This window comes from Nesoenas mayeri (assembly GCF_963082525.1).
Source record: "Nesoenas mayeri genome assembly, chromosome: Z".
NCBI lineage: Eukaryota > Metazoa > Chordata > Aves > Columbiformes > Columbidae > Nesoenas > Nesoenas mayeri.
The window spans coordinates 31173198-31245286 of NC_137542.1; the positions used below are offsets into that span (position 1 = coordinate 31173198).

At 40.2% G+C, this 72089-nt stretch overlaps 2 protein-coding genes across 2 annotated transcripts; one reads left to right on the forward strand and one right to left on the reverse strand.

Annotated features, from left to right (window-relative positions):
* Nucleotides 1–2822: 2822 nt before the first annotated feature.
* On the reverse strand, nucleotides 2823–17373 carry LYRM7 (LYR motif containing 7). Its single transcript, XM_080362365.1, has 5 exons — nucleotides 16678–17373; nucleotides 13575–13647; nucleotides 12847–12917; nucleotides 9474–9555; nucleotides 2823–3350 (listed from the first exon to the last, which is right to left on the reverse strand). The coding sequence occupies exons 1-5, from the start codon at nucleotides 16693–16695 to the stop codon at nucleotides 3265–3267; spliced, it is 330 nt and encodes a 109-aa protein (XP_080218491.1). The 5' UTR covers nucleotides 16696–17373; the 3' UTR covers nucleotides 2823–3264.
* Nucleotides 17374–22645: 5272 nt separating this feature from the next.
* HINT1 (histidine triad nucleotide binding protein 1) lies at nucleotides 22646–26289 on the forward strand. Its single transcript, XM_080362587.1, has 3 exons — nucleotides 22646–22799; nucleotides 25088–25192; nucleotides 25955–26289. Exons 1-3 carry the CDS (start codon nucleotides 22689–22691, stop codon nucleotides 26117–26119), a joined length of 381 nt encoding a protein of 126 aa, XP_080218713.1. The 5' UTR covers nucleotides 22646–22688; the 3' UTR covers nucleotides 26120–26289.
* The last annotated feature ends 45800 nt before the right edge of the window (nucleotides 26290–72089 follow it).

Consider the following 72089-nt stretch of genomic DNA (forward strand, 5'->3'; position numbering starts at 1 on the left):
TATTTAAACTACAGTTTAAAGAACTATTACCTTTAAGGCTAATCTTTTAAGACTGATGATGCATTCTTTGGAAGAAAGGCATGTATGTCTGCTCTAAAGTCCTGCAGTTCTAGTAAACTTGAAAAAGTTTAATGTGACTGAATCATTTTATTGTGAGCCTATTAAACTACATTTTCTGTGGTAAGGAATCAACCTTTTTCCCTCCCAAGTAATTATGTGAAGGCCCCTGTAATGTTTTAAACAGTTTCAGCTAACACTTCAATCTTTGTTGGAACGATAAAGGACTCAGCATTCCGATTCAATGTGAATCACGCAAAGCCATTTATTACAGAAACAAGCCTCCTTATATATGCAACTATATTCTAATCACGCGTCCACGCTCCAAGCATGGATTTGCTAAATGAGTATCATGGGCTGTCCACGCGCTGGAGTCTCACTGATGATACGTCTGGTGATTCACGCCACGCCAGGACCCCGGTGATTGTGGAACACCCCTCTTTCTCACAGCAGATTCTGTTCTCAGCTTCTCAAAGCGGCCTTGAGATTCCTTTGAGCCTGTCTAATTCAACAACAAATCTTTATCTATCAAAACCCCTCCACAAATCTTTGCAGAGGGAACACAACAATACTTCCTGTCCTTTCACCATTATTACTGATATTAATTCAAGAAAATAAAGATATATATGAACGCAAAGCCAGCAGTATCAAGAATAGATTCATAACCAAAGCTAAACAAAATGGAAACAGAAGCTGGGGAGATGACTGGGTACCGGAATGTGAACCAATAAATAAGCACGGAATAAGGGGAAGAGGAACAGTTACTGCCACCAAAAGCAAAGAGAAGTCTTTAATCACCAGCTGCTCATTAAGCAGGCTTGTGCATCTTTTAAGGTTGGAAATGAAGATTTGCAGAAAGCAAACACCTGCCCAGACAGTGACCAACTCTGTGATACTTTTAGGCTCTATTCCTTATTGTGACTTGTATTTATCCCGGTCTGGATACACCCAGATTCCTATTTAAGTTCGTATTGAAACAAGAGCAATAAATAGGGCCATCAGTCTCTTACATTAGTAATCTTTCGCGTATCGACTTGATTTTCCTCATCTCAGCAGAGCAAAACTCAGTCTGTCTTTGCTGCCCAGGAATGCACAAGGACCATAAAGATACTGCACAAGAGTGTAAGGGGACTTGTTCTGAAGGCCAGTAAATTCTACCAACTTTTTTATTTTCAGCAGTTGTGTACGTTATTCAGGTGACTCATTCTGTATTTTTATTATGAATATTCAAGTCGTAGGTAAGAAGAAGCACACAAATGCCTGTCGAATCCCACGCCTGATCCTGTAAATTGACATTTCCACACTATCTTTCTATTCATGTGTTAATTTTTATTAAAAGTAAAAAGCTGAAACACAAGACAGCAGAACAAACCCAGAGCAATAGTCACATGAAAATAGTTTCTTCACTTGCAGTTTCCTCAAGCATCATACAAAGACCGCCATCTACTGTTGACATCACTAAGTCTTTTGGTACATATTTTGCATGGTAACAGTCAATACTATTCTGCATCGCTAACAAAAGAGTGAAGACCTACCAGGCCTCAGTTCCATGACATCAATCTGAAGGATAAAACCACTAGTACACTAACCCCAGAGCCTAAAGCAATGGGTCTGAGAGATGGATTTCCCCCAAATCCAGCACGCCATGGGATATAAACCTTAATGGTTATATAATTTGCCATTCTTGACAGACACCCATTTAATTATTCTTGCTTAAAAATTAGTCACTTCGCTTGAGGTAATGTTCTGTTTCATTTTCTTCTTACAGCCACAACTACCTTCTATTTTTAATCCCTTGCATACCCGTCTCTTACACGCTTTATGAAAAAAAAAACGCGGGCAGGCTGCAGAGGGATGCGAAACCAAACATAGAATATACCTTGTCCTTAGGGAAGTGAACAATACAAGGCGCCTAGAAAAGCACATCCCCTACAGACCAAGATGTTTACACAAACAGCAGAAACTGCACTTATTTCATTCCATCTCTCATCATTTGCCTGTTACCTTCTAGCTACAATGCAGGGAGCTATCAGTGCAATTGAAAGGGGATTCCTGACAACTTAGTTGCTGTTGGCTGCCCTGCCCATGGTAGCCAGAGGAGCTAGCTTTAAAGAAAAGAGTTCTTGTTGCACTGACATGCTGTGTGAGGAAGAGACTGGATGCAGGCACTAGTTTTCTGTTCTACTCAATCGGTAAAGCCATTTCAGAAACCATATGGATATGCAATATTGACATATTGGAGGCCTATTAGAAATAAACAGGATAACTGGGACCTGAAACACTGCTGAGAGGTAGTACTAGGCTACCTCACTCGTGTATGAGGTATTCAGATCCTAGTATAGTGCCTGTTACCAGTGTCACACAGAGAAAATTCTATGAACAGATCATTGTGATGAATTCTGCAAGAAGCAATTAAGTCTCCTTTAAAAAACCAGAAGTGATAAGGGCTTAGTAAATAAATTCACCATGAATTCACTCTAGGCAAATCAGATCACTTGCATCTAAGCAACAAGCCTCTTTCACTTGGAAAATGCTTCAGTCAGTCACTCTGTAATCACAAGATAAAACAAAAACCTTAAATTAATAAACCATGTGATCTAAACCGACATCGTTAGGTTAGGTTGTGGCTGGGGTATCTTGTTCTGCCATCATCTAAGAACTCAAATCCTGCCACTCCTGCTTGTTCAAAGGTGTGGGGGAGAATAAAAACACTACACACACTCTCCCATCTGTAAAATCTCAATAATTTATTCAGATAAGCCTTAAGACCTGTCTGAAACATCACAGTATACTAGTGCACAATTAATGACAGCTTCAGAAACCATGCTTTTGATGGTGTCACATTACTTCAAAGCAGCGTCTGATTGAAAATAAACTGATAAATAAATATTATCAGGATTAAGAACTCCATTTAACTTGTATTTGGTTTTGAAAAACTCTGGGTTGCTAGGAAACAATATCTAACAACTGTCATAATTAAAAACACTCCTGGCTGAAATAACACAGTTCACCAGTGTATTTTTAAAAGAACTGTGAGTCTTGAGTTTCTGTGCAAGTATTAGTATCTTCCATAGAAGTGCATGATGATATCACAGCACACAATAACATTGGTGTCTTGGTTTCAGTCCCTCTTTTCCTGGTAACAACACTTAACTGTTTTTAAAATTTAGCTTTAACATAGGTATCCAGAGATCTCCTCACAGGATTTTAACGTTCTGGGGATTCACGCTTTTTTGATGGTTTATCAAAGTAAGGAGTATTGTCTTGTAGAAGATCTTTCCTGGGTATGAGCACTGCAATAGAAAAAAAAAAAGCCTATATTATCTTATGGAAAATATGATTTAAAATTCTAAAGTTGTTTTTAAATTTAAACACAAAAAAAATGAGTTACAACAAAAAATCAGATTACTGAGAATCTGAACTTCTGGTAAGTGTACACACATCATGGTACCTACCCAAGACAAAATCATATTAAGATTTTTACCTGCTGTTGGTCAGGATAATGCCTTTCCCCTTTTCCTTTTAAAAGCACTGAAAATATTTTAATGGCATTAAGAATGCACAAAAAAAATAGTAAAGTGTTGCAGTAAAATTTAGCAAGTGAGAGAACGGCAATTTCATTATGCCTGAGCCACATTATCCTTACTTCAAGAGTTCAAAAAACTAATACTAAATTTGACTTAGCCCTCTCTCCCAATAATCTGTATTCTGATCTGTAATACTAATTTTGTCTTACCTATTTTAAAGGCCAACCGGAAAATAAAGCATCAAATGAATATTATGGCCACCATATCACCACAGAAGTGCAGTGTGCTATGGCTTTCTAATCATTCACCATTTTAACCTCTTCCTGACTCTAAGTTCTTGCCATCTAGCTCTTCAGAAACCATCTTGTCCTTTCTTCATGAAGGGAAGGAGAAGCTCTGTCCTGTCAGATTTGTTCCAGCAGCAAAAACTAAAGCACAAACAACTAAAATCATAATGCTGTACTTTGACTATGTCAGACAACTGTGAAAGGTACAGTAAGCCTGTAAAACTGTGTGTGTTTGTGTGCATGTGTGCATAATGAGTAAGACTGGACTTGGCAGTGTTAAGTTAACGGTTAGGCTTGATGACCTAAAAGTTCTTTTCCAACCAAAATGATCCTGTCATTCTGTGATTATTCTGTCCAACGTGCATTGATATCCCACATTTTATAAGAAAGAAAACTGATTCCCTTGAAGGCGTGTTCTTTTTGCATCTCCGTACTGATACTGACACACTTAATAGGTTTCTAAGAGAATAGGTACATGAAACAACAATACCAAAGAAAAACAGAATTGGATACGAAATACAGAAAAGCAAACGTCCAAACAAATGAAGATTGAAAGAAGAATTTTAAACCTTCCTTTTGAAAGCTAAGTTTTGAACATACATTGCCAACACATTGAATCAAAATCATCAAACATACTGCACGTGTGGTATATTACTAAAATGTAAGCTCTACTTGAATCAGCTTAATCTGAAATTAAAGCAAAATGTAGAGAAGAGACATTTGTATACTACTGAGTAACAGACTGAAACATGAAAAAAACAAATCAGAAAAACTGTCTAATATGACTAACAAGCTCCTAATTGAAATTGTATTCTCTTCTGTAAGAAAACCTCAGCCTAATTTCTTTTTTCTTTAATTTTTAAAGATTTACCAGTGAATCCTAACATGACTATACCCCACTGCATCTCAAATTATTTTTAAAGGATAACATGGCCCTGTGCACTGCTTCTATGACAAGAAAGAATGGTTTCACTTGATTAAGAAAAATGTTCCCCTTACCAACATTTATTCTCACTATCTAAGACAAGTCTTTGGCTTTTTATTTTCAGTTATTAAATAGTTATTTTAGAGATACAGGACTGAAATTAAAAGGAAGAAAAAACACCAGGTGTAGTTAAATTGTATATTTTTAGCTATAACACAAAAAGTTAAGAATCAAAATATTCTGACAGGAACTTACTTAAAGAAACTAGTGGCAGCACTAGATCTCTCAAACATTTTACCTATAGCTTTGTGGTGTTCTGGTGTTCCCTCTCCCCTCCCTTTCTTTCACACAACATAGTAACCAATCACTTCAATTTTTTTTGGAGGGTAGAGGCAGCACAATGGCTTGGGAATAAGCAAGGAAATAATATATTTGGGCTGCATTTAAATTAGTAAGTATTTTACTACATTGTCTTTTTTTTTATTTTCCCCAAATAGGCCAATATACTTTCTATTACAGCAAAATAAATCTTCACCTACAAGGTTTCCAAAACAAACATGTAGCACCTAAGATGAAGCACTATGAAACAAAAACTTTTCAACTGAGGTTGCTTATTTTTATTTGCCAACAAACAGCAACTATAGCAGCCACGTTAGGGCTACACTTCTACTTTGTTGTTGTTGTTGGTAATAAATCTGTCCCAAGCCTCTCATTTAATACAAGATGATACCATAAAAGCAATGTAATTCTATTGGCACTATACAAGTCAGTGTAGAGCATAAAGATTAAGGATCAAAAAGGTTGATTTTGATCGGCTAAAACTTCTTTAATCAAAGCTGTACTGGAATTGAATACCCCTTCAATGTTCTAAGCAGATTCATATACCTTCTATACCTACACAGGCACTCCCTACAACAAACTTCCTGCGAAAAACTGGCTCCTAGGTGTCAAAAAGCAGATCCACTTGATATTTTCATTATATACGGGCACAAGATGTTTGGAGGGGGGACAGTCGGGACAGCTGACACTGAGTGACCAAAGGGATATTACATACCACATGGCATTGTGCTCAGCAGTAAAAGCTGGAAGAAGAAGGAAGAACGGGGAGGCATTTGCAGTGATGGTGTTTGTCTTCCCAAGTAACCATTTGGTGTGATGGAGCCCAGCTTTCCTGGGTATGGCTGAACACCTGCCTGCCCATGGGAAGTAGTGAATGAATTTCTTCTTACTTTGCTTCTCTGTGTTTGTGGCTTTTGCTTTAACTATTAAACTGGTTTTATCTCAACCCATGAGTTTGCTTACTTTTTTAATCCCCCATCCTACTGTAAGGAGTGAGCAAGTGGCTGTGTGGGGCATAGCTGCTGGCTGGGGTTAAACCACATCACCACCTAGCCATAGATTCAACTGGAAGCTGAAGCCCCATTTCCAACTTTTTTCATCATTTTAATCTCAGACAATGTTTCTTTACAAACAAGAAAGGATGGGAACAGTAGGGTGAGAGATTCAACAAAGTGAAGCAGTAGTGGAAACCACACCCGTTTATAGGTAAAATTTTACACAATACACTGATGATGCTATTCACCATAAACTGCTATCAAAATATGGTGACGATTACCTCAACTCCCTAAAAATTTTGAACTTTTAGTTTCAGATATTTTCTAATGGCTTACTCTGTGCTACCTGTGACATTAATAATATATAAAGAGCTATACCAGGACTGCCTAATTCAGAGTGCTATATAAATAATCAAAGCTGGATTCTTAGGAAAGATGCAAACACACTAGAAGCCTGCTCAAAGAATGGCACAAAGAAATAATGTTCTGTAACTAACCAATTTACAAAAAATATTCATTGCCAGGACCTTTAAGAATTTTTCATTGTGTAAACTAAAAAAGTACTTTTTTGGTATTAGCTTTGACTGTAAATTCCAGCTTTACTGAATACTCTTCACATTTTAAGTTTACCAGGACAAGTAAGAATATCTATCCATTCTATGCATTTTTTTGTCTTGTTCAATATTATTCTGTGAACTTCTATCACGATGCTCTGGATTTCTTTTCTAAGCATTCCTGATCTTAAATTGGTGATTCACTACATTATCAAGACAAAATATTTCTCACTTCAATATATATTCCAAACACACACAAAACACATAGCTCTCAAACTGAAATGGCTGTTTCAAGATTATTGTATTGTTCTTACTGCAGTAAGATCTATTACAGAGAAGCAAAGCTTATATCTATCAAAAACAGATACAGAAAACAAACAAACAAAAAAACAAACCAAACAAACCTCCAAAACAAATCAACAAAAAAGAAGAATTGGCAAGAGACTGGATAATGACATCTTTTGCATTCATAAGCAGGTCAAATACACTGTGTGTACAGACATACTCCACATTTTTTGCTGCAGGACAAAATTTTTCTGGTTAGTATTCAGACTCTGGAAGACTTCTTCCTTCCGCACAAACCTCATTGCCATCATGTCTCTAAGTCTGCAGAATTAGGTGGTGGCAATTGTATCACTTTTTGTTTATGGAGATTTTAAAGGAGGCAATATTAAAGCTCTGCTACAGTCAAAACGGACAAACACCACTACTCTCCCCTTGTCCACTAAGTCAAGCCATTTCACTGCAAAAGGATATCAGTCAGAGAAGATGTCCCCTTTGTAAATCATTGCTGACAACTCCCAGTCCCCATGCCGTTGTTAGAACATTTGGAAACAGCTTCCAGGAGTGGCTCAGCGACCTTCCCAGATATCAAGGTGAGGCTGACCAGTTTCCCAGATCTTCTCTCTTGTCCTTATTATAAAAAGAGGAGTGATGTTTGCTTTCTTGCAGTCGTCAGGCAACTACTCTAATCACCATGACCTTTCAAAGATGATCAAAAGTGGCCTTACAATGACAACGGCCAGCTCCTTCATCACCCATGGGTGCAACACATCAGGTCCTGTGGATTTGTCTAAGGCCCATCTGTTCAAATGTTCCCCAGCCCTTTCCTGCTCTACCAAAAGTAAGTCATCCTCACTCCAGACATTCCCAATGATTCAAGGCCCATGACTCATGAAGGCAAACCTTGGCAGTAAAGACTGAGGTGAAGAAGGTACCAAGCACCCTGGTCTTTTCCATGGCCTTTATTACCAGTTCCCCTGCCCTGTTCAGCTGTGGGCCCATATTTTCCCTCCTCTTCTTTCTGCTACTGATATATCCGTAGAAGCTGTTCTTGTGGTCCTTTACATTCCTTGCCAAGATAAAATCCAGGTGGGCTCTGACTGTCCTAACCCCAGCCCTACACACTCACACAGTACTAGAATATAAATCAGTATCTGAACATGAATTCATGGAATTCACGTGGCTTTTGTAAGGGATGTTCTGCATTATAGTCCCTGCTGGAGTTCTCTGAAGACCTCTTGGGGGGCTGCCCCAACATGCTTGGATTCCCAGAAGTCCCTCAGTGAATGCTTTTAAGAAAACAACAGCCTTATTATGACAGAAGGTCTAGCATGGATAAGTCACTGGTTAAACTGTGGAAAGTGAACAATTAATGGACAGGTATCCCAATGGAGAGATGTTTGAAGTTAAGTTCTGCAAGTATTTTTGTTAGTATCTGTGCTGTTTAACAAATTTGGAAAACAGTCTTTAATGATCCATCCTGAATAAGAAATACATGTAAGTTGACAAGAACAAGTTCACGAGAGAGAAACCCACTGAGGATAGCTGAAACAGAAGCAATCCCTGGCTCAGGAAGTGCTGCCAGGTGTAAACAGCTGGAAAATGCAAAAAATCACTTCCTCTGTTCCTATGTTTCTACTGTCATCTGCCTAGGATCACTGTGGAAGACTGGACACTGGTCTAGACTTACCTTAGGCCTCAATCCAAACGGCTGTTCTAAAGTTTAATGCTTTACCAAATCTAAACCTGCAAACAGTTAAAAAAACTTAAAGACACCATTAAGAGAAACAAAACAATGTACACAGCTGAAAGTTTTTCCTATCCTCTATCACACAGTTGTATCCTGAACCTACTAATTCTCTCGTGTTTCGCTGTAAGATAAAAGAACTTCTAAACCAGGAACTAAAATTTCACAATTAGATACGCTTTTCATCAAAGCCATAGTTCTGTTACGAATCTTCCAAGGCATTATCTGAAACTTAAATTGTCAGAGTAAGGTTTTGGAAAAGAACACAATCCCCAAATAAAAAGCTATGCCATGGAGAGCACAAATAAATACTGAATTTGCTAATTCTCCACAGGCAGCTTCTTCCTACTTGGTAGAGCATGCACCTACAGGTATTGCAGCTGGGACATTTAGGCATACATAGCCAGGGATGAACCAGTATATGTGCGCTGAATTGCTACATAATTGCTATCGCTCCTAATACTTAAGCTACCAAGTTACAACTTTTTTCTCTCTATGAGGGCATTTAATGCACGCACTGCAAGTTTTCTAGCAGCCTTTGTATTTCAAAATATTTGTGTAGAAACTTTGTACCTTTGCAACCTCCACCTGTCCCAGGCAAAGCCATTAGCCAACAGGCTTAAATTAAGGGTTTGAGCAGAGAAATTACAGATAGACAGACTTCCGTCCTCTCTGTCCCTTCACACAGTTTTCAAGTTTCATATTTATTTAGTGAACTACAACAGTTTAAAATATATTTTTAGCATGCAGCTTTACTCACATATTTTGTCGGAATCTGTGTGAACTGCCTGAATAACAGAAGTTCTGAGAATCACTTCAACATCTGAAGCTACTTTCAGAAGCTAGTAAAAAGAAAAACACACAACAACAAAAGACAACAGAACAGAATAATTTAAATAATATGAAATTATTCCTGAAGACATTTTCCATACTAGACAGCTATTCAAATAATAAAACCAGTCAGTTCTATTACTCAGTTAGTTATGCACTATCTATACATAGCTTTTACTTTGAGGATCCTGGAATAACTTATAGATGGATATATAAGCTACCTTGACATACAGCGCTCAGTAACACACAGCAGTATAAAAATCTATATACCCAATGAAAACTGCACATCAATAAGGTGGAATCCAACTATCAAAACAAGTAACTAGTTTCCAATGACCACAGACATTGGTGAATGCCTCAATACATTCGACTGCACCTAGCAAAAGGCAAATCTTGTTCTTCCAACATTCCTGCTCATTAAATTTGGAGGCAAAAATATGGGCAAAACATGAAAAGAATTAAGAATACTGAAGTTTCACAGAAAAGCAGTACAGGAACAAGGCCCTACCTAAACATTTGAAAAGGCACTAATATTTGGCAAAAGGCCTAGGATTCTTTCCCTCATCCAATGGAGAAGCAGAAGCACTCTTGCTAGTTTTGCTGGGTGATTAAGAGAATCCAAATAGTTATTTATTTCTGTGTCAGAAATAAATGAAAATGCACAAGTGAGACACTTTGGGAGACATGCTTACACTAGGAAGTAGGGTGTACCAACAGAAGTGGATCTTTGCAAGAGTTACAACTCAAGACTTGACATCTACACTGAATTTCTCCTCTCCCTTTCCAAGGGTTTGGACCAGTTACCCTACTGAATGTCTATTAGCAGCTAGGCTGCATGCTCCTGGCACACACCCTGTTCTTCAGATTCATCTTAAAGGAATTCTGCTATTTGCTCTGAGACTACTTGACAAATAAGTCAAATCACAGGGAGTGGCGATAACTAAGATAACTTCAGAAGTGCACTCCTGATCAGAACTGAAATGCTGCAACAGATTCAGCTGACACATCTCACATTCTGATACTGCAGACAGTCACTCCTTCCTGCTGAGGTTACTACATAACTAAATATTTGATGTCATATTAGAGCACATTTCTGACAAAATAAAATGCACATTTGGTTGGTCAATATTCATTTTTTTAGCTGCTGTACAAAGCAGAACACTAACACCCCTGTGTTTATGCAAGTGTACAAATTCCCACAGTCCTGTTTATAATTTGATCCAGTTCATCTGCCTCTGAGTCTATTCAGTATATATATATATATGCTTACATAATAAATATGACAGGTTCTATGATGTTCAAGGATTCTGTACTTGTGATGAAAGTCTAGAATTTCTTCCACTGACACATTTAATACAGATATCATAGAATATCCTGAGTTGGAAGGGACTCACAAGTATCATCGAGTCCAGCTCCTGTCCCTGCACAGGACAACCCCACAGTTCACACCATGTGTCTGAGGGCATTGTCCAGTCTCTTCTTGAACACTGTCAGGCTTGGGGCCGTGACACCTCCCCGGGGAGCCTGTTCCAGTGCTCCAGCATCCTCTGGGTGAAGAACCTTTTCCTAATGTCCAACTTAAACCTTCCCTGGTACATCTTCCTGTCATTCCCTCGGGTTCTGTCATTGGTCACCAGAGAGAAGAGATCAACATCTGCTCCTCCTCCTTCCCTTGTGAGGAAGCTGTAGCCACCATGAGGTCTCCCCTTAGTCTCCTCTTCTCCAGGCTGACCAAACCAAGTGACTTTAGTTGCTCCTCACACAGCTTCCCCTCTAAACCCTTCAGCAACACCATAGCCCTCTTCTGGACACTCTCCAGTAGCTTTGTATCTTTTTTATCCTATGGCACTCAGAACTGCACACAGTGCTCCGGGTGAGGCCGCACCAGTGCAGAGCAGAGCGGAACAATCACCTCCCTCATCCCACTGGCAATGCTGTGCTTGATGCACCCCAGGACATGGGTGGCCCTCTTGGCTGCCAGGGCACTGTTGGCTCATGTTCAACTTGCCATCGACCAGAATCCCCAGATCCCACTCTGCAGAGCTGCTTTCCAGCATCTTGTCCCCCAGTCTGTATGTACAGACAGGGTTGCCATTTCCCAGGTGCAAAATCCAGGACTTGCCCTTGTTGAACTTCATGCAGCTGGTGATTGTCCTTTTCTCTATCTAGATCCCTCTGCAATCTCTATTAACCCACGCTAAAAACTTACATACGTGTATTTTGCAGGTTGTCACCCCTAACAAATACAGCTTTAAAAATTACAGCAAGTATTTGTTCTGTATATCTACAACAAAAAGAACATACAATTTAATTGCTCAGACACTGGAAACACAAAGACACAAGTATTACTATAGGGGTCTAACAGCAAGCAGAAATGCTAGAAAGTCCTACATAAATGCTAAGAGCTATTCATGTTATTGTCCAGTGGCTGGTATGATGCAAAGTTTTAGATTTACTTCTGCAAAGGACAGATGGAGGCACTTTCTTCCAGTTAGTGCCCAATGACAACGCAAATAGAATCAGTTAAAAGGCTGAATGACAAGGCCTGAACTATTCACTCTGTATGGATGTTAAGAACTAAAAATATCTAAAATACAGATGTTTCATTTCAGGCCTCAGTAAGCTTTAGAAAAATGACTCAGTAAAAACTGTTAAGATAACAACTGAGCAAAGGTAACTCACACAGTGAGTTAACAGAACATTTTACTCCTTTTAATGCACCATGAGAAAAGAAAAACCAAAAATCCCAGTAGTATAATTGATACCTCAGTATATACAATAGTCATGATCATTTGGCTTTTTTTTGCCTCCAATGAAAGATGTTGCCTCATTTGTGATCAGGAACCAAAGCAATTCTCATGTCTGCCAGTAAATCAGCAGACTATTTAATTTTTCTGTACTTTTTGTGCTTCTCTATCCAACAAAGACCACGCAAATTTAAGTGAACACAGCTTAGATAGACATTATGAGCCAAGTATAAAAAATATTTACATGAAAATAGCAACGTAGAGCATTTTTTCCCATAATATTATTAGAAGCTTCAAAATAAGCATATTGAACTACCAGAAGACACTTTCTCATTATGTATTTTTGAATGTGCAAAATTCTATAATATACTATTAATACTAATGGACATATCAATGTATCTATAAACTAAGATCCATATAAAAGCCTTTTCAAACTCATCTGGCTCTCATAATGTCTCAGTAAGTGCTCACATTGGTTTAGAGATCCTTTAAGTAAATATCTCATATATAAGTACTTCTATGCAAAGTGGAAAAACCAATGAAAACAGGAAGTACCTCATTTATCTTCTCTTCAGATGTCTCATATTGGTTATTCCTGAATTCTTCATTTATCTTTTGTCTTGCAGCTATATAAGGTAAACAAAAAAAACTAAAGTGCAAACAACAACAACAAAATCTATCTTGTCTTTGTCACTGCCTCAAAGGTCAGTATTCTATGTCCTTTATAGAACCTTTCTGGTACACTTTGCCTCAAGTAAGTTAATATAAGATTTCTATGGAATTCAGGTGAAGTTGTAATTTAAGTTGACTGTTATAGGAACATAACTGCCTATCTAGCATTCTGACCTTAAAAATAACTAACATACAGAAGTCACTACTGCAAGTTGGTTTACAAAAAAAAAATCAATATTTATCCCCTGAGGAGCAATCGTACATAAAATCAACCCAAATGCTTAGTACATTTAAAAATGGTTTGCTGGGCTGAAGAGAGGAAGTAAAAAAAAAAAGGGAGGGGGAGTGAGGGGGAACCAGGAAGATCACCAAGGTTCCAAAAAGATATGTTTTCCATAAGAAATATAGCTTGAGTGCTTGAGTCTCACAACCAGGTTTTTGTTTCAAATTAATGGATGTCTGGTTATGGACACACAAGTTTTCCCAATGATTATGCATAAAATGTGGAAGGCAATAATTTAAAGAATGACTGCGTTAAGAATCCTCTGTATTTAGAGAAGGTTCCACAGAAACATAGTAAGCATCCACCACACAAAAAAAATCTCTCTTACCTTCAAGAGCTCTGGTATCATTTTTAAAAACTTCTTGCCGGGTTCTGTGTAGTAATTTAAAAAGCTTCAAAACCTGCCAATACAACATAATAGAATTAGCTTGTTTGCTAGCAGAATTCTTAGTCAAAATGAACATGTAGTTTAAGAGTGCTCTAGTTGATTTTTCAGGTTCTTTCCATTTAGAACAGAACTTGATATGGAATCAGTATCTAAGATATTTTACCTCAGTTTCCGATCAAATAATTTGTAGCCAAAGCAGATGTGAAGAAATAAAAACCCTAGGTAGTTCTATATGCTTCAAATTAATCCAAGATGCTAGAGAGTACTAGCACCACACCCCTAAATAATCATTTGGCATGACAGGAATATAATCCTGAAAATACATTGATGCAAACATATTTATTTTGCCAATAACAAAAACACATAACAGAATTGGAATAACTCTAAAAGTCAAGTCACCTGAAGGAACTATCAAGGGTAGATCACTGGATATTTTCAGATTACAAAAAAAAAAGGTAGAAATATAAATGGCTGCAGTATTCTCACATTTACAAACCAACGTAAGAAAAGTGAATTTCAAAAAGATCTCCAACTGTGTATTAACTAATTCAACAATTATTTTTCATGTCTCCATATAATACCTGGATATAATCTTCTAGAGGTGATGTGGCAAAACCAACTTAAACCAAAGTCCTTCCCACACTAAAAATTAGGATTTAGAATGTAGAGATAATGCACCTCAGCATGTACGTAAAGTAAAACCCCCAAGAATCACAACTCACAGTCATGCTGTTTGGCTATTTATACACGCAGACCATAATGAAATTAAAGAAATCCCAAAGTCCTTATCAGAATTTGTTGATGTTTGTCAGAGATCGAAAAGAATCTGTGACAAGCACAGAAAAAATGAAACCAAATTTGACACTGAGACAAGATACATTTTGAAATTATTTCTAGTACTTTCTAGTGTGTTTTTACATCTCTAGAAGGCACAATTCCAGGTAGCTTATGACAATCTTAAATTGTTTTGTCATAATTCACATTCCAAAAATGTCTTAGAAGGATGCAGAGGAAACACAGGGCTGTAACTGAGGAATAATCATCTTCTTCATCAGCATGTGCTGTATTTGTGAGTGGGAGATGCAAAACACTATCCCCTAAAGGTGAAAACCCAATAAAAACACCTCAGCAGTGCCTTGAAAAAAATGTTGCCTCTGTTTTAAATCTGCTAACGACAGAGAGCAGAACTGCAAGCTTCTCTGAAAGCTACTACTTCTAACAGATGTCAACACACTTTTACATTTTCAAGCTAGATTCTCACCTTCCGCTCAGCTGGTCACTTGGCTACACACTGAGATAATTCATCCAGAAGTGTACATGCACAAAAAGACAGTTTTGAGGAAGAAGACATAAAACAGTAAGAAGAGGCAACCTTCCAGTCTACTGCTGCTTCTTTAACATAATACTACCACAACTTTAGTGCTATTAAGGGACAACTTACAAGTATGAACAAATTCAAATCTCACTTCATGTGGATTAGACCGTGTCATTGTTTCCACTGGAATTTATGATTTAGCCTCCTGTTGAGTATATGATACTGCACTACAAATGTTTATGGAAAGAGGACAAATCAGTGCATTCTCAATTGCTTGAGAGTCTCAGGAACATTTAAGTAAAAAACTTTTGTCACTTTTACAAGAGTTAGTATGTCACCTGACAATCAGTTAAATCAACCTGAGCAGAGACATATAGAAGAGAACATGGACTCTGGTAATTCCTTTTCAGCTTCTGTGTCTTTAATAATTAGCAATTGAACAGAATAATGTTGCCTCTAATTGCAGCGTTCCCCAGATGGCTGAATCTGTGGAAAGTAAACCAACAGAACTAAAGCCCAGAAAATACATTTCTTGTTCTGTAGACCTATTTTAAGAGATTTGACTAAATTGTTTAGACAGGACATCCTGAAGTATTTCTACCCCACAGTATTTTCTCCATCTTTGCAAACAGTAAAATTAATATTAAAAATGGTTTTGGGTGAAAGACATATGTTGTGAAACCTGCAGGAGTGTTTCACGGTTATTCTGAACTTTTTAATCAACAATTTTCTGGCGTCTTCCTCTGCTATTTGCAAATTTCTGCAGACCCCTCCTGGAAAGTTCTTCACCACATTGGAGTAGATGACTTTGAAACAAGATATATTAATGCAGGCTCCCTTGAGCTCTACAGTCACCTGAAGAAACATAGAATTCCCCTAATACATCAGTGTATCCCTACATTCCCCTAATACATTAGTGTATCCCTAATACTAAGCTTTAGAACACTTCTAAAACAGGGGCTCAACTCCCCCCACCAAGTACTCTATATTGCAAAGGTAAAAGGTTTAAATAAGTCCCCCATCTTTGCTTTTCTCCATCTTCTCATCACAATTCATTCTCTTTATGTGTATTAACTTCCACTTGTAGTCTCTCAACGTGTTTCTTTTTCCACGACAGACTTTGCATGCAAAACTCCATGTTCAATCACCCAGTGTCATGTCCTTTTTGGCCTGAAAGCCTCTGCCTGTTAATGCTCAGAATAAATGCCAGGAACTGCTAAGAAAAACGTTCCTGCCCTCCAATGGCACACAAGGAAAAACTCCCCATGGTATATAATGTGTCTAGTTATTATTTACACGCTAGTGTTGTAAATTTGAGAGGGAACACAGCTCGGCGCTGCATGCACTACCACCAGCTCCAAGCACGGCGGCCACCAGGCAGCGCAGGAGGGACTAAAACCCGGGACACGGCGGCAACCACCCGCCTGCGGCACGCTGCGGGAAGAGGGACCCTCCGCTCCACGCAGGGCGCAGGCCGGACGGGGTGGGCAGGGTCGGACCCGCGGCCGCTGTGAGCAGGGGGCCGGCAACCACCGCCGCCGCCGCCGCCTCAAACGGGGCCGGGCCCGCGCGGGCGCTCCCCGGCTCCAATTCACTCGAGACGAGCCCCGAACACCGCGGAGGCCCCGCTCTCCCCCGGCAGCCTCGGAAGACACCGCCAAGATGTCGCCGCAACAGGACACACCGAGTCCCCCGCCTCTCCCCGCCGCGCATGCGCGCCGAGCTCACCTGCCTGCGGCTCGCCATGGCGACCGCCGTTCTCTTCCGGCCCGGGGGAGCGGGGAAGTGACGAATTAACACGTTCCAGGCCCTCCTCCTCCCCCGCCGCCACGCTACCGGTGCGGCCGCCAACGGAGCCCCGCCGGGCGCCACTCGCCGCCGCCCGTGTTCCGGGCACTCTCTGCCCCGCCGCGGGCGCTCCGGGGCCAATCGATCCCCTGCTGCCTTCGCTGGTGGCTCTGCCAGGCATAAAATAAATAACGGGTTTGCACCTGCTTCCCTCTGAAGAAAGATGTCATAGTTTCAAACGCGTGACTGGAAAGCCATCAGTTTGTGGCCAACACATTATTTTGCACCGCTGGCCATTACTTCCCAGAAGCACTTGATTGAATTTTAATTCTTTCTTTCTTTCTTTCTTTCTTTCTTTCTTTCTTTCTTTCTTTCTTTCTTTCTTTCTTTCTTTCTTTCTTTCTTTTTCTTTCTTTCTTTCTTTCTTTCTTTCTTTCTTTCTTTCTCTTTCTTTCTTTCTTTCTTTCTTTCTTTCTTTCTTTCTTTCTTTCCTTCTTTCCTTCTTTCCTTCTTTCCTTCCTTCCTTCCTTCTTTCTTTCTTTCTTTTTTTGTTAAAAAAAAAAAAAAGCTGATATGGAGGTAACCAACGATTATTTACCAGAACTGACTGGACCGTTTGATATCCTGCTTGACCATATTGTCTCTCGGAGAGAATACTCTGAGGGGGCTGTATGGGGATATAGCGGAAGATTTGGTGAGGAGATTAGTTAAATGTAAATACGCTCATTTTTAATTTTTTCCAACTTGTAAGTCTCTCTCCCTCTTCCTCCTTTTACCTTTCCCAGTGGGGAGGGGGGGTGGGTTAACAGAGAAGGTCTGCCATGATTTATTGTCACCCTGCAGTAAAAGGTGACAGCTGCAAGTGCACATTGCTGGCTCCTGTCCAATCTTTCACTCACCAGTACCCCCAAGTCCTTCTCTGCAAGGCTGCTCTCAATGCCTCCATCCCCCAGCCTGTATTGATACTGGAAGTTGCCCAAGCCCAGCTGCAGGACCTTGCACTTGGCCTTGCTGAACTTCATGAGGTTCACATGGGCCCGCTTCTCAAGCTTTTCCAGGTTCCTCTGGGTGGCATCCTGTCCCTCAGGAGTGTCAACTGCACCACTCAGCTTTGTGCCATCCGCAAACTTGCTGAGGTTGCACTTGTTCCCAATGTTTGTGTCATTCATTAAGATATTAAATAATACTGGTCCCAGTATGGACCCGAGTCACATCACTTGTTACGGTGTCCATCCAGACATTGTGCCATTGACCACCACACTCTGGGTGCAACCATCCAGCTGGTTCCTCATCCACCAAACAGTCCACCCACCAAATCCACACCTCTCCAATTTAGAGAGAGGATGTTGTATGGCACCACATCAAATGTTTTATAGAAATCCAGACAGACAACATCAGTAGCCCTTCTGTATGGGGATATAGCGGAAGATTTGGCAAGGAGATTAGTTAAATGTAAATACGCTCAAGTGACTTGCACCTGTCTGTAGAAAAAGCACATAGATCACACTAATTGTTTTACTGACCTTGTGTGCTTGATGAGTAGAACCTCCGTGTTACATAACATAGGCCTGTGAGAAACTCTAGGCACCTTATCACTATGTTTGAGATTCCTGCTTTGTTGTGAGAAAGAGCGGGAGGTTGTGCCTGCCTGAAGCCTTGAAATACAGACAAGCTCAGCAGGCCCAGTGCCTGTGTCCCCGCTGGTGTCACCTCTGCCTGGGAGCTTCGGTGTGGCTTCGGAGATCCTCCAGTAGAGAGGTAACTAAAATAAAATTTGCTCTTTGCAAATGCATTCGTGGCCTCTGGCTCTTCTTGCGACGTGCCTGCGTATGTGTACACAGGAGCTGAAGAACAACTACAACATTGAAACAATTACCCTGGTTTTTCTGCCCACTAATGTCGGACATGAATCCAGCCTAATACTGGAAAAAACCCAGGCATGGTTCTTTAGGTGACCTAAAGAAGAATCACAGAATCAGAGAATGATTGGGGTTGGAAGGGACATCTGGAGATCATCTAGTCCAATCCATCTGCTAAAGCAGGTTCACCCAGAGCAGATCGCACAGGAATGTGTCCAAGCAGGTCCTGAATTTCTCCGGAGAAGAAGACTCCACAACCTCTCTGGGCAGCCTGTTCCAGTGCCCTGGCACACTCAAAGAAGTTTTTCCTCATGTTCAGGTGGAACCTCCTATGCTTCAGTCTGTACCCATTGCCTTTCATCCTACTATTGGGCACCACTGACAGGAGGCTGGTCCCATCCTCTTGACACCCACCCTCGGGATATTTATAGACATTAAAGAGATCCTCTCTCAGCCTTCTCTTCTCCAGGCTACACAGACTCAGCTCTCTCAGTCTCTCCTTATAAGAAAGATGCTCCAGGCCCCTAATCTTCTTCGTAGCCCACCACTGGACTCCTTCCAGTAATTCCTTGTCCTTCTTAAACTGGGGAGCCCAGAACTGGATGCAGTACTCCAGATGAGGCCACACCAGGGTAGAGCAGAGGGGAAGGATAATGTCCCTCGACCTGCTGGTCACACTTTTTGTAATGCACCCCAGGATACCATTGGCCTTCTTGGCCACAAGGGCACATTGTTCACTAGTGATCAACCTGTTGTCACACAGAACTCCAAGTCCTTTTATGCAGCACTGCTGTCCAGCAGGTCCACCCCTAACCTGTACTGGTGCCTGGGGTTGTTCCTCCCCAGGTGCAGGACCCTACAGTGCCACTGTTGAACTTCAACAGGTTCTTCTCTGCCCAGTAGTTACAGATTTTGACACCAGATGACAGGTGTCAGGGCCCTGAGTACACTAAGAACCCTCAGGGGCCAGAACAGCCTGCTGCCCAGGACCCCATGTTGGCCCCCAGGGCCTGTAACAGCACAGGTGAGTCCGTCTCCAGCTCTGCCATGGCCTCAAGGGTGGCCTGGCCTGTGGGGGTTCAGCGATCAGCACTGTGTGTTCACAAGATTCTGTTGTACGTGAGGACATGGAGGCTCCATCCTCTAAATTTTTCTACTTTATTACAGATTACCACAAAAATCACTGCTAGCAAGGGTACCTATGATTAACAAAGCAAATGCAGATCTATCTCAAGCTATTTCAAATTACTGTCAACAATCAGTAATAGCAGCAATCAGTTGTATAGCAACATTATAGCAACAACCAAATAGGAATTTACTATTGCAGGTTACTACAAACTTCCCGTGAGTTGAGCAATTTATTAACAATATAATAACAGATATATTATGACAGATGACTTGTGTGGATACATAATACCAGTATGAAGTGAATTTCAGAAAGAGTGGAGGACACACCATCCCAGAGTGGGGAGGGCAGACCAAACTGACCCCTGAGTCTCAGCAGGGAGTCTGGAGTCAAGCAGGTGTCCACGGTGGGAGTCCAAGACCGCACAGAAAGTTTCTGCAGGGAGTTCAGCCTGTGCAAGAAAGGTGAAGTATGTGCAGCACAGGATGTTCTCAGAGGGAGAATCTGCATTTTGGAAAAAAAGCAAGTCATTTTTATATCATAGAGACATAAGAAGATGTAGGACACCACCACTGTGAGCAGCCAACAAGTGCTGTTAATTTCTGTTTTCCACCTGGAACAGTCAATAGATGATGATGTTTCCTGGTCTTTCAGATCAGTTTTATTTTGCCAGATTGTTTTCCCTTTTCCCAGACTATTTTTTCACCTTTTTCAGATGAAAAGTTGCTGTTACAGCTCCTTGTTTCTATGCTTATTGACGGTATTTGAGGATGTCTCTGTTTACTAGGTATGCAGCTGCTTGCCTTGCCCACAGCCTAACTGACCAGCCCAGTCTCGGCCCAGCCATCCCAGGGCTGTGTCTGGTACTTTCAGACTCAATTGGTGTCCTCCAGAAAACAGAACAAGCTTGTGCTTCAGTAGCACTTTACCCAGCATTAGCTACAGGAAGCAGAAAGATTTTAAACGTCCTCAACTCTACTGCTTTGCTAGACCTCTAGCTTCAATATACAGTCTATTTCATTGTTTAATTGAAATTACATTCAAAGCTAATTGAAGTGAAGGAACACTAAACTATTACTAAATATTTTCAATATTTCAAATTTCCTAAATATCATCATTTTGGACTATGTACCTCATAAAGAAACTTGATATATTAGCAGGAGAAATGATCCCTACTCGTATATCCATTTGCAGGAATATTTATTGCAGCTGTGAATGAATAAATTAAGTCCTCTGAAAGGCCTTTGTGTATCCAAAACAATATAAAATTTGACATTTACATAGTGAGACAAAAATATATGTTGACGTCAACTGTATGGAAAAAATGCTTTTGCTTTTTCAGAGAAACTTCTTAAACTGTCTCTTTATGTCTTCTCTTAACATAGAAATATGCTTTCTAGACCGACTCCACGGCAGCCCGTGGAACTACTTAACGTACACTAACATGTACAGATGGAACTTGAATAAAGATTTATATGTTAAGCTGTTCCAGAGTCTATCTAGCTAGTAATATTCTTTCACAAAATGTTTAATTCCCAAGAATATAGGGCAATAACATTACTCACATATTTGCTTAATAACCATGTTTAGACAACAATAGAAAGCAAATAAATTTGCTCCTGAAGCCCCAATTCTATTGTTTTAGCCATCATACTCCAATACTATCCGTAGAACATATACATGTCAAAATATATACAGTACCATCAAGTGAGGAACAGAATATCCTTCCAGTGTTCCATGAGCTTCATCAGGGCTTTGTTTAGGGTATCTCGAGATACATAATTTCAGAGTTATTACTAGATGTGTATAAAAAATTATGCTCTTTTTATAACAAGTTTGGGTAAGCAAATATGGAACCATTTTAGGTTTAAACCACTTAGCAGTATTTACTCCCTGCATCCCTCCAGAATTTTCTTTCCTGCAAGATTTTTGTTGCAAGGCAAATTAATACGTCTGTATTAAAATCTGCATAGACAAAGCTTGAGGGAAATCAGATTGAACCTATTTTAACCATGAAGGTTAGAAAAGGAAGCTTTCTTTGTCACCCTTCTGTTTTTTTTCTTTTTTCCCCTGCTTTTTAATTTCTCCTATTTTGTGACTGGTGTCATATATATTTAAAAAAGCATATTTATGGCTAGATGTGCAGCTGTTTAATATTGTGCTGCCCTCTGTGAGTTACAGCCAGGTCTTAATTGATTTTGTATTTAAAAAATGGCTTATGTGTAGAATGGCTGACATATTAAACTGTGATTTCACCTGTGCAGGAGCCATCCTGGCGCTAGCAGCACCCAACATCTCACACTAAACCCTATTTTACCACTGTACCCCCCAAAGTTTTGGGGCAGTGCCAATGTTTATAAATAAAGCATCCTACTTGGCTCAGCCCAAGCCTCATCTTGATGGGCCGAAAGGCCTTGAGACACCAGTGTAGTTTGCCTTGTGCTGTGTGCCAGGGACCAGAGAGTTTTCACCTGGACACACTGCCAAGGCAAGCGGGGCCTCCAGGAGAAGATTCACAGCAGGTTGCGTTTCTCCTGCAAACTTGTATGGAAAAGCTACAGGCAGCTCCAAGAGAAGCAGCCACTTGGCTGCAGGGCACAGCCCCAAGAAGTCACGCAGATATCTGAGCTGGATGTGATGCGGCAATCAACAATACTTCACTGCAACTGCCTCTCCTGGGACTCAACTTGCACTCCGCAGGACTCGAGTGCACCACACCGTTGATAGCCCGCCACAGAACCACCAACACCCGCCTTCAACTCAGATCCCTCCGCGCCTCTACTCCGCATCAGCGACGATAAACCAGCTAAGTGGGCGGGGACGAGCGAAAAAGACAGGCGAAACGACCAATCGCGAGTTGTGCGCGGCTTGCCTCAGTCTATCGACCCAATGAGCGCTGCAGGGGGCGTAGCCGCGAGGGGAAGCGCGGCGCGACGGGCGGCGCGCGGTGGGATCGGGCCGCCGCCATGGCTGACGAGATCAGCAAGGCGCAGGCCGCGCGCCCCGGCGGCGACACCATCTTCGGGAAGATCATCCGCAAGGAGATCCCCGCCAACATCATCTATGAGGACGAGCAGGTGCGGGCGGTGCGCAGCCGCCCGCCTTGGGGGTGCCGTTGAGGTGCTCGGGAGCGCGGCGGGGCGGGCGGGACAGACGCGGCCTCTCGGCAGCCTCCCGCCTTGGGCTCCTCCGGTGCGCGGCCCGGCGGGCAACGAGGCGGTTGCGGGGCTGCCGGCTCTGTCTCGGCCCCAGCCCCAGCCCCGCTCTGTCGCCGGCCTGTGTGTGGAGGAGGCCCCTGGCGTTCGCCGGAGCGCGGCCTTACGGCACTGCAGGACCTGCGGGTTTTGCTGACGGGGTTTCTTACACTCGGCGTAGGAGAGTCGTGGTGAAATTTTAGATTAACCCCCCACGGGAAGTGCCCTTGTGGACTTCGGGCTTATGTGCCTGGTGTGGAGCATAAAAAGCTGTTTCTTCGCGTCAGGAATACACATCTTGATACGCCTCCCAATAGCGTTAGGGAAGTCATACAGCTGTGCCTGCCAGCCTTTGGTTGTGAGCCTCTGAGAGGGATTATTAAAGAGCTGTAGAGATTACAGCTTTGTTTTTGCTCTTCACTGAGGTCTATAACTAGTCATCCTGCAGGGTGCAGAAATAGGTTTCTGTGGTGAGGTGTGGACTGGTGGCATTCAGGGATGCTGGCAGCATGCTAGGAGCTCAGTGAAATGGTTAGCTTATGAAAAAATGCAGCTGTTACCTCCAAGACATAAACTAAACTAGTATCCAGTGTAAGCCCTTTTTTTTTAAAAAAAAAAAAAAAATTGAAGTACTGAATAGTAGCAGGGACATTTGCTTTTGAGACAAGGGATTATCTACAGACTCACAAGAGGTGCTGTTTGTCTGATTTGTGTGCTTGAAAATTAGACATAGCTTTTAACAGTGTTTTCTCAATAGATACAGAAATGCCGCAACTGCCAACTAGTCTGAAGACCAGTAGAAATTTTCATGCTTTCCGAAAATCATGCTTATGTTACTGCTCTGTGTTTATTGACAGTGTGCATTCTTTACCCAGATGAAAGCTACATCAGGTTTTTCCTCAGTGGTGGTGGCTACAGCAGTGTAACCTGAGCACTGAGCTTGACTGGCAATCAAGCCATTGACCTTGATTGGTGGCTCGAGAGCATATCATCCGCTCTGACTGCTGTTAGTGCACAATATTCTCTGGAAGAGTAGTTACCTGCAGCATCTCGCATCTCAGTTGATTTTCACCTTAAACTACACAGAAATGTAGAACTGCTTTCAGAGTTTAGGTGGCCATAGTGGATGATCTTTAATTCATTTTGCTGACTCTCTGGAGTTGTTTGTAGACGTTGCTGGAAGTGTTACAAGAAGAAATGTAAGGAAGGATTTTAATCATTAATTCACATTCAGAGAAAATGAGATATTAAAAAGTACAAAGTCTGTGTAGTTAAGCCTTATCACTGTTTTTTCAGTGGAATCTAAACTTGCAGGAATGAAAGTTCGTTTACCATGTATGTACTCATGGACTTCTTGTGACTGTGTTTCTATTCAATGCCACTTCTGTTTTCTGTCCCATAGAAAATTATTTGCTACCGGTCATCTGGTCATTAAATTCTTTGACCTAATTTGGCCATTTGCATTGTGCTGCTGTCTGGACCGCATACGATAGAAAAACCGCATACAGTAGAAAAACCGCTTACAAAATTATCAACTCAAAGATTTATCTGATTAGGTGCAAATTAGTTCTATTAATCCATGCATTGCTTACCACCCTTCTTTGGTTGTAGGTAAAAAACATTTCATCAGAGATTTAAAACTGGGCTTTATCTTTTAACATATAGCTTAAAATAGGACAGATTGGAGGTATACAAGATAAGGCATTGTTAATATAAGTAAAGTTTAGGCTTTTTGTCACCTTTACTCTCAGCAAAGGGCACAGTTCCTCTTGAGAGAATTAAAAAGCAACGCAGTTGCATAGAAATTTCACTTTATTAGTTCACAAATAACTGAAAGCATCTAGGAAATGTATATTTTGAAGAATGTAAGATATGTGATTATAATTATGCACTCTTTGTGGCATAACTCAACCAGTAACTACCAGATGTTTTGTTGTTAAATGTGGTAGGTTAAGTCAGAGATGTCCCTTGGTTGGCAGTGGCAGAGTGCATGCTCAGCATGGGCATCTGCAGATGGTTGTGGTTGCAGTAGCAGCTCCTGATTCTGTGGCCATTTGCTTGAGGTATCTGATAATCTGCTTAAGTATGTATTTAGTGGGGAATATTGATTTACTTAACCTCTTGCCTTTCTCTGAAGCAAATAATGTTTGAACTCTTTGCTCTTTCTCTAGTGCCTTGCGTTCCATGATATTTCACCCCAAGCTCCGACACATTTCCTAGTGATTCCTAAGAAGCCAATTGTCAGGTTATCTGAAGCAGAAGATTCTGATGAATCTGTAAGTACTCTAGAAACTTTCTGTACACCAAACTGTACCTCTAATTACTTCATAATTTGTTAGACTCTTCCTCTTTTCCCCTTGACATTTCAAAGAGGCAAATAGTTTTCCGATATTATGATCCTTTTTTCCTAGCTTAGAACAGGAATAGAGTTAAAGTCTTCCAGTAAAAGCAGTGATAGAAAGCAAAATGTATTTCTGGGATGTATTTGCAGTGCAAAATGCATTGTTTTATTGGAGTGCAGTCTTGATGTCTTTTTCCATGGTTTTCAGGCAGTAGTACTTACTCGTATATGGGCTTGGGGTTTTTGACAGGTCAGAGATGAAGAAAGGGAAAAGTGGCTGAGAGGTGGTGAAGTTTTCATTTGTAACTATAAACATCAAGTTAAAAATTTTTGTAAACCTTTATATGATAAAAGAAAATTTCTACCAGAATTATATGTGTTGCCTGAAGAAGGAATGGGGGATTTAACTGTGAGATTAATTTAGATTCTGTGACACTTTTGTAGTCTGTTACTGTCTAGCTTGAAAAATATCTATGGCTCTTTATATTGCCCTATATTATGCATAGTCAGTCTTATAGCTTTTCTTGGGGAGTGTCAGTTGTAGGCAGAAAACAATTTGAAAAGCAGTGGTTGAATTTCTAAAGATTAGCTTACTGGCTTATCTGAATGGTTCTCTACTCTTCTTCCTTCTCTTCCTGCCCTCTCCCCTTTTTGTGTTTGTCCTGTTTGTTGTTTTTTTTTTTTTTTCTTCCTCCAGCTTCTTGGGCATTTAATGATTGTTGGCAAGAAGTGTGCTGCTAACCTGGGCCTGACCAATGGATACCGGATGGTTGTGAATGAAGGGCCTGAGGGTGGGCAATCTGTCTATCACGTACATCTGCATGTTCTGGGTGGTCGTCAGTTGGGCTGGCCACCTGGCTAACATTTTTACACCACAGGAATTAACTGCATGCGTACAAATTACCACCAAATAGATTTAATATGTCGCCCATCAACTAGCCACTGTTAATGTATTTTTTTTGAATGTGTGTCTATGGAGGGTAATAAATGCTCTGAACAACATTCGCACAATAAAGATTTAGCATGTGGGAATCATCGCTGTGTGGTGTGCCTTACTGACTTGCTGACGGAAACAGTTCTCCTAGTTAAAATGGGGTTCTCCAGCGTTTATATATATAGTGTATTTCAGTCTGCTGTTAACAATCTTATGAGGCATTTGAAATCTGAAGATGCAACTACTTAGCAATCTTTCATGTCTTTTGGGAAGAAAACTTCTCAGCTCTTTGAATAGGGTATGTAAATATTCATAAAACCACTGTAGGCTACTGCTAAAACTTATTGAAAAAGTGTTGTACGTGAAATTCCGAACATGCTGTACGAGGTCTGCATCAGTATGTTGCAATGTGTTGGAAACTCTTAATGGCTGCTTTATAAGGCCTCTTCATTCTGCTAAGAGGAGGTAACACAATAGTCTTAATGGCAGCTGTGATAGTTACATATCACACTGGTTATTTGTTTCTACATTGTGATTTTGATGGAATTGAGGACTTGAAATTAAAATATCTGACTGCGTATGTAGGGCCTTGTAAGATGCTAGAGGAATTTCATCTTGGCACATAAGCAGCATAATGTATGTATACATGTAAGATTCCAAATATTATTGGGTTGACTTTGTCCTGCAGTGAATAGTAACTTATGTTGCTGCATACAGTTGTTCATGCAACACTGTAACTGAATCTCCAAGACAATGAATTTTCCGGAAGTTAAGGTTACAGATGTGTCTGCCAGTGTAAAAATAAAACAGCTCTTCTTTCTGTTAAATTGATGAGTCCCAGCTAACTGGTTTTTGTGATGGAAGATACTTGAAAGCTTTTAGGCAGATGCCATAAGAAACACCAGGGTATATGTGAGCACCACTTCTCCAGAGTACAATTTTAACACCAAAGGTGTTAGAGAAAGAAATGTGGGAGTGTAAGAGGTGGACAGGTAAAGCCTTTATTTATTTTTTTCTGAGAAGAAAAGGCATCTAGAGATTCAGAAGACAGAGATTACCTCTTTTCAACTTGTCGTAAAAGTGAAAAAGAACTGGCAATCATGCTCACATAGGGTAAAAAACATGTATTATCCTGTTGGATGTCCTGTGTGTTTGAAACCCAGCAACACTTATAAAGATGTTACTGAGTAGGTTTGAGCTTGCTTAACTTGGTCTTAATTAACTTGGTTAAAAGACAGCCTTACAGGAGAAAATACCCTGAAGATGTGAAGGGTAAAGGGACAATAAGTGAGGCTGGATCTCTAGTTCTTTGCCCCTTTGTCAGGAAGGATTTGTACTGTTGGTTTGGCTGCAGGTCAGGTACTAATTAGTATTTTACAACTGAGGTTTCAGTAGTGGAGAAGCCTCACAGTTGAGAATAACTATATTCTGAAACAGGTGTTTTGTTGTAGTGGTAGCTGTGCTTCTGTCAAATTTTGTCAATGTAGAAGTCTGTTACTGTGAAGAAGATAGTGAATTCTCTAGAAACTTGATGAAACAGCGCATTGATAGTCTATGTTGCTTGAAAAATGGAAACTAGATGTGGAAAAGCCCCACCCTACTATCTCATAGTGGGGAGGAGGGAAGAGTTTTGTGCCTTGCTTGTGGCTTATGTTTAAAGCTCTCAGGGTCCTTGGAGCGTATCCTCTTGCAAAACAGGAACAATTTTGTCCGTTCATTTGTAAAATGTACATTTGTGCTACAGATACTTTTTTTTTTTTTTTTTTTTTTTTCTCCAAGAGCAGGCAGTCGTAAAATGCATCAGCAAGGAGGTGTGATCAGTGTTTGAGACCACAGCAGCTAGCACTTGCTGAAGCAGCTGGTTGGAGCCACGGTGTTTTGGTCTCTTAAAAGGTCACTTACTCTGGCAGAGTTAAGATAGTGCTATTTATCTGTGTGCCTCTGTTTTATTGTTATAGTAAGATCTAGACTACATTGTATGTGGTATGGGTGGAATAACACTTCCAGAAGCTTCATTTCAGGAAGGAAAATGTCTGTGGAAAATGAAAGGGAGAGGTGAGGAAAAAAGAGACAAACTAAACTGAAGGTAGTGATTGAATGGAGTGATGCTGCAGTGAAAATCTGTGCCTATTTATGTTGTGTTAAGGCAGGAAGAGGGATATTCTCATGAAAGGCCCTTCTGCTTTCTTGCATGGCACTGGGAACTTGTGTATTTCCAGTGTTGTTCTCTCTGGGTCTTTTGCTCAGTCCACAGGTGTAGAAATCTGGAGGTGAATATATGTGGCTTCAGAGAGTGGTTGCTCCTCTGATTCAGCTCGCTCTTAGGGGTCTGTCTCTGTCAAATAACCCAGTGCAAGCCAAGGAAGCTTGTCACCTTCATTTGCGTCAGAGCTCATCCACCTGTGTATAACATCTTTGTACTCATGCACAGAGAGGAGATTCCAATAAGCTGTGGTGACAAAGCTAACGTTACAGTACTTAAATAGGTCTTTCTTTCTGTATGTAGCCTGTTGATTGCAACAAAATCAATGATTAGGTTGCAAATGACACTGCTGCTTATTGATAGTGCTCATTCTTTTTTCTTTACAATAATTTCTACAAAAGGGTTTAATTGATTTAATTTTTAGTCCAAAAACTTTACCCAGTGAATTGTGTCTGGATCTCAGTTTAGTGGGAACACTTGGGTATATCCTTGATGTAATTCATCAGCTCATCGCTACCTTTTTTATAATTAGAAAAACATAATTCAGTTCTTATTATTGGGGCTTTTTTATCATTTAACGACGCAGCAGTGTCCACAAAATTGCTTCTAGTTTTATTCACAGTAGAGCAAACAGCATTTGCTTTTCCAGCTGTGAGATTGAAACATTAAAGTTTTGAATCAAAAGATGTAAGTGGAAGGCATAGTACAGTTCACTTTTTGCTATGAGGCACCTCTCTGGATTGCATCTTGGTCTCTCTGGAGACTCTGATTGTCATTAAATCACAAGCTAGCCTGGGGCCTTCTGTTATTTCTGCACAAACAGAAAGGGAATTTCAGCTCTGTGGCCAAACAAGATGCGTGGTGATTGTAGTTCAGTGTTTAGGACGCTTACTTACATCCAATGAAGCTTAGCTAAGAGAATTGTGGAAAACCTGTCATTCTGGTCTCAGAAGAGTTGTTAAACACCAGCATGAGGGTCAGGCTGATGTGATTGTTTTACAGAGGATTCTGGGAACACAAGAAGGTAGAATTATATTCCTGTGTTTTAAACTCAAGTTTTCTTTTGCATAGTAAAGCCATATGGGATATGATATGCTGACTACTTTAAATGCAAACTGCAGAATACAAGGGTAGACATTTTGTAATAATTGGAATTTTGCTTCAGACAGCTTTTCTTAAATAGAATAACAACAAAAAGTTCTGACTGTGTTTTATAACTGTCCTGATCTTGTTGGGGGGGGGAGGGAGGGGAAGGGGATATGTGGTGTCTGTGTGTATATGCGTGTGTGAGGTATGCTGTAAACAGCCTTAGCACCCTCACCCTCTTTGTAAAAAATAGGGTAAACATGTAATACAGCTTGGTTCCTTGCACATTTAAGCATTTGCAGGGCAAGGGTATTGCTTTGTCTGGGTTTTTTGGATATGGATGGAGATATCTATCTGTATCATCTTCACTGTTGTTATCCTCAGAGGTGAGTGAGAGGCTGTGTACATTACAGAAACCATCTGCATAAATAGAAGGATGTGCCATCTATTGTAGAGGAATAAAAAATCACATTTATGAAATTGTTTGAGACCTTCATGTGGGTACATTTACCTTTGTAAGAGGTTTTTGTCTGGATTGTATTTATGATTAGTAGTAGCACTTCATCAATGTGTTACGAAAGTGATTTCCTGAGTTCATCCCATATATTACTGCAGGAAAAGGTAAAGTGTGTAGCGGAACAATGATCCTCATCTTCAAAGAATGGACTTCAGCTTCTTGAATGAGCTTGTAGATGGGATCCCATGGGAGGCAACTGTGGAGAGTAAAGAGTCCCAAGACAGCTTTTTGATTGTCAATAATAGCCTACTTAAGGCATAGGAATTGCATGTTTTGAAGTTCACATGCTGAGGTGATGTGGCAGGAGGTCCACATGGCTGAATGGAGAGCTGTGATTGAATTCAAGTGCGGAAGGCACTTGTGCATAGGTGGAAGTGGGGATGGGCTACATGAAAGACATAAACATTGTTCAGATGGAGTAGAAGAGGTAAGCTCACCTGAAACTGAAATTTTTGGTGGATCAGAAGGACTGTTACAGCTGCCTGAGCAGCAGGAGTGGACTAAGGAACATGTAGACCTGCTGAAGAAATGGGAGGTAGGTCTCCTGAGAAAGGAAATAGAAAATCTTGAGTTACTCAACATCTTTTCTTGCTTTTTGTCTACCAGCAAGGTCTGCTGTCAGGTCTCCTAGATCTAGGTGGTTAGAGGCCAAGTTTGGGGCATGGTAAAAGAAGACTGAATTAGGGACTTCTTAAGCAACCTAGACATACACAGAAGTTTGTGGCATTGAGTGAGATACATCCAGTGCTACTGAGGGAATGTCATTGTGAAGCCTCTCTGTGTGATATTTGAGAAGACACGGTGCCTGAGTGAAGTACCTTATGACTGGAAGAGGCAAGCATTACAGCTATCCTGAAGAATGCTAAGGTGGACTTGGGGAACTTCAAGCCAGGCAGCGTAATTGAAGTCTCCAGGAAGATAATGGAGCCGTTCTTCCTGGAAGCCATTTCCAAGCACATCAGGAGAAGGTGATTTGGAATAGCAGGCACAGATTTACCTGGCCAACTTGTACCTGACCAACCTGATTTCCATGTACAAGGATATGATTAGCAGTGTATGGGAAGAGCAAAACTTCTGACGCAGTCTCTTTTTACCCAAAGTGGAGAAACATGCACTGGTTTGGCAGATTACCAGGTGAGTGGAAAACTGACTGGACCAGTAGGCTCAAAGAGTAGGAGTTCAGGATAGTGGCTGTTTAGGCATGGCCTTCTTTAAGGCTTTATCATACTGATGCTAACACTTAATGTCTTCATCAGTCATCCAGAAAATAGGATGAGTGCACCCTTAAGAAGACCGCAGATGACACCAGATTGGAGAAGGGAGTGGCTGATAGGCTGGAGGTCAGGGCTCATATTCAGAGCTACTTCAACAAGTTGGAGAGGGGAACTGATGGGGACCTTTTGAAGGTCAAAAAAGTCAGGTTCAGATTTCCTACAGTTGGAAGGGATCAGCCTCCTGCAACAGGTACACTGGGGATTGATGTCTACAGAGCTGCCATGCAAAGCAGAATCTGGGAATTTTGGCAGACAGCAAGCTGAACAACATGCCATTGTAGCAGTGAAGGCCAAGCCCACTCTGGGCATCATTAGCAGCATCTGAACTGGGGGAATTAATTAACCTCCTCAATTCATTACTTGTAAGATAGCATCTGCAATGCTCTCTGCAGTTTTGGGCTCACCAGTACAAGGAAGACGCAGACATCTACAACTACAGGCAGCTACAGGCCTGTCAGCCTGACCTCGGTGCCTAGCAGGGTTATGGAGCAGATCATCCTGGATGCAATCACACAGCACCTTCAGGATGGACAAGGGATCAGACCTAGCCAGCATGGGTTTAGGAGGGGCAGGTCCTGTCTGATCAACCTGATCTCCTTTTATGATCAGGTGACCCACCTGGTGGCTGAGGGGAAAGCTGTAGATGTGGTCTATCTAGACTTCAGCAAGGCCTTTGACACTGTCTCCCATAATATACTCCTGCAAAAGCTGGTAGCCCGTGGCTTGGACAAGTGCACACTCTGCTGGGTTAAGAACTGGCTGGAGGGCTGGGCCCAGAGAGTGCTAGTGAATGGGGCTGCATCTAGCTGATGGCCAGTCACTAGTGGTGTCCCCCAGGGGTCAGTGTTGGGTCCAGTCCTGTATAACATCTTTATTGATGATTTAGATGAGGGCATTGAGACCATCATCAACAAATTTGCTGATGACACCAAGTTGGGAGAGAGTGTCGACTTGCTGGAAGGCAGGAGGGCTCTGCAAAGGGATCTGGATAGATTGGAAAAATGGGCTGATTCCAATGGGATGAGGTTCAACAAGGCCAAGTGCCGGGTGCTGCACTTCGGCCACAACAACGCCCTGCAGCTACAGGCTGGGCACAGAGTGGCTGGAGAGCAGTGAGGGAGAAAGGGACCTGGGGGTACTAATTGACAGGAAGCTCAACATGAGCCAACAGTGTGCCCAGGTGGCCAAGAAGGTCAATGGTATCCTGTCCTGTATCAAAAATAGCGTGGTCAGCAGGACAAGGGAAGTGATCCTTCCCCTGTACTCTGCATTGGTGAGGCCACACCTGGAGTATTGTGTTCAGTTCTGGGCCCCTCAGTTCAGGAGAGACATTGAAGTGCTGGAGTGGGTCCAGAGAAGAGCCACAAGACTGGTGAAGGCACTTGAACACAAGATCTAAGGGGAGAGGCTGAGGGAGCTGGGGTTGTTTAGTCTGGAGAAGAGGAGGCTTAGAGGTGAGCTCCTCACTCTCTAGAACTACCTGAGTTATAGCCAGGTGGGGATTGGTCTCTTCTCCCAGGTAGTTAGCAATAGGACAAGGGGGCATGGGCTTAAACTCTGCCAGGGGAAATTTAGGCTGGATATTAGAAAGGAATTCTTTACAGAGAGAGTGATCAGGCATTGGAATGGCCTGCCCAGGGAGGTGGTGGACTCACCATCCCTGGAGGTTTTTAAACTGAGATTGGACATGGCACTTAGTGCCATGATCTAGTAAATGGACTGAAGTTGGACCAAGGGTTGGAATTCATGATCTCTAAGGTCTTTTCCAACCCAGTCGATTCTGTGATTCTGTATGACATGCTGGAGGGAGTCTAGTGGTGAGCCACTGAGAGGGAGGCTGGAGTCCGTGAGTCTCTGCGTCCCAGAGTCTTGAGGGAATTGGCTGATGTAGTTGCCAAACCACTCTCCATGACATTTGAGAAGTCATGGCAGTCACGTGAAGTTCCTGGTGACTGGAAAAAGGGAAACATCACACTCCTTTTTAAAAAGGGTAGAGAGGAGGACCCTGTGAGCTACCAGCCTGTCAGCTTCACATCTGTGCATGGGAAGATCATGAAACAGATCCTCCGGGAAGCTATGCTAAGGCCCATGGAGGACAGGGAGGTGATTCGAGACATCTAGCATAGTTTCACCAAGGGCAGGTTCTGCCTGACAAACCTAGTGGCCTTCTATGACAGAGTAACAATGTCAGTGGACTAAGGAAGTGTGTACACATATGCAGGCATGACGCAAGAAGAGCCAGAGGTCACAAATGTATTTGCAAAGAGCAAATTTTATTTTACTTACCTCTCTACTAGGGGATCTCCAAAGCCACACCTGAGCTCCCAGGCAGAGGTGACACCAAGAGGGATGCAGGTGCTGGTAAGTTCAGCCCTGCTGGAAGATCACCAGGCCTGCTGAGCTTGTCTGTATTTCAAGGCTTCAGGCAGGCACAACCTCCCGCTCTTTCTCACAACAAAGCAGGAATCTCAAACATAGTGATAAGGTGCCTAGAGTTTCTCACAGGCCTATGTTATGTAACACGGAGGTTCTACTCATCAAGCACACAAGGTCAGTAAAACAATTAGTGTGATGTAGGTGCTTTTCCTACAGAAAGGTGCAAGTCACTTGAGCGTATTTACATTTAACTAATCTCCTTGCCAAATCTTCCGCTATATCCCCATACAGAAGGGCTACTGATGTTGTCTGTCTGGACTTTTATAAAAGATTTGATGTGGTGCCATACAACATTCTCTCTCTAAATTGGAGAGGTGTGGATTTGGTGGGTGGACTGTTTGGTGGATGAGGAACTGGCCGGATGGTTGCACCCAGAGTGTGGTGGTCAGTGGCACAATGTCTGGATGGACACCGTAACAAGTGATGTGACTCGGGTCCATACTGGGACCAGTATTATTTAATATCTTAATGAATGACACAAACATTGGGAACAAGTGCAACCTCAGCAAGTTTGCGGATGGCACAAAGCTGAGTGGTGCAGTTGACACTCCTGAGGGACAGGATGCCACCCAGAGGAACCTGGAAAAGCTTGAGAAGCGGGCCCATGTGAACCTCATGAAGTTCAGCAAGGCCAAGTGCAAGGTCCTGCAGCTGGGCTTGGGCAACTTCCAGTATCAATACAGGCTGGGGGATGGAGGCATTGAGAGCAGCCTTGCAGAGAAGGACTTGGGGGTACTGGTGAGTGAAAGATTGGACAGGAGCCAGCAATGTGCACTTGCAGCTGTCACCTTTTACTGCAGGGTGACAATAAATCATGGCAGACCTTCTCTGTTAACCCACCCCCCCTCCCCACTGGGAAAGGTAAAAGGAGGAAAAGGGAGAGAGACTTACAAGTTGGAAAAAATTAAAAATGCTTTACTAATGCTAACAATAAATAGAGAAAATAATACAAACTATACAAAAGCAATCTTGAATTTCCCAGAGCTGCCTGCAGCAGGGCTGGCGTTGCTCCAGCGGCTGCAGGGCATTCACCCAGAAGTCCTGGGCTGGACTCCGCAGTAAACTGGTACTGGACTCAGGGATGCAGGGTCTGGAACTAGTCTCAGATCGCAGACACGACAGGCAGGGTCCTCTTCAGATGCTGGCCATCGTCGAAGAGAATGAGACCCTCGTGATCTCCCGCTTTTATAGGGTGTATGACGTGTATGGGATTAAATACTTAGTTCGTCAGTTTTAGTCACCTGTTCTGTCTTCCCCTCCTTGCAAGTAAGCCCCTCTCACCTATGGGATGTGTGAAATTTATCAGTAACCTTGGCTGCCACAGCAGTAAGTCCATACCTGTGGCTCTTCTGCATACCATTGCTACCATTATCAGCTCCAGAGTGAACTGTGTCTGAAAAAACATGCACCCAGATTCAGAAAAGTGCAGTTACTCAGAAGAACTTACCTGAAAGGAAAATTCACTGAAAGAGAAACTGGTCTTGGTATCCTGGGCTGCATTGTGGTCAGCAGGTCAAGGGCCATGATTCTGCTCCTCTTCTCTGCTGAGACCCCACCTGGAGTCCTGTGTCTAGCTCTGGAGCCCTCAGTACAGGAAGGACATGGACCTATTGGAGAGGGTCTAGAGGAGGCCACCGAGATGATCAGAGGCTGGAACAGCTCTCCTATGAGGACAGGCTGAGAGAGAGTTGCGGTTGTTCAGCCTGTAGAAGAGAAGGCTCCATGGAGGCCTTATTGCGGCTTTTCAGTACTTAAAAGGAACCTGTAAGAAAGATGGGGACAGACTTTTTAAAAGGGCAACCTTACAGGAATACAAGGAGTAATGATTTTAAACTAAAAGAGGTGATTCAGGCTAGACACGAGGATGAAATTTTTTACAATGAGAGTGGTGAAACACTGGTGGTCTACCCATAGGGGTGGTAGATGCCCCATCTCTGGAGACATTCAAGGCCAGGCTGGATGGGCCTCTGAGCAATCTGGTCTAGTTGAAGATGTTCCTGCTTATTGCAGGGAGGTTGCACTAGATGACTTTTGAGGGTCCCTTATGATCCTAACTATTTTATGATTCTATGATATACAGAGAGACTCTGAAAAACTGGGTTGTTTTGTCTTGAAGAAGGGATGGTGTGGAGGGTGCTTTCTAGTTTATGTTTTCAGTGATCTAATGGGTGATAGTAGAGAAGACAGATTCCTGGAGGTGCAGAGGGAAAGGACGAGAAGAAATGGGCTAATATTACAGGAGGAGAAATTCTGAATAGATATTAGGAAAAAGTTGTTCACAGTGACTGGGGGTCAAATGCTGGAGCAGGTTGTTTTGAGAGGCTGTGGCATCTTCATCCTTGGAGATGCTCAGAGCTTGACTAGAAAAGCCCCTGAGCAATGTGGGCCTGACTTCAAAGTTGGCTCTCATCTGAGCAGTAAAGTGGAGTATGCAGTCTCCAGTGCTGGAGAGAATGAGAAGGTCCCTTCCAACATTCTTCTATGGTTCCATTAGCAGCAGCATAAATGTGTTAAAAAAAGGTTTACAATGAAGTAATGGAAACAAAAAGAGAGCCACAAGGCAAAAAAGCAAAAGGCAAAATTGCAGAACTGAAATAAAAAGTGTATGAGAGAGAAGAGTCAGCTGTATTTGAAGTCCTGTAGTTTTGAAAGTGTAAATTTGCATAGGTAAGACTTCATGTTTGTATGGAATTTATGACATCTTACTCCTTTTGTTTTGAGACTGGGAGAAAAGCCATATGAAGCTGCTTGTTGTTAGCCACAATTAATTAGAAATCAGTCTCTGGAAACTACAGGATGTTTCAAAAAGATGGCTCCCGAGACCCTCAGACATTACACCCTCTGACTTTTTCTTGTGGGGGTACATCAAATACCATGTTTTTGTGCCACCATTACAGACTAATCTGGATGAGCTAAAAAACAGAATCACAGCAGTGGTGACCTCAGTGGAAGAAGACACTTGGAGAGGCATTTAGGACAAATTCAACTATCGTCTCAATTTTGTCTGTACAGCAGGTGGATGGAACATAGAACATTTATAAAAAGGTTACTGAAACTTGATTATTCATTAAACCATTTGTAAGTTTTCGTGTAATTGTAGCGTGTTGCCATTGTGAAATATACTGCTTTGAAATTGGGTCCATCTTTTTGATGGACCATATTAATCAGAATGTGGAATAAACTTATTTCAAATACTAAAGGAAAAGAAATGGAGAAAAAGAGAATCAGAGCTGTTATGAACAGACTGCATTTTCTGTCTTGAAAAATGCATGATTGTTTCTAGCTTACAGGACATAAATGGTAAGAGAATGTGGATAATGTCCCCTGCCCCCTTTCTATCCCCTGATGGACTGCAACTATCTTGGGATGTCAATCAGTCACTGTTAATCCCCGTGTGAGCTCAGACAATAGTGCAATTTTCAACCTTGTTACCTGTAAATGAGCATGCTTTCATTTTCTCAGCTGGTAGACCTGATATTTACACTGATAATGTTTATAAAGTCAGATAATTAGTGATAGTGACTTAAAAAAACAAACAAAAAAACCCCTAAAATGGTGCAAATTGCAGTCTACCTAAAATTTTCATTTTATAAAATATTTAGAGAGTTGACTGAGCTGCTGGCCATCTCAAATGCTCGCTTGATTTAAAATATATGCATAATATGTGCATGTGTTACTTGGCTTAAAAAAAGAAAGCAAAACGTAATGTAAATGAGTTCTTGTTTGCCTTTATACAGAGGTGTCTGGGCCTTTGTCGGCTGCACAGCAATCCCAGTGGACTGCTGTTTGGATAGCAAGAGGCCAGTTCTGCGCTGCCTCCCAGATTGCCCGCATCAAAGAGAACGACAACAAGTCGCCAACAAGCTGCCAAGTCAGGTCAAAAGTTTTTACAAGAGAAGCAGATTTTGAAATAAAAACTTTTGGTCAGATTCATGTGTTTAACACATTCTGCCTGATGTTCTTGTCCTCTTGTGTAGCTGCATACATTTAAATATGATGAGTTATCGAAATAGTAGTTTTTTAATTGGAAAAAATGATGAATGAATGTCTACATGTGGTTAAAAAGGTGGATTCTTATGTAGTTTTGTTTTACAGTACTTTTATAATAAACTTTTAAAAAATATGCATGAAGAAGTATCAGTACATAATTTAACTGTGAAAAGGTACAAAGCATATTTATATATGTTGCTTTAATGATAAGCTGTCTGGGAGTGGTTACAGCCAAACAAAAAGCTGTTCTGTTAGTGTGGTAGTCAAACTTCAGCCCCCAAACTTCAGGTTGAATCTTAGTCTTCCTATGTTTTCCTGTATCTAGAATATTTAGGAAAGCTCACTACTACTTTCCTTATGTTTATGAAAAAGTGGAAACAAAGACGTATACCTGATGTGAATATACTTGCCAATACTGTAAATTGTAAATCTTTGCAGCACAACAGTAATTTGTTTGGCTGCTATTGTGATGTAATCACAGGATAAGTTAATATTTTGTGTGTTTTCTGGATTTTTCTCTCTTTTGAACTTCTGATTCAGGAGAACGTGTAGTGTACCTGGATTAAGGAATTGAAAAATTGCAGTAGTTGGTGGGTGCAGGTATTTAAAACATTCTTCACTGTCCTGAAGGAATTGATCTGTGACTGTTTCATGGCTAATCTGGTCACTTGTGGCCAGCCATTAAAATTCTACCTCTTTTCCTGCCCCAAACAAAGTAAGTTATTGCTGGCTAGCCCTACATTTTTCTTACTTATTATGGTCAGCCTGAACTTTATTGGAGTTCTCATTTTGAAAAACACTGGGATAGATTTAAAAACAAAGAAACTTTTCATCAGTCTTTCACAAGGATATATTTTATTAGTTGCTTATCTTGAGCTGCTAAGACTTATGAAATAAACTGCATCTGATGTGTTTCAAAGGTAATGTGGCAAAATGAGGTAAGAAAATAAATACATTATAAACATGAATACATTGCAAATGGAACAATGTCTAACTGAACAAAATAGAATAAGAAAGATGGGGAATAATCATAAATCTAAGGATTATGTAGTGTAATGAAAAGGAAGAAGGTGAATTTTAAGACAGATAAGAGGATGATGGGAAATCAGGAATGAGAGACAGGAGATTAAACAAATATAGCTTACTGAACTTGACTTCCAGCCAAGATGTTAGAAGATTACAGTAAGTGTAATTTTATGTATGTTTTATTGAAGCACTTTCCAAATGCTCTTAACAAAATTTTGCCTTTGTCATTTACACAGGCTTGAGCTGGAACTCTCTGAGCACTTCTAAAAATTCCTTATGGCCTGTCTGGCCACACTAGGACATATTAAAAAATTCTTGTGGTAGTGAAAAACACATTGGTTCCCAATGAAAGACATCCTGATTCTAGTGTGTGCTCTATAATTGAAATAATGTGTACTTTGGCAAGTGAGTAGAACGAAAAATGCCACACCCAGGTATCAAGAGTGAAATATCGCTGTCTCTTTGTTACAAATTGGCATTCTGTCTTTTCAATTAGAGAATAATCTATTCAAAAGGCAGATAGAATTTCTGAGCAAGTTTTCCTAAATGTGCTTTCTAGGTGAGACCACTTGAGGGCAGCATCAGGCTATTGTTAAATTCAGCCTCTGGTGTTTCAACAGGGGCCTGCCGTGTGAGGGCTTTTCACTTAATCGTAACAGAATGTGAATGCTAATATGAAGTCTTGTACAACTAAGTGATTCAGCTTTTAACTGGCTTCTTCTATGATGCAGAAAATGTATTGTTTGCAGAACAGCATGCATCAGTTCAGCATGGTTGATGTGGTTAGATATCCTCTTCCAGAGTTTTAGCTTTTAATTAATGCATGATACAATCTTAAGAGCTGCTGTGTGATAGTTAAGAAAAAAATTTTGCTGGTGCCCTTGTGCATCATACATTTATTGTCTTTGAGAATTTGTCATGTACACTCATGTTTATATGAATCTGATATGTTATGGAGGGTCTTTCCGAGAATTACCAATGCAAGTGGTATCAAAATTATCTTTGTTTCATGTTTTGGAGGTGGAATGTGTAAAAACTTACCTTGATATCCAATAAATTGTCACTGCATGCACATAAAACATAGCTGGTTACATAGCACTTTCCTGTAGAAATTGTGCTGTTGCTGTCTCATTATTCAGACCAGTACTGGATTATTGCAGTGTGTCATTAAATTTCTAGAACTGTATTCAGAACATTCAGGGGGAAAGGACCATAAAAAAATGTCTGAGTAATAACTAGAAGTAGACTTAACAACCACTTAACTGTATTTTTCTTCTTAACTGTGATTATATAACAAAGTAGTCTTTCTTTCAGAAATGCTTTGGATATAAGCACAATATTATAAAACCCCCTACTGAATGATGCTGACAGTTGCTTAACATTGATCAAGTTTTTTGAAATCACTCTTTATATGGAGGGCTGCATTTCAGTCAGGAGGAGCATTAACGTGTAAAATTAGTGACTGAATGCCACGTGTTGTCAAAGGTATTCTGAATCTCACTGGTCTTTTTTTGTTTTCCCTTTCCCCTTCAAGTGGGCTTCTCATGTCTAATTCACTAGCTCCTTCCGTATGTTTTGATTTAAGCTACTGGTGCTGCCATGCATGCCTCAAAACCTTAATGAAGCAGAATCATTCCTGTGTATTTCATGGCCAAACACTGCAATTAACTGAGAGAAGAAATAATTTGACTTACTGTATCTGCTAAGTAGTAATGATTGTAAGCAAAGGTCTTGGGCTATAGAGATCGGAAAAAAAAAAAAAAGGCAAGCTGTAGAAAGCTGCTGTGTGAAAGTAGTTTTGATTTTGAGAGAAGAAAGTGAAAACAAATCTTGTAGTCTAAAGCAGGATTATGAATGATTCTAGAATCAGATAAGAGTAAAGTTTGACTGTTATTTTGCCATATTATTAGGGGTTAGTAACTCTCAAGTGAGCAGAGACTATCTCTTAAGAAGTCCTATTGTCTTGGAAGACTGTGGCTTAGAGTAAAAAAGACCATATTCTGTCTGTTTTTTCCTAAAATTACACTACACCTAACAAACTATCTGAGATTGATTGCTGAACTGTATGGTGTATGGGCTGGGCTGTGACTTCTGCAAATGGGAATAGCATCTGCTTCAATACTGTCAGATGCTATCTGACCCAGTGGAGTAGCAGGAGATTTATTGTGACCATTAGTGATGGTCACTTACTACCTACCTGCTTGTTACTGGACAATGAAGTTCTGGAGCTGTCAGTCTGCTCTTCTTAGGAAGTTTAATGTTTGCACTGAGACATTCAAGTATGGGGCAGCTCACAAGATGAGGTCCTTGAGCTGTCTGATCTTCTAAGCAGAGGGGCCTGTTTGTTTGCCAGAGCATCATGAGTATATGTGGTGCTAAATGAATTATTCCAGATAAACGAAAAAAATAATGCAGAAGTGCTGTCTTTAGGTTAGCTGCAGACCTGTCTTTGAGTAGAAAGCATAGTAAAGAAATGTGTCATAATTCTGAAGTTGAAAGTTGTAGCAGTAAGTAATAAAAACTAATTGAAGACTTGTATTTCAGGCTATACTGCTTCATTATCTGAAAATATCCTTCTCAGTCTATAAGAAAAATATATTCTGTTTTCTTTTGTGCTTTTTCCTAGTTGCTGCATATGTGTGTGTCTCAACATTGCTGCTGTTAAAACAGCAAAAGCCACAACATACAACTTATTCAAGGAATCACGAACTGGATGTGACTTTCAACACAATATGCATCTCATTTCCACCTTTAAGATGTCAGTGGTTTGAAAAGGTAAAAATGAAGTAGAGAAAGATATGTTTTCTGAATCTTAATACCTACTTCAAAATACCTTGGGAATACTCAAGATGCAAATTGTTTTAAAGAAATTTAATATTTGATTCAAATACTTCAGGAATACTTATTTCAAGATGTACATTGTCTTAAGGGTTTTGTTATTGGGTGAAAAAAAACAACAGGAACACCAACAGCAAAAAACCCCCAACCAATGTAGTGAAACCTGATATCCACAGTTTGTCTGTCTGAAATGAGGAATGACTTCTGTGGCTTCCTCTCCCTCACTGCGGGAATCTATTGACTCCTTGCAACTTTTTCAGGTTGCAGAGGTCTTCAGGGCTTGCTTTATACATGGGTCCTGCACTCGACAGAGCTCCTACCAGTTTGAAAGAAAACATATTGCTTTAAATACCTTAATTCACTGGACAAGATTTTCCATTCTCTGTAGTGCAGGTGCTTTTAGAATATCAAGAAGTGGTAGGTGACAAGCAAGGAAGACTTGGGAAATAGGTGAGGCTAAAAGGCATTTAAATTTGAGGTGTAACAGCAGCTCAGGAAAAATATTTTCCAGTTAGGTCTTGCAATCCTTGTAAACCATTAGAAGATGCTGCTGGTGAAGCACACGTCTGAGTGTACTTTTATTTCCTTCTTGCACATGATGTAGTAGGAATTAAAGCTGAAATCTTAATATGTTTGGGCCTCAAAGTAAGACCTTAAAATTTTGCCCAGCTGCATCAAAAATATCCTGTGTCTACACAGCAGCATAGTTAATAAAATAAGAAAAGTTGTAGGGGCATTTTAGTATTTGGTTAAAACAGCTGGTATGAGAGGGAAACAAACCAGCTTTTGTTCTTGGAAGCTTTCTTCATGATTGCTGTAAAAGCTGTAGAACTGTTTCTTCTGCTATATGATTACTTGCATTAACAGCCTAATCCAGGTGATAGAAAGCCCAACCAGATGAGACGCATTACTGGATCTGTTGCTCACCAGTGTTGAGAAACTTACTGAAGAGGTCTAGGCTGATAGGAGCCCGAGCAGCAGTGATCATGCCCTGGTGAAATTCATGATCTTGTGGTATATGGGCCATTTGAAAAGTGTAGTCCAGACCTTAGGAAAGTGAACTTTCAGTTGTTTAATGAACTAGTGCCTGGAACCCCCTGAGAAACTGCAGTCAGGGATAAAGAAAAAGAGATCTAGCACCTATTTCTATTCTGTTCTAGTTCTTTTTAATATCTTTGTCAGTGATCTGGACTAGGGGATTCAGTGCACCTTCAGTTAAGTGGGTGCAGACAACACCAAATTGTGCAGCAGTCTTGATCTGCTTGAGGGCAGGAGGGCCATACAGAGGGATGTGGACCAGCTGGATCTTTGGGCTGCGGCCAGTTGTAAGAGGTTGAACAAGGCCAAGTGTTGGGTCCTGCACTTGCATCACAAAAACCCCAGGCAGTACTACAGGCCCGGGGAGGAGTGGCTGGAAAGCTGCTTGGTAGGAAAGGACCTGGGGATGTTGGTCAACAGCCAGCTGAACATGGGCCATCAGTGTGCCCAGGTGGCCAATAAAGCCAACAGCATCCTGGCTTGTATCAGGAATAGTGTGGCCAGCAGGACTAGAGGAGTGATTGTCCCCCTGTACTCTGCACTGGTGAGGCTGCACCTGAGATACGATGTTCAGTTTTGGGCCCCTCATCATAAGAAGGATATTGAGATACTGGAGAGAGTTCAGAGAAGGGCAACAAAGCTGGTGAGGGGCCTGGAGCACAAGTCTGATGAGGAGCTGCTGAGGGAGCTGGGGCTGTTTAGCCTGGAGAAAAGGAGGCTGAGGGGAGACCTTATCGCTGTCTACAACTACCTGATAGGAGGTTGGTCTTTTCTCCCAGACAGTGAGTGATAGGACAAGAGGAAATGGCTTCAAGTTGCACCAGGGGAGGTTTAGATTGGATACTAGGAAAAAATTCTTTATGGAAAGAGATGGCAGGCTGCCCAGGGAAGTGGCTGAGTCACCATCCCTGGAAGTGTTTAAAAGATAGGTAGATGAGGTTCTTAGGGATCTGGTTTAGTGACAGTGTAAGGTTAACAGTTGGGCTCTTGAGGGTCTCTTCCAAACAGAATGATTCCATGATTCTATTTAACAAATTTTTTCTTGGAGCACAACAGCTCTTGAGTCTCATGTGCAAGTAATCAGTTAAGAAAGGCAGGACACCAGCATGGCTGAGTAGTGGACACAGGAATGCGCATCCAGGGCATATAAAGATAGGATCAAGAAAGCTAAGCCAGAGCTGGAGCTAAATTGTGCAAAGGATGTAAAGAATAACAAGGGCTTCTACAGGTATGTTAAAATAGGAAGACAAATAGTGAACTCTTCACTCCTCCCCCTCGCCCCCCTGATAAAAGAGACAAGAGATCTCATGACAACTGACATGAAGAAGGCTAAGGTACTCAACAACTACTCTTCCTGAGTTTTCACTGGCAATTGCTCTTCTCGTGGCTCTTGAGTCCCTGCATGTCAAGGTGGATATCAGGGAAATGAAGTCCCACTTACTGTGAAGGAAGATCAAGTTCAAGACTATCTGAGGAAACTGAGCATATACAAGTCTATAGGATCCCATGAGATGTATCTCAGGGTCTTGAGGGAAATGGCAGATGTAGTCACTGATTCAATGGCTCAGTGACCAAATGGAGACCAGTAAAGTGTGGTATCCCTTAGGGAGTCTTTATTAGTTCCAGTACAGTTCAATATCTTTATTAATAACATAGGCAATGTGGTTGTAGTGCACCCTCAGCAAGTTTGTAGATAACACTAAGCTGAGTGTTGCAGTTGAAATGCTAAAGAGAAGGAATGCCATCTAGAGGGACCATCGTAGGCTGGAGGAGAGGGCCAATATGATACTTGTGAAGTTCAACAAGGCTAGGTGCAAGGTCCTGCACCTGGGTCAGGACAATCATAAGTATCAGTACAGGGTGGGTGGTGAATGGATTGAGAGCAGCCCTGGAGAGAAAGACTTGGGGATATTCATAGATGAAAAATTATTGATCTGGCAATGTGCACACACAGCCCAGAAGGCCAGCCATGTCTTGTGCTGCATCAAAAGAAGCGTGGCCATCAGGTCAAGGGAAAGTGATTCTCCCCTTCTTACTCTGCTCTTGTGAGACCCCATCTGGAGTACTGCATCCAGCTCTGGGGCCCCCAAATTAAGAAGAACATGGACCTGTTGGAGCAAGTCCAGATGTGGGCCACAAACATGATTGGAGGGCTGGAGCACCTCTCCTGAAAAGACAGACTGAGAGAGTTGGGGTTTTTCAGCCTGGAGAAGACAAAGCTCTGGGGAGACTTTACTGTGGCCTTTCAATATGTAAAGGAGGCAACTTACAAGAAAGATGGAGAAAGACTTCCTGAAACTGAAAGACGGTAGGTTTAGATTGGACATAAGGAAAACATTTTTTACAATGAGGGCGGTGAGACACTGAAACAGGTTACCCAAAGAGGTGGATGCCTCATCTCTAGAATTGTTCAAGCTCAGGTTGGATAGCATTTTGGGCAACCTGTTCTAGGGAAAGATGTCCCTGCCAGTGGCAGGGGATTTGCACTAGCTGATCTTATAAGGTCTCTTCCAGTGCAACGCATTCTATGATTCTGTGTTATCTGCTGGAAGCAACTCAGATTTCCTACCTCTGCTTTTTGACTGGCCAGCTGAAAAGGTACAGTATTGTGCTTGCTTTTTCTTGTTGGAATGTGCAAGCTGGTGACTGGGCTTCAGTAGATAAGTGCAGTTTTTTCACAATTTAAGTTATATGCTTGCTTGATTTTATCCCACTCACACACCTAAGGTTTGCCTTTTATGAGCATTGATGGGAGCAGAGTTTAATCCTTGAATTAATATATGTGAAAAAGTAAACATAGCAGAATAGGAGTCAGAATTAGCAAAAATGTTAAGAGTCCTATTTCTGCCATTTTGCTCGATACATCTGAGCTGTGATTGCTCTAGCTGGAACAGCATGAACTCATCTTTGCAATAACAGTAGGAGTAAGTGAATGTATTTTAAGTAATATGTGTGACCATGAATAAAGAATGTATTTTGGAATAAGCTTTTTACTGAATTGTGAATATAATAATTTTTTTTTTTTCTTATTTATATTTCTACTTTAGGTTGGTTAAATGAAAGCTGCAGAATGAAAAAACCCAGTGGTTTAGCTCTGACACTTTTGACCACTGTAACAGGGAAAATTAGTGTTCAGGTCCAGCTTTGTTATTTTTATGTTTTCCCAGAGAAGAGATGTGGATGAGAGACTGAAAATGGAAAATTGATTTGGGAACAGTCACTTTTCATTTACCTAGAACCTCTAAATAGACTATGAAGGCACTGGACCGGTAGGGAAATACAAGGCAGCCTTGGGATGCCTGGCAATTCAGGAAAGGGGAGTTGTGAGAGGCAGTAGCTCTGTATGCTGACCTGAAGAACTGTTCAAACTCCCATGAAAAAATCAGTCAGAAAACCACAGCTCTATTTTACATCTTTCCAGAATGTGTGAATTTCCACATTTTTGCTCATTTCTGTGTTGTTTTTGAAAAGCCCTGACTTTCTTTGTGCTACAGTGGTTGCAAGTGTTCGTATCTAAAAATGTGAAGATATTGGACTCCCTTTATTTTTCTCCAGTGATGTGGACCCAAACCCAGACTGCTGCTAGCACTTGCCGTTCTTTTAGGTATGCTCTGAATCATACAGGAGCTTGGACTGTACCAAGCCTTACTCTCTCAGAGGAAATGGGTTTTCGAGTAGCCTGGTTGACTAAACTTATTTTGTAGTGGAGGTATCTTTGGTGACCTTTTATCACTGACTGAGAAGTTCAGGCATCAGTTGTTCACTAGGCAGCTTTTGGATAGTCTTTGCATTCAGTTTGTCAGTTTCTCATCCTCACTTGAGGTAGTTTTGATACTAAGCTGTTAGCTGATGCATATTTTTTTAATTCGGATATAGCAGAGTGCCTCTGTGGGAAAACAGGATTCATTTCTCCTTCATATCCTGTTGCTGGCTTTCATGAGGCTACATTTGTAGGAGTGTCAAAAAATGTGCACTTATAAGTAAGAAGCAATTTGAGCTTACAAGAATTCTTTGTAAGATATTCAGAACCCAGCTCTGCTAATAAATGAAAATAACCAGCACCCTATTTAACACTGGATCCTGGTAGGGAAATGAGTAGAGCACTACTTGAGATCAGAAAGGAGACAATTACTTTAATAAGAGCTTTGTCTCGCTATTAAGTGCAAGCTGTCTTCCATCTAAGTTGGAGCACTTGCAATGAAGAGACTGTTAGCAGGGTTAAGAGCATTTCACATATTACAGTTAATGCTGCTTTTTCCAGAAAACAGCAGATAGCTATTGTAAATAGGACACACACACAAGCTATGGATTATTTTCTGTGTATTTTTATGCTACTTCTAATGTGAGTATTGAGTGCTGCTTTTAATGTGGGCATTGATGTATCCATGTTCACCAAAGTATCAATCACTACTATGAAAGCTAGTTGTGTGATTTAATACTAGGTGCTTCTCTGCTAATTTGTGTTTTAGTAATTGGAATTACTTTGGGGTGTTTCAAAGATGCTGACCGGAACGCTGAGCCTACTGAAAGGTTTTGGTTATCTATATGTAAAGAAGTATGTTAGTGTGGGCTTCTCTACACTGCTTCCCAATATACCTGATCATAAGAGTGAATAGTTAATGAATGTGTCAGCTCTTGACCTGTCTGCCACCAGTGGCAATGTAGTGTCAGTGTGCCAGTCTGTTTGATATAGGTGAATTGTTCTTGACCATCTATTCAGGGACGTAGTTGCTAAAAAGTATGGAAACAAAGAGTATATTCCTCTGGGCTTGTATGCGCTGATTGGAAGGCTCAGGGCAGCATGAAGGAGCCAGTGTCAAACTGTCTGAGGCCCTAGTAAGGCAGTTCATGGGGGGAACCCATCTAGCAATATTTGGGGTGAGCCAGAGGTGAGGTTGGGAGTTTGGAAGGTATATCAAAAGCCGGCCCCGCTCTGGTCTGAGAACAAGAACAGCTTGGGAGTGCTGCTGTGACTTTGAGAAGAGCAAAGACAGTCTAATTTATGAGAAGTCCTTGTTAGTGCCTGGAGAAGAGCAGAGAATCAGAAGGTTGCTCTCTAGTAATTTTAATATCCTTTCCCAGGTTATTTGTTGCTATTAGGCAGCTCATTCTGCATCATGCCTAACAGAGGAGCTACTCAGTTTCTAGAGCTACCCTGTATCTGCCTGTGCTATTGCCCTTTGTTTTGTCAGCAACCTTCTGATAACAAGTTTCTGTAAATGAAGCCCAGTGGTCGTGAGGGAAGAGACTGTGACTGAGGTTCTCCCAATAAGACTAATGGCAACTATGTTTTCTAATCTGGGGAGGAATTTATCCCCTTGTTATGCTGGCAGAAATGAAGGAATTCTGTCATTTGGGGAAATATTCCTAATTTACAATCTGTGTGATAGACCGTGACTGGTGCTTTTCTGCAGACACAGGTGGAAGTGCTAGGCAAGGGTGATGAATAAAACATGGAAGCTAAGGTTTACTCTATGTTTCTGATATGGCAATTTGTTCATAGTATTTCCTGAAAATTAATTAATACACAGGAAGCAAGCTGATTCCTGATTGCTCGTACATAGTGCAATCCACAAGGTGGAAATAAACAAAATAATTAGACATGCTTCATTGTTACGGGAATGAGACTAACATTTGTTTATCAGTCTTTGAGGTATACTCCTACCATCCTGCAACTGGAATTCACAGTTAAACAAAACCTATATTCATCCCTCTAACATGGTATTTGATTGGTGTGTGCTGTGAGCCTCAAATAGTTCCCAGCGTACGTGCTGCACGGACCACAGTGTCTGTCTGTACTGAATCCACTGTAATGAACTGCCTTGTTTTTTGTGATCTGGTGCTGCGAACAATAGATATTGGACTTTCCAATTATTTTTTTGTTGTTGTTTCTTTCTGTGGGTTAAGCCATAGAAGTAGTCCCCCTGGCTTACAATATAAAAAAAGAATTGTGTTTATTGTGCAAAATATGTTTGATGCCCTGACTATTGTTTTTTCAGCTCTGAACTATTGTCCCTTTGTAAAGGCTGAGTATCATTATCATGGCACCAGAAACAGAGATAGACTCTCCTGACAGAATGTAATTTCAGCTCCCATCCTATCTTTCCTCTAAGGAAAATTTTGCATCCTTTCCAGACAAGTGATAACCTTAAACTGAGTTCTATAATTAATTTGTGCCTTTAAAATGAGTATTTGTAAAATAGGAACAAGTGGTTAGGACAGGTAGGATTTAATTGGGTTATATAAGCATCTTGCCAGGGGGCTAAATTTTATCATGACTCTCCTATCAGAATTGTCAGATCTTCCTTTCAGTACATTATGATTTCTATAAATATAAGAGTTTAACTTCATTATATTTTTCATACCTCTATTTAACTCCTGTGAAGACAGTCTTTTTGTTCTGTATTAGGAAACCAAATCCAAAAGTAATTTCTGGTTTGGAGCACCATTGCTTTTTTTTTTTTTGATCCTATGTAGTGACCCAACATATGGTGACACTGAAATTGTCTGAAATCCTCTTAACCTGGAACACCCTAAAATAGGTATAAATAATAGAATATGTTACTGTGATTTGAATGTGCCTCCTGTAGTTATACATAAGCTGAGTTCTAAGTGAGTGTTTAGAATTAAAAAAAAATTTTTTTGTAAATGTTCCGCTTTTTTCCAATTTAGGAAAATTTGGTGTTTCATAAAAAGTTGCATGATATCCAATTAAGTAACACAAAATTTAAATGAGAGTCTTGTAAGCAAGAGAATCATGCAGAAGAAAGTAAGGGATATTAGGTAATTGTATTGAGGGGTGATTCTTCTTAACATTAACCTGGTTCTACTCAAACTAATGAGATTTTAAGGTCCATGTGAACATTTTTTTGGTAACGTTTTGGCAGTATGTAAGAATGTATAGCTTTTTTCGTTCTTTGTCTGAGGGAGCAATATTGTAATATACTGTATGTCTGGAGGTTATGTCTTGCCTGTCAGAATTTGTTTTAGATCACTAGTTTGCCTGATTATGATGAGGTCAAACTATAAATAAGGGAAAAGTGTCTCAGCTGCCAGTTGCAGTAATAAAGTTCCATATGAAAGAAAGGTGTTAAATCAAGCTTGATTCTTCATATTTTTATAGCTCATTGAGAACACTCTCTGAATGAAGACAAAACTTTTTTTAAAGTATATTACACAAAAGAGTAATTATAATTTTAATTTGACACATGGAGCAACTTCATAATTAGCTCATGTGCCCTGAGCTGTTTGGAATGACCAGAGTGTCTTTCATAGTTGTCCATATCAGTCAAATACAGAGAGAAATACAGAAACCAAAGATTTTAGAGACTGGGAAGGAGTGCAATGAAATTAAAGGACTTGTGAAACAGCATAATTCTGGAAACATGTTTGTGCCTGCTGTACTTCCTCACAGAAGGTGAGAGTTGCTGGACGTGTATAAGGAAGCCCTAATTCTTTCTGGCTTCTGGACATGCTTATTTCATGGTACAGAGCACAGAGATAATCTGTTCTGCACTGATGTCTCCTTCTTCAGAAATTTTGGGTAGTAAAACAAGTACGTGTTATTATTATAACGCTGTCATTACCAGGTTCTGATGTTAATTGGCATGATGGCACTTACAAAGCTGTTTAAATTCCTGGTTAATGTTATGACACTCAATAATTCAATGACCGTAGCTAGTTAATAAGACTTAACTTCTGCAGGTGTTGCAACAAATAAGTGTGAATTCCAGATGGTTGAAAAAACCAACTAATATCTTCTAGAGGATGGAATTTAATCCTGTATGGAGTCTAGCAGTAATAAACCAGAAAAGAACAGTGACAGAAAAAATTAACTGTTCTGACCTTTGTATGTTGTGGCTGTTTTTCTGAAAGTATGCTTCACAAATACAGTGTTGTATGTGTACACAACTGTTTATTGTTATGAAAATATGTGAATAAAACCAACTTGACCTCAGTTCTCTGAAGCATCTGACTTAAATATGAACCAGACTGCATGTGTTTTGCTTTATTTTCAAAAGACAATTTTTGGTAGTTTTCTGCTGCTCACTCCTGTAAATATATAAATAATAACAATATAAATATCTACATAATAAATTCAGCAGCTGTTCAGGGTGTCTTCTATCCAACAGTCTTGCCCAACTTTTTTTGGAAACTGCATTAATTAACCTTTTCTAAACAAGCTGAATGAATCTAAGAACCCAGTGTATAAGGTCGTCTGTCTTCCATCCTCCTTCAGATTTATCTTTTCTAGTGCCATTTCTTCAGCTAAGGAGACTGTAAAACTTTTCAATATGCATTTATAGTTCCCAGTATTGGCATAGGCTGTTATTCATCTGCCTATTTACTCTGTTCATGAAAGTGGCCAACTCTTATGAAGAAGTTAAAAAAGGTAGGGAGGAGTGTGGTGATACTTCCTCAATATGCTTTTCCAGCAGTCTGAGGCTGAAAGACCTGGTCCAGAAGTAGTATGGTTTGGGGCTTTTTTGCTTTATGAAAACATATTTTTTTTTTTTTTTTTCTAAACCAGTGGATTTGTCCAATTTCTTTTTGGATTTTAATATGCCTTTGTTATCCACAACATTTTGCAGCAGTGAATTCCTCAGTTTACTCTGTTAGGTAGGTGGTAATTAATTAACCTCTAATAATTAACCTTTTAAAACCTGAGACTTTGTAGTTTAATTTCATGCCCTTAAGGTTCTGCATTATGTGGAATGGGAATATTCACCTTTTTTATGGTAACTCCTGATTTTACTGGCCTCTCATCCCCATGAGATTTTTGCTTTCTTCTTGTACAGAAGCAATTATTTGTCTTTGTTCATCTTTGATGACATTTTTGAAGTTGTTGTTCAAATGTTCCCTTTTGTTTGAACTGCACACAGTATTAATAACGAAATTGTACATTGACAATGTTTTTGTGCTGTTCTTAACTAGAAATTAGGAAGTAATGTTTTATTTTATTTTTTTAAAATACTACTGAACAATGAACTGACACCTCTAATACAGAGAGAGAGAGAGACAACATAAGTTCAGAAAAGAATCACCACTTAAAAAATAAGAGGAGGGGTGGGGAGATAAATGCCTTGCTTAATATGTGTAGTTATGAAGATCTGCAATATCCCTGAATAGATATTAAATTCTGTAAGCCAAAATGTGTTAATTCAAATTTTTAGGCTAGGTGTGCAAGTGGAGTATAGTTGTTGTAATATACAGCTCACAGATACATACTGACCAGTTTCTTTTATGTCACTTTTATATCATATATAGGTAAAATTCATAGCCTAAGCAATGAGCTTTATGGACATCAACACATAGATTCAATCTGCTGCTTGAATCTGTTAGGAGGATGTGCCTGGAAGGGTTTAAGCACAGGACAGAGAGAGGCAATGTCTTCTGTTTGGGATTCATGGATGCAAATCCATGTGTCTGTGACAAATCAGATGGTCTCTTTTCTTTCAAGAAGAAGAGGAGACAGGATGTTCTTTCTTCTTGTGTAACCATGGATTACCCACGGCAGTGAAGGAAACCATGCACCATTTAAAATGTGTATATTGCGGATGTCAGAAGTGAAGTGAGATTGACGCTCTAGATGGGGGATTCAGTTAAGCAGGAGAAAGCAGCTGAGTAGGGGCTTTGTGAGTGCCAGTACTACTGATCCAGTGGATTTGAGATAGACATGTGGATTTTGCTGCCCTTGTAGTTTTAACCTAAAGGTCTAGCAAGAAGACCTCTGGTTCTGGCTGGTATTTCTTGATACTACCAGAATATGAATAATAAATCTCAGTAAGAATATACTACAAATATTAGCCCTTTTTAATCAGTCTTGCCTGCTTCCTCCTCACTGGAGGAGTGAGGCAATAAACTTCTGTCTTTGTATCTTGACTTTGGGAGAGGTTAAGAAACAAATAAAAGGCTATAAATTAGCATAGCACCACTTCTGGTCACATGGGATTTTACATTCAAGAACTGCAAAAGGCCAAAGCAACAACTAAGTACGGCTTTGCAAATGTTCAAATGCCGTAGTCAAACTTTAGGAGAGGTCCTGAAGCCTGTTACTTTTGTTTGAGATTAGTTTTCCTCCCAAAGATGAAAGAAGTTAAATGCTCAGTCGAATGATTTTGTAGAATTCCCAGATCTTATTGTCCTTGTGGACATTGCCACTAGTACCTAAGCTGTATTCGAAGTTGTCATTTTGAGTTTGGCCTTTGTATGCCTTGTCCGTCCATTTTACTGCTTGTGATAACTCACAGTTTTTCCATTGACTCATTTGCTTTTAGACCTTCCAACTGTGAGTTTATAAAGTTCCAGTCTGCAGCTGAAAGATAACCATAACTGGTTAGAAAACACAAAATGTGCCTTAAAGGCACCAAATCCTGGGGTGACTGTTAAGCAGAAACCAGGCCACTTTACATGCAGCGACTGCAGATTTTAACATGTTCCAGTGCTACAAACTACTGCTGCTGAAGTAAGAAATTGCCAGTGCATCGGGACCTTCTTGCTGCAAATCCTTATGCCTATAAACTGTTGTCACAGAAAGAATGGATAGTGTGCACACAAGCTGCTAAACTGTGCTTCCCTCCTTCAGGGGTGGTGGTCCAGTCCTGTGTTTGCTACTGAGATAGACTTTAGGTCAGCTCTGTGCGCTGCAGATTTCTTCTGTTGTTGTGTGGGTGGTGTGGAAACTGAAAAAGCAGTGAGATAAACCACTGCTTTTTCTAATTTATTTTTTTTTCAGTTTGTGTGAATGCGTTTATTTAGTACGATCAAACACACATAAGGTAGATGCTATAATCCTGTGTTCAATTTTGTTTTGTTAAATGTTAACTCTTTGGAGTGGAGCCTGTGTTCTCCTGTGTTTTATAAAGCCCCATGTACCTTCAGTGATGTAGAAATTCGTAGTCTTAGTGGAAGAGGAAACTGTAAAAAAACGTCATGAGAAGATCTATGCGTCTGGAAACACTAAATCTAGTGAAAGGATTTCTGAAAGCTCCCAAGTCCATGAACATTTCTAATGGCTAGAGTTAATGTTCTTGCACAACATAGGTTTAAGCTGATCTTTTCCAGTGTTCTCATTCCAAAATGAATCATCTTTGGAGGTTTAAAGACAAATGTATTGTTTTCAGGCTGGAGTCTAAATATCTCAAACACAGTTATACACACATAGATAAATCTATTTATAGCTGCCTATGGATCAGTTTCATTTACTCTGTTTTGTGTGTTTGTTACTTTTTGCAACTGCAAAAATGTTGGCCGGCTACAAGGGAACTTGCTTTTTAATAATCTTAAAACATATTCAAACTGTAAACAGGCAGCTGTACACTTTAAAACTTTGTAATTATCTAAAGCTTTACTGAGCTTAAGAGGTGCATGTTTATCTTGTCCAAGGAAGGCTGCCCTTCCCCTCTCCTTGTCTTCCAAGGTAAGATGATTCTACTGGAGAAAACAGTCATAACATCTCCTGCTGGAGCTTGGTATAAAGTATGAGAGACCCATGAACTGTAGAGTTTGCTTTACGATTGGGTTGATTACATCTTCCTGTAGATCCGAAGTCCTTTAAAGAGCTTTAGGAAATGCTGTGCAATATGGTGTTCTGAAGATGGCTTTGTCTCTATTGGAAATGCAATTCTCTTTTGTTTGGGCATGTGGAAGGAGTAAGTTGCAGCATGCTTGTGTGTTAGACACATATGTCTGTCTCTGGGATTGATTGTAAATGCAAAATAGTAAAGAACAATACTCTTTCAAGAGTGCTGAGAGACCTCTATGAAATAGACCAGCTGTCTTTTCTGAGATATGTAGGTATACCACAAAAGTATGTATAGTACGTGAAAAAAATACTCTGTCAAAAAGCTCTACATTTTGACACCACTCTGTAGACATAATGTCATATGAAGGATGACATGTATTTAGGCTTTCTTTGATCTCATTGCTACTGGTATTTTTTTTGTTGCCCAAGATGAAATATCTTCTAACATATTTTGCAGCTGCATTTAGTCTATCCTCTGGTCTGTGTATACTGAATTTTTAGGCTTACAATTTGCAAAGCAAGAAATTCTCCCTACTGAAAGAATCCCTTATGTAATGGTAAATACACTGTTACTAGTGTATAATTATATATGCATCCAATGGCTTTGAGGGCAAAACTTTCATTGACTTTGATGTTAGTGAGCTAAGTCCCTTTGTGATAACTCAATTGTGGAGTGATTTTATGTTAAGTTAGGAGAGCTTTGATTTTGGCTGTTCAGAAGTGATGGATTAAATCAAAACCCAGTTGTTGATGGTGAGTAGCAACTGAGATAATAAAACAAAATGTCTTTTAAAATAACATTAAACAAAAAATGAAATTATTTAAAAATGCTATTTCATATTTGCTCTTCTCACTTTTGAGTGGCAGTTAGTTGCCTACTACTGTCTGTGAAGCTTAGGATGAGGCTGCAAGTTCAAAAGTCACGCAGAATCACAGAATCACAGAATGTTAGGGATTGGAAGGGACCTTGAAAAACCATCAAGTCAAATCCCCTCACCTCCTTTTCTCCAGGCTAAACAGCCCCAGTTGCCTCGACTGCTCCTCATCAAACTTAGGCTCCAAGCACCTCAATCAGCTTCGTTGCCCTTCTCTGAACTCTCTCCAACACCTCAATGTCTCTCTTGTAGTGAGGGGCTCAAAACTCAACAAAGGGTTTGAGGTGGGGCCTCACCAGCCAAGTACAGGGGGACAATCACTTCCCTAGTCCTGCTGGCCACACTATTTCTGGTACAAACCAGGATGCTGTTGGCCTTTTTGGCCACCTGGGCACACTGCTGGCTCATGTTCAGCCGGCTGTCAATCAACACCCCCAGATTCCTCTACGCCAGGCAGCTTTCCAGCCACTCTTCCTCCAGCCTGTAGTGCTGTCTGCGGTTGTTGTGACCCAAGTGCAGGACCCAGCACTTGGCCTTGTTGAACGTCATACAATTGGCCTCAGCCCATTGATCTTGCTGGTCCAGATCCCTCTGTAGCACCTTCCTACCCTCCAGCAGATCTACACTCCCACCCAACTTGTTGTTGTCTGCAAAACATGTTAAGCACATCATTGATGCATACTTGGATGTCAGGTTTACAAGAGACAAATGCTTGTGTTCTCCAGGCTCTGCTCTGCCCTTGCTGCATGGATGTATGCAACACTGCCACTAAGCTTATGAACTGCTGCACTGTATATAGCATGATGTTTGTTGCAGGGTAATCTTACCAGATTTTTTCTTGCCTTTGAAGAGTAGGCTACAAACTGTGTTGTTCTAGGGGCTGATTGGTGAGCAGCGTGATTGAGACATGTAGACTTGCAAATCTGTGCCCTCCTGTGGGATGGGTTTCTTGATGTTTGAATTTACAGAGACTGGTTGCATGTCTAGGAGTGCCCATAAAGTAACTGGATATTGGAAGCAGGGAGGGGAGGCTCTTCTTCCTCCACAGTTTCTCGTGTCAGAGGAACATGTTTCTGTGGGGCAAAATATAGTCCAAAATATGCTTTCACTTCCTACCCCTAGGCTGTTACCACCTCTCCTGAGCTGGTAATCTGCTTTGCTTTCACTGAGGCTTTCTGGCTGTGGTATTCCATCTTTAGGAACCAGAAAGACATGTGGCACTGCAGAGGAGTGAGACAGGAGGGTTTGAGAGTAAGTGGTACATTTCTCTTTGTATAAATAAGTGAAGGACACCATTCCCAGAGCTGGAGGAGCAGATGGGTGGGAAATGAGAGTGGCAGGAAAAAGATCAAACTTCGCCTCTTCAAGAAGATGAGAAACCGTACCAGCATGACTAGAAAAATCAACCAGGGAAAAGAAATCCCATCTCAGATGCTCTCAATTTTGGGGTGTTTTTTACCGATGTGATTATGAGATGAAAGATTTTTTCCATGCCAATACGTGCATGAAAACATGTTCTCTCAAATGCTTAGAGAACTGTGGTTTGTCTATATTGAGCCAAAGGAAGGACAAACAATGAAGACGCTGGGCAACCATCCCAAAAGGATCAAGGAGAGAGAACTTAGGAGTTTCTCATCAGGTTTCTTTAGCTCACTATGTGAGACCAGTTGTAGAGAAGTTTCTGGTTTGTTCTTACAGACTGCAACACAATGCAGCCTTCAGCAGACAAGTCTATGGATGGGCTTGATCTGCCAGCCCTGAGTATTTAGGATCTGATGTGATAAATCCAGGAGCTGTGATGGGCTCAATAATAGAGAAAACCTGTGTGAATGACAGACTACTGAGACTCTTAGAATTTTTATCAGTGACATGGTACTTGTGTTTGTAAATATTTTTCTGCTAATATTTTATTTAAAAAAATATTGTAATAGTGACTGTAAAATAAGATTTTTCTGATGACTAATGATGTACTTTTGTCTTTGTGTTAGGGTTTTTTACTGCTGTGTTGCATTGGCAGATAGGAAAAAAATGTTGCTGGAATTTACTGGAGTTATCTACAAATATCTGGAAACTTTGGCTGTCTTTAGCCTACTTTTTAAATACTACTTCAATGTTGGGATCGCTGGATCAATTCAGTATTGGGCAGTGAATCTATAGACAACACAGATACTTCAATGGGTATTTAATCTCTGGCTATATCTAATTATTAATTTTAGTAATTTCTTCAAGGTCTGCCTCTGTCTTTAGGTGCTTGTTTCTAGAAGGATAAAAGTTAGATGAAAGCATGCCAAGAGATAGAAAAGGTAATGATAACTTAAGACATTTAAAATATATTTTAGAGTGAGTACCACATTGTTGTTTTATTATTTGAGATACCCTAAATTTTCCTTTGCACTGAACAAGTAATATTTAATAGATGTAAATTAAATCAATGAAATATAGGTTTCTAATGTAATCTTCATTATGAAATATGACTTTATTTGCTTGCTGATCATGATAGGTTTTCAATATGTGTTGGAGAAACAAGTGCATGCATGCTGGATTTGTTAAGAAACCATTTTTCTAGAACAAGATTTAGTAGGATAATTGAGTGGATAGCATTAATTGATCATACAAACAGATGCCAAACCACAGCTACTTTTGATACAAATGTGTCATTGCAGGAGAAGTAGCTATAGAGCAAATTTGCAAGCATTACTAAAATTTATGAAATTTCTGATACATTTTAAAGCTTATGGGAAGGAAAAATAATATATTTCCTCATTGTTTTATGTCACAGTCTGAAGCGGTATCAAGCCCAAAGTGAAATTTCACCCAGAGACAGTTAAATATGATTTATTATATTTGTCACAAAGTCTTTATATGAGACAAAATAATTCACATAGTTATTAATTAATTTATCATAGAACTTCTTGGTTCATTGCCCTATAATTAAAGTGGGAATATGTCGTTTGTAAATTTAGCCTCTTTCCACATTATAATGGAATGTGCCTAAGACAAGAATCACATTGAGGTAGTAATAATGAAGATTTCTGGAAAGAAAGAAATGTGGTGCTTTGACTTAGATTTATCGTGTCTAATATTAGTTATCTCTTCATATGGACTGCAACATACTTCTAAGCAAACTTTGGTAACTCTGTGAATCATATTATTTTATGCATCATCATCTTTTTTTTTGCAGTCTCACAACAGCAGTGTGCAACTGTGACAACTATTCGGAGAGAACAATGTAGACTAGTACTTAGTATATTCTTGGCATACTTAAGTCATGTATTACTTTGGCATTTTCTAAAAACTATAAATCTTACTGTATAGCTTTCCAATTAAATGCCTCCACCTTCTTGTTTTGAGGTTTACATCTATAACAAGGAAAAGAGCTAGAATCATGTGGTCAACCAGCTCTTTATAGGTTAGTAATAAGAGTTTGGCCAACATTTAGAGGTCTACAGAGGAGGACTGACTTGCCTCTAAATAGTTTTCTCCAAAACAAAAAAATATTGAAGATCCCTGAACCAAAATGTCTCTGAGAAAGAAATGAGCTTATAGTTTATGGCAATTACTCTTCCTTGCCTTTTTTTTTTTTTTTTCCTGTAGCCTTGCTAATAAAGCCCATTAAAACTGGGCCGTTGGCCATTACTGGTCATTTAAAAACCCTACATTCCAAATCAAAATTAGAATTATATATTTAATGAGATATAAGAAACTTCATAGCTTCTTTTAGCAGAAGACATGTAATAACATGTGAAAGCTTAATTAACTTACCTAGTGTTTAGTAAGTAGGAAAATAGATGTAGGTATTTTCTTTCTGAACAGAGCTGATTACCCATTTGTTTACAGGAAATTAGTTTAAAAGCCCATTTTTTCATAGGCTTTATAACTAATGCATTTAAGGATAAACATATTAAGAAAAGAAAGGGCAAAAGTGTGTGAATGGCTGAAGTTCAAGAATGTGAAAGGTGATTTCTGGAAGAAGTCTACAGTCCTTGGAGTGTTGGTGTCGTTGAGCCTACTTCCCAAAGGAATGAAAAGCAGAGGAACTGCTGTAGTCTGAAAATCCAAACTCCATACTGTATAAATGTAGGAGTAGTTACATTTGTACAGTCCTAAAATTACATTTGGCCCTTTGAAGGCAACTGTGAGGCTGATGTGGCCCCCAGTGAAAATGAGATTGGCACCCCTGCTAGGAATCAAACTGGAATCTGTTTTTTCCAAAGAGCAAGAGATGCCACATTGTATACTGTCAGAACACAGCATGAACAACTGATAATGAGAAGTCTAATCTCTGTGATGCACACATCATTGGTAAATGATCATTTGAACTGATTTGGGAATGACTTTAAGAAAAAGCTAGTGTTTTTGATATTGAATTTTTTTTTCTTTATCTTTTTTGTTTTTTAAAGTAAAGGCATGGTCCATTGAGGTATACAGACTTTAAAAGCTGACATTCTTCTCTGTGTATTGCCAGTCTTGTTTCAGTAAAATTGCAGTGTTTTCTAGTCTATAATGGGTTATCTTGGGAAAGGTACTACAGAATAGAGAGACTTGTGGCATCTCTCATGCTGTAGAAGTGCTCATTGCTGCTAAAAGGCATGTGTTTTGAAGGAAGAATGCAAACTAAAAATAATGGAAATTGCACTGTGAACACTTTGAAAAATGGTGAAAAAGGCCTTATCAGAAAGAGAATAAATGAAAGAGATTAACAGAAAGCACATAATAGTGGTATCTGTGTTGTCCTGGTCAACTTTGAGGCTTTTGTTCTGCTGTGGGTCTATTAAGAAACAGAAGACAGCTTTGGAGATAGATTTTCTGCTAGGTGGCATAAAGATATCAGGTTCAATCCAAAATTAGTGTATATTCAGCTCTCCAGTTCAGCAAAAAATTGCTTAGTTGACCTTCCTTTGAATTAAAGTGGAAAAGTTCCATTGCATCATTGACACTATTGACAACTCTTCTCCCCTGGCTGGTAAGTCGCCTGGTTGAGCACTTTCTTCCAATGAAAAAGTATGTGTAATCGAGTTTTTGAACAGCCCTAAATGTTTTCCTTTTCTAAACCTTTAAGTAGTAACTATTTTTTTTTTTTTTTTATTATGCTTTAGTGGTTTTTTTAATATGCTTTCGTGTTACTGGTAACATTAAAAAACATGATTCTTGAACATTCAGCCCTTTAACATGTATGAAAATATCAACCATAAAGTATAATTTTGAGTAGCACAAGTGTTCCACAAAGAAATAATAAAAATTAAATTAAATTAAAATAAAAAGCTACAGGAAAAAGCGGCTATTTTTAAAAGAAAATTAAAATTATTTAGAAGAATACTTATATATTAATGGAGCAGAGGGAGACAAGTCTATTCTTGCACCTCAGAAAGTCTCATATTGATGTGGAGAATACATTTTTAGGATTACTCCCTATTTGTAATAGTTATAATCACAGTAGTTTCTTTGTCGTGCTTTGACAGTACTCACACTATATGGTGTGTCTCATCTTCACAGTCCAATTGGTGATGTTTTTGGAACTTAGTACTTACTGATGATTACTTCAGTGACTCAGAAAATGTAAGGGCTAGATTTTACTCATCAGGTTTTCCACTACAAACACAAAGATCCATCTGTAAATGCATGAGTCAGCTTTTGCCATTTTACCTTCTTAGAAGGTTAAGTTATCCTGTCTCTTGATGATAATATTTTGTACATTATGACAATATGTTGCAAAATAAGGACACAAAGTGTCTTCCTATTCAGCTCATGCATTCTCAAAGAGAAGAATATTTTTATTAGTAGCAATAGTTTCATCTGTTTTCATTGGGCAGAAAAAGGAAACCTGCCTTTGTCCTTGTGTTATTTTTTTCCTTTGTTTTTGAGAGACAATATTTCCAAGTATTTTGACACTTTATTATCAAATAAGGAAGACTCAGCAACCTATCCTTAGCTGTCTGCCCAAGAGTAGTCTTCTTGCAATGAAAGACTTTGTGAGGGTCCCCATTTGTGTGGATATTCCTGGTCAGAACAATCCATCATATCTAACTTGCATGTTACAATCACTCTTATACTGCCATTTGAAAACCCCACAGGAATAATGTCATTTCTGTTTTTTTTCAGTTTGCATAGTTTCCTCTTCAAAAAAGATGACCAAAACAACCAGAGAGACTTACTTTTTAAATAACTGTATTTTCAGTGGTATAATGCTGAAATGGGAAAGATTATGTACTTTATGTATTTATACAGCGATGATGGACCAAGCCATTGTATTTGGTTTCTTTATCTTTTCTCATCAAACTGTGTGAAAATTGAATGAAATGGCAAATAGAATCATACTTTCATGTAATCATGAAATTAAAAAACAAGGAAAGAAGTTTTGCAGCATTGTTTGAAATCTCACATTTTCTAAAGCTTGAATCTCCAGGCACCCTGTTGACTGCTCATCAAAGAGATTTTCTTCCATCTGTGTGCTTCCTTTGTAACTACTCATTCACCATAGAATTTTAATGCAAAATGCAGCTGAAAATGTATATGTAATCATAGAGAAAACCAAGGCCACACTGATTTTGTATATTGCTCAAGTTGAGTGTCTGTGACTTGACAACAAACAAAATATTTGTCAGTCAGGCAACAGACTTTGCTGTCCCAGTTTTCTCATACTGACATCCCAATAGCTTCCCCACCCTTTTACAGTGCCCACTGTCTTACTGGACTAAGTCAGGACCTATCTGTTTCCATTCCCCTTGTTCACACCCTACCCTTAATTTCCTTGCAAAGTGTCCCAGCATCTATCCTGGAATTTGGAAGCAGTCTGACATCCATTCCTGTAATTGTGGTCATATCAATGAGAGTCTGAATCGACCTCTGTACTGAACATAAAGAAGCCCACTCCCAAGACCGGCGAGCATGCACTTAACAGGAGCTGGAAGCCAGTTACAAATATCCCTCCCCCAGTCTTTGAGGTGAGATGTGTACCTTTGAAGTTAGGGGGCTTCCTGAGCTGGAGGTGACTTTACAGCATAAGAACTTCCTCACTGCCTCCCACCTAGGCTCCTTTTCCTTTAAATTTTCCTCTAAGAGTGCTTTCATATGAGTTATCTTCACACACTTCCAAAGCAGATGTTAAAGGGCATAAGCAGCATAAGCTAGGGAAATGCAGCTGAGAGTAAGTAGGGGTTTGAATGTCTAAAATAGCATTGGCTCAAGAAAAGGAGGAAGTTATGACTGCAGATGGTAACGATGCATTTTTCAAGGCAATAGTATTCTCTCTGTGTCTGGAAATTCAGTGACCTCCTGGACATACTGTTCAAGACTTTCTTTGAAATGACTGTAAAATGCTTTTTTTTTGCAAGATTCATCATGAAAAATACCTCTGGGGCTCTCTTGAAGGCCACTTGACAGATGATAGAGCTACTACTAGCAGGTTTGAACTGATGCTTCTTGAATTTATGCTTGTAATGATACAGCAGTGAGCTGTGATCACGATGATACGTAAGTGAGAATAAATTGTTTTCATGGTTTTGCAGTGCAGTAGCTGACCAGGCCAGCATGTGTTGTCTCACAGATCTCTCTTCAATGCAAGACCCTGAAAGAATAAAAGGAAATGTAGTTTACTGCTGAAAATAGCTGCAAATTAGCATCTGCTTCCTGTAAACTCAGCATAACTGTTTTTTTTTTTTTTTGCTAAAAGGTATTTTACGAAGTTCAGAAAGTGTCATATTTTCAGGTCTAATGAAAAATTTGCAGGCAACTACAGGAAGGAAGGACTGCGAAGAACGGAGAAAGAACCTTGCCCTCTGAGAGAAGGCACAGAAGAGTCAGCAGCTGATGTAGCAGAGGTCTCAAATGGCAGGGGAAGGGAGGATGTGCTCCTGTACCTGATAGTTGTGAGAGTACTCTTGCAAAAGGGATGCTGGCTTATTTGGATCGTGGATGAAGCAACATACGCATTCAAGAAGATCCTGCATGGCATGGAGCTAAGCTTTCAGAATGAGAGCTCTGTTTTTCAAACCAGAATAGAGTGTGCTTTCTAGGTGCTGTGGTAGATCTTAATTCAGTTCAGTGCCTGTTGTTAGTGAGATTTTAAAATCTCAGTTAATACAGTTCTCTTCGTAGGTCTCTAATACTGGAGCTACAGAAAGCATCCTAATTTTAGTCCTTCCCCTTGCATGTAGCAATCAATATTAGTAAACTGTGCTGTAATCTGCATGATCTGTGTTGTAAACTATAAAAAGGTTACAGTTACAAAATGCAATTTTACAGAACCTCTAAACAAATAGTGACTTAAAAACCCAGATACCATAATAGAAAGCCTTTCTTCTGTCCCAGAAGAGCAGAATCTCTGATGTACCTGTGAAAAGGTTTCATTACTACAATTAGAAAGACTAATTGCTTAAAATATTCAAAGACTATTGTTAGGTAGTTGGATTGTTCTGGTGTTATTATTTATCACAATACTAAGTGCAATTCAAACGATTCAAAAGTAGTCCAGCAAAGAATGATTGCTTGTTTATTCCTTGATGTGCTGTCACATGAAGAGGCGTGTAATTTACAAACAAGCCTCCAGATGGCTCTTGTAGCAGGCTGGAGCAATTTGCAAGACTGAAGTAATGCCTGATAATGAGGACACCAGCTCAGATCGACTAACGTAAGCAGTGCTGAGGTATTGATATAGTTGCATGTCAGAGCTTAAAAACTTGCATAGCTTAGTGCTGCAAAAGGACATGAAGGTGATGAGTTTGGATCACTACTCAACCAGTGCTGCAGATTGGGGGATGCCATTGGCCTGATGCAATGAAGAAAACAGACAGTTTACCACTGCTGATAAACTGTGTTCCCAGTGGAGTTCACAGACTTTTGTGTGACTAGGACTTCTTCTTATTGTTTGCAAAACTTGCATTAATCTTAATGCAGTTGTAAACCAGCAAGTCAGTTGTTCTTACTTCTTTGCAGAATTGTACTCTTTCTTCTTGAATTTGCCAGCTTTTGGTGGTGTTAATTTCTTGATTTGCCCCAAAAGATGTTGGGGATATGTGTTTTTTCCTCGTGCAGAGTTTGTGTTAATATTCTCAAGTGTTTTGGAATTGAAAAATGTATTACAGGAGCATAAAATAATAATGTCATGATAATAGCAGGTTGGAGAAGAATTTAATAGAGTAAGAGGTAACAGCATTTCCTTAGTTATGCCTGAAGTGTTGCAGTAAGAACTCACTCTGTAGAAAGAATGCTCAAGTAATGAAAGCCCTAACAGAAATGTCTGCCCATGTGGATTCCTGCTCGTGTAATTCCTCTGACAGCTACTGTGTGCAAATTTTGCACAGCATGTAATTATCTGTACAGCTGGAGTAGCCTTGTGCTGGTCTGAATCTTGATCTTCACCAGAATGTTCCTTTCAGTTTATGAATGAGGTGATCACGAGCATGTTAGCCTTGACAAGGTATTCTTTCTGCTATGAGATTGCATCACATCACACTAACAAAACAAACTGCTGTTGTAAGAAGTGAATTTTGCATGGTAAAGAGAAAATATGTTTTAAGGCTTTACAAAGATAATGGAAATCTATATACATTTTAAGCATATGTGTTGTGAGCAAAGAGGCATTTAAAATTTATTTATTTGGGAGTGTGAAGGTTTTGGCACTATTTAACTGACTCCTGCTGTTTTAATTTTTCTCTAAATCTGACAGATACATGCTGAGGCACTGCTGCATCAAATTTCAAACCAATCTCTGTTTAGTTTTCATCGAACAAATAGTCACATTAATATCTTAAATGCCTGAATACCGTCATTGAATCTGCTGGGGCTGCAGGCATTGCGCACTTGAGTAACTTTGTACTTAAGTCTCCTGTGCCAGACGCTTGCTGAATGTCGATAGCATTAATACATGCACAAAAGGGCAGCTGTTTGGAGAAAATACAAAGGCATGGAATGGCAGAGAATGGGTGGAAAGGCCATTGCCTTCTTTTGACCTTCTCCACAAGCAGCACTCAGGGCACTCAGTGTGCCCTTGCTTACCTGATGGGCTGCAGGCACATGGTTGTTCTGCTTTCTCTTCCATCTGACTTTGACCTTTCTGGGCTGATTGCAGATCAAGAATGAAGACCAAACAAAAACAAAAGCTGTCTCAAAACAAGTATCTGGGACAAATGGCCGGCTGAGAGCTTAGAAACTAGATTTTCTGCTTCTGATGCTACTGAGGAGGATGCAAAAGGCCACTCTTGCTTCTGAGAAAGGCTGTGGTCTCATCCACCTTGATCCTCCACATGAATGTAGAGGTGGCAGCAGCAGCAGCAGCTGTAACCAAGGCCTCTGTATTTAGCTGTGTGGGTAGGAGGCAGAGAATGAGGTTAAGTGCAGCATATATTGGCTAGTTGTGCTGGATAAGACAAAAATCCGGCTGGCTGAAGTAGGCAAAGAGGTAGGTAGTTCTTACAGAGCTGCATTGAAGCAGGTTGTAATAGTTTTATTTGCCTGTGCTCAAGGGTATTTTGCAGCTCTGCTGCAACTTAGCAAGTATAGAAACAGACTCTTTCAAATGGTTGTCATCCTTTTTAACAAATTTCTGATGTGTACCTGCACCTAGTAATGGCTAGGATAATTTTTTGTGGCTCCAGTGTCAAGGAGCCCATTTATGATCTTTGAAAGTTAATATAGCATTGATGATGTTCTGCATAATGAAAAAAAAATGCAGGTATGTTAGCTGGATGGTATCTTACACTAGAAGCTCCAAATGCTACGGTTGTGCAGCAGCAGCAGCCTGTATGTAGGCAGAGTTGACAGAGAACTGCATCAAAGAAGATTTTGATGTGGGCACATACAATTCCTTCTTTTGAACATATGTTGAAGTAACATGACTGTTAAGGGGCAGTGTTCAGTAATCTAGCTTACAGAAGGTGGATTCAGTTGGTGGATAATGAACAAGGACTCAGTCTCAAAAACATCCTCCCCTCTTGCCAAAAATCCAGTCTATGGTGTTCTTTGTCATTCATAGACTGAGTGTATTAGGGTGTTCATATGGGGATGTGAATACTTCCTCATATCTCTCTAAATCATGCTGAGAAATGGACATTTGATAAAAAACAGCATTAGACATCACCAGGGGCATCCTTGCAAAGAAAAGCTGTCAGGGATTTCTAACACACACCATTGCCTGATGCATGTGTGTGGTCAAACTAGGAAAGCCAAATTACCTTCAAAATCATTTTCCTGAGTGAGAAAATCAGTGTTCAGTTCTTGAGGGATTAAACATGATGATATAAAAGTTTGAGACTTACAGTTGCATTAAGGCCACATTATGTTACTTCAATCTCAAAGTGAGTATAACTGTAATTGATTTACTATATTTAAGTGCATAAAGGTGAACAAAAACCTATGCTTGTCATTTTAGGTTTAGTCTTTTTTTTCTGTTTTGCCCTTATGTATCTATTTCATCTCATCTCAAGTCCTGCTAATTTTCATCATTTTTAGATATAACCAGTTCTATTCTAACTGCAGTGTGTTCTGACTATCCGGTATTAATGTATTTTATGATCTAACTGTCAGCCAGCTGGCTGACATCCTCTGATATTTCCTAAATAATGTGCTTGAAGCAGCCTTAAGCACATGGAGGTGTTGTTTTTCAAAACCCTTTTAGGATGTTGATATGTACGTGCTGATGATGCTCTCATGTCTTTATAGGTATTTGTGTGTGTGGTTCTTGGCTCTATCTGGAATCATAGCCATTTGAACCGTTGTTAGACTTTCTGATAAGCTCCTTTGATTGTGCTGCATAAAGGCATGCAGCCAGGAGTTGATTATCAACAGGCACTAGATCTCCCTGCCCTCCTCTGACCTCTCTAGAAGAGAGATGGATGAATGACACTCAAGTCAGGTCTGGAGTGCTGCACTCACAATACAGTATGTTATAGGATACTGGATTTAATCTCATTTGCTACGAGTCTGCTGAGCACAGGGCTGTGTGGCTTGGATGCTGCAGTGTGAGCTGCTGTGCCACCAGTTCAGTGTGTCTGCAGCCTCAGGCGTGGGGATATGTGGGAAAGCAGGGATGCCACATGCTGGTGCTGACCTGGCTCAACCACCAAACATGCATCCAGCACTCTCGCATTGTGTCCTTAACATTCAGCTTGTTCACATGAGCTCCATCCGTTGGATATCTAAAATGGGTACAGGACATTGCTATCATGTTGTCTCTTTTGCTCTTCAGAGCATGTCATTTCAGCACCTTTGTGAATATGGGATATAGATATGAACATTTTCTAGGGATATTTGTCATACCTTGCCCTTGGCTTATTACAGTGATTCTTAACCTACTTTAAGATGCTGAGGCACTGATTACACACTGGCAGCGTGATTGCTTTAGGTGCTGACATCCTTTTGAAGTGATGTGGAAGAAATGAGGCTTACCTCATCTGCTTGCTGAATAGGTACTTAGGTGAAAAAAAGACTCCAGCTCAAATTCTGCTGTCCAGTGAAAAGATCAATTCACTGTAGTAACAGCAACATTTTTTCAGCTGAAAACTCCCCATATTCTTATAGGAAGCAGACCAAGGAAATTATTCTAGATCCAGGAGAAGTATTGGGAGTACCACTTGGAAAGATCACAGAAGCCTTAACCAGGATGTTCCAATACTTAGTGCTTAATCCTTATCAAGTGCTTTTAATTTAATGAACATGATATTATCTGTGTAGAAGTATCTAAACAACAAAATGCATGGACCTGAGCCTCTAATGCTTCCAGTGATTTAAGGGGTTATGTATAACATTGAGAGCTCTCAGGCCAGAGGCAATCTTTGTTCCAATTTACATTTCCTTGCGTCTGATGGTGATGTGTATACTACAGCAAATGGCAACAACATAATGTGATGTATAGCATACCCTGTCTGGTTTTACATTTTCTTGCCTTTTAGGCAGGACATGTCATACCTTGAGTGCACTTATTTTTAGTTAATACATCTTGCAAAATTTCAGTATTTCTTCTCTTCCAGATTACATTTGAGGTAAGTAAGAGATAAGAATGTGAATAGAACTTGTTTGGGTAAAGAAATTTTTAAAAATACTATTATGGTTTATAAATAAAGCTATTCTTATTCTAAGTTTTTACATGTAAAAAGATTAAAAAAATACATATGAGAATGTTTTCAGAATTCACAAATAGAGCTAATCTGGCCATATATCCTGGATAATTCTCCAGCTCTGGGACCTGTATGGAAGTTTCTGTCATGCAAGTCAATTAGCAGCAGCCTCCAAAGGAATAAAGAAAAGAACAGAAAAACAACCAACCATGCCCACCTCCAACAGCACTGTAGACAGGAGTCATATGTATGTGTCCATCTGATCCGTTAATATCTAGGGTAACAGAGTCCTTCAGGACCGCAGATAAAAACTGAGATAGCACTTAGGGATCTGCAGTTGTTACCTCTAGGTCTATGGGAGCTCCTAGATACTTATGGAGAGATAGGCAGGTATAAGCCTCTGGCATGGCTCAGGTATTGCATGAACAGATATTCTGAATTCCATTTATTATCTGGTGTATTATGAATATGGTATAAGAAGACTTTGTGTGTAATGTCTTAGCTGGTGTAAGATAGACTTAGGAAAGCAATGTATGTGAGGGGAAGTAAAATCATTCCTTGCTCATGTACAGACAGGAGAAGTGGGAGGAGGTTTGAGATTGAACTGTAGCCCAAATGTCAGGTGTGGGAGGGAGGGTCCTCAGAACATTCTCCTGGTGTATTAAGTAGAGATTTGCAGTTCACACCAGAAAGGAATTATGACTTCATGGGGGGTTACAGAAATGTGTTAGAGGTAATGTAGAGGTGGATGTTGCTTTTGTTACTTGAGCTGAGTTCATGTAAAGATCTCTTTTCTTCTCAATAGGTGTGCTGTACTGGGATGCAGGTTGTATCTTGAACACCTTGTTTTTCCAGAATATGTTTCTTGTATCTGCTCTGTCTCAATAAGCTTTCTCTGGTAAACAATTGTGTGTATGTATGTATATTCAAATTCATCTTAACAACAGAAAAGTTTCATCCTTCACTGTTTTCTAAACCCCCTGGAATGCTGACTTTTCAGATAATTAGAATAAACTACCAAACTATGCCTCATTTTTGTTTTATAAAATGTATATTGTTCCAGAAAAATGCTTTAAGCATGATTTCTAAATGTAATAGTTTGTTCTGCAACAAAATGCATGTTAGAACAGCAGAGAGAAATCAAAGTCAAGTTTGTTATAAGAAGCCTTCTACTAATTTAGGCACTATCCTGTCAGCGTTCACATATTGAGTAATTTTATGCACATGTAAAAGAGGATTACTTCTGTGCGTGAAGTTAACCCAGTGGAGAACCCCTTGAACTATGAAAGCACTTAAGAAAACTATACCTACAGCATAACTTGAAGTGAGCATGACTTATTTCATGAGAAGTCACTCAAAAACATGGTCTCATTCAGAAACAGAAAAACAGAGAAAAAAAAGTAAGATCTGGCTGTTGCCTGCTTGAAAATTCTGCTACCTTTGAGGGCTTTTTTGCTTGTTTCGTATCTGTGTGAACTGCCTTTTACTGCTGAACTCTGCATGACATTAGAAACATCTCTGCATCTTAACCTATCATTGATGGGAAGTAGTTTTCTGAGCATTTTAGTATTTCATCTCAGCTGGAGGACCCAGAGCTCTCCTTTCTTGCTTTCAGAGCAATTCAAAGATACAGAAGTGCATCCTCTCTATACTACGCTGTGCGCCAGTTCTTAGCAAATACTCTTTTAAATTTAGTGTTTCCATATTTTTTACTCCCGTACTGAGTTATGCATAAAACTAAACAGAAAGTCCCAAGTAGAATCATATTATTAGTAAGCAAAAACTGACCATCATCTTGAACTTGCAGAAATTTGGAAGAACAATACATCTGAACTGGTCTAAGTCTTAGGACTAATTGCCATCTTCGGTACTCATGCATTATTCCTGAAAGGCGATCTTGCCTTTAAAATGGAGAGGGCTTATCTTTTAGAGAAAAGTATGTGTAAAAAGTACTACTTGGATTGAGCAGCCTACTGGACCCATTTTCATATATATGTATTGTGAATAATAAAAATGACTTTGTAACAGTCTAGGAAACAGAAGATCAGGATTCTTCATGCAGTTTAAAAGACCATATTTATGCACATGTGAAAATAACTTTGAACTGTTCAACTGCATAAAAATGCTGTGTATTTTCGTCTTTGTTTACCATGTAACTTTAAAGCTGGCTTAGAGAAATGTGGAAGAGTTCTGATCTAGCAGAATCTTTGCCGCTCCTGAGCCTTCAGACTGACACTTCTTTTTGTGAGAGCTTATCAGATTGGTGATGCAGTGTCTATCCTGCCACTTTCTTTCTCCTCAGCTCCCAACCCCTTTTTGTGTGACCTGCTTTGGGAGTTCTGTGAGTCCTATCCCACATAGGTGTAAGAAGCATAGAACAGAAATACAGAATCATTGAGGCTGGAAGGCACTTCTGGAGATCATCTACTACAACCCTCCAGCACAAGCAAAGGGTCAACTGGGGCAGGTTGCCCAGGTCATGACCAGTTGAGATTTGAATATCTCCAAGGGTAGAGACTCCACACGCTCTCTGAGCAACCTGTGACAGTTTTTTATTACCCTTACCATGAAAGAAAAAAAAAAAACCTTTTTTTCTTACATTTATGTGGAATTTTCTGTATTTCAGATTGTTATGATTGCTTCTTGTCCTGTTACTGGGCCCTGCGGAGAGAGTTTGGTTTTAGAATGCTTACACCCTCCTGTCAAAGTATTTTTACAAATGTATGATGTCTTCCTGGGCTTTCTCCATGCTAACAAACACCCAGCTCCATGAGCCTCACCTTCTATGAAAAATGCTCCAGTTCCCTCAAATCTTTTGTGGCCCTGCACTGGACTCACTCCAGTATTTCCATGTCTCTCTTGTACTGGGAAACCCAGAACTGGACCAAGCACTACAGGTGTTATCTCACCAGTTCTGAGAAGAGAGGAGGGATCTCTTGCTTGAGCTGGTGAGAAAGCTTTTCCTCGTGCAGCCCAGGAAGCTGCTGGCTTCCTTTGCCATAAGGTTCTTTATTGACTCATGTTCAACCGGTTCACTAGGACCCCAAGATCCTTCTCTGCAGAGCTGCTTTCCAGCTAACCAGCTGCCTGTGTGCTGGTGCTTGTGGTTATTCCTGCTGACAGGCAGGACTTTGAATTTCCCTTCTGTTGACCTTCATGAGGTTTGTGTTTGCTCATTTCTCCAGCTTATAAAACTCTCTCTGAATGGCAGCACACAACTGGCATATTAGCTCTTCCTCCTAGTTTTGTATCAAACTTGCTGAGAGAGCACTTGGTTCCATCATTAATGGTAAGTTTAAACAGCATTTGTCCCAGCGTCAGTGTCAGTGTCTGGGGAATACTACTGACAACTGGCTTTCAGTTGGATTTTGTGACACTCATCACAGTGTGTTGAGCCTGGCAGTTCTACTGGTTTTCGATCCACCTCACTGTCCACTGATCTCATCAGTACTGTCAGTTTGTCTAGAAGGGTGTTGTGGGAGATGATAGTGTGGAAAGCCCTGCTAAAGTTAAGGTAAAACAACTTCTGCTTTCCTGTCATACGCCAGGCCACTCATCTCACCACAGAAAGCCATGATGTTCTTCAGGAATGATTTCCCCTTCATAATTCCATGCTGACTACTCCCAATAACATTCTTGTACTTTTTTTGTTTGGACAGTTTTGTCCATCACCTTCCCAGGAATAAAGGTGGGGCTGATCAGCATGTAATTCCCCAGGTCCTCCTTCTTCCTCTTCTCGTAGAAAGGAGCAACATTAGCTTTGTCTCAGTCCTTACGAACACCCTTTGCGCCCCTAATAGCTCTGATCTTTCAGAGATGATTGAGAGAGTCTCACAGGGGCATTAGCCAGTTCCCTCAGCACCTGTAGGTGCATTCTCTTGGGTTGCACATGCTTGTGTATGTCCAGGTTGTTTTAATGTTCCTTTTTTTTTTTTTAAAGTCCTCTGCTATGAATGAAATACAACAGTACTGGGTTTATCTATGCTGTAGAAATCTCATTTTTGTGTTGCCATTGTTTGTAAGTGGACAAAAGGTATCTAGA

Coding starts and splice junctions, on each gene's coding strand:
- LYRM7 (XM_080362365.1), bottom strand. Junction 12,918..13,574: donor TGATACCAGAGCTCTTGAAG/GTAAGAGAGATT, acceptor TACCTTATATAG/CTGCAAGACAAAAGATAAAT. Junction 9,556..12,846: donor CTGAAGAGAAGATAAATGAG/GTACTTCCTGTT, acceptor TCTTTTTACTAG/CTTCTGAAAGTAGCTTCAGA.
- HINT1 (XM_080362587.1), top strand. CDS start 22,689: ATGGCTGACGAGATCAGCAAGGCGCAGGCCGCGCGCCCCGGCGGCGAC. Junction 22,800..25,087: donor TCATCTATGAGGACGAGCAG/GTGCGGGCGGTG, acceptor CTCTTTCTCTAG/TGCCTTGCGTTCCATGATAT. Junction 25,193..25,954: donor CAGAAGATTCTGATGAATCT/GTAAGTACTCTA, acceptor TTCTTCCTCCAG/CTTCTTGGGCATTTAATGAT.